We start from the raw sequence: 72,089 nt of genomic DNA on the forward strand, positions 1-72,089 counted from the left end.
TGTAAAATGCCAACACAACTGAGAATAAGACACGTTGTGCATTTAAAACGCGGCGATGAATTTCAAGCTCCCGAAGACACATGTTCAGTCTTTCCTTGGGGTTTTTAAAGATATCACACACGACTTCAAGAGTCAACTTCTTGAAAACTATTCAACGAATTTCATTTGAAATACCTGTGCTTTTTTAGAAGAAAATAACTTACGACTGAGTGCGTGCTTTATTCGATATTTTTTTAATGATATCACTGTATGCTCTATTGTTTGACGCACAGAAATCTCAATGAAATATTCTGATGCAGCAAACACCTTTCTAGTAGGTGTAATGAATTTTAATCGCGTATGTAAGGAAGTCTCAAAGGACATCCCGTTCATTTTAGTGTCAGAAACCGTCGTGTGATGTAGAGGTGAAGCAGCATCTTCGTGGATGTACGAACTCCCCTTCGCAGATAAGTCTACGCTTTCGTTTTCTCTTTTCATGTCCTTGTTCGCTTTTCGCTACGCCTGCACTTTTCCGCAGTTTAGTGGTTTAGTATAGCCATTTCGATGAGCAATTTTTTACGTCCACACATTGAAGAAATTGTTGAATACTGGGAGGGTGTGAAACTTTCGGAATAAAGAATTACCAAGTGCGTTTAGACAAGCACATCGGAATAGTAGGTTTGAAAGTTTCTTACTGAATACCACATTTCAGAAATAAGTTAATTTACTAGCTCTCTCGTTCGTCGTTTTTGTAACTGTTTTATGTTGTCCACGGCGGGTCTGAACTAAAGGTCACATTCCACAGGTCAGAGTACAGGTCACTGTGCTTCAGATAAATAAACAGCACCAAGATTCAGTCTCCTAGCCCTAATTAGCCCTAGTACTTTGCGAAAATGTTGTTTTAGATCGAGGGGAAACTATTGGCATAGTTATTCATCAGTAGAGTAGGGATTTCTACTCTTGACCTGTGGAATGCGACCTGTGTTTTAGACCCGGTTTGTTGTCCATTGCTCCGATGCTCTGAGTTGCTAAGGATATGAAGATCTGACTGACTTAATATCAACAGTTTTAAAATTACGTCAATAATATTTCCTGAGGATTTAAATTCCTTTCTCATGCACGAACAGTTTGTTTCAATACAATCGCTGAACTAACTGCTCGTGAAGTTTTTAACTGGAGTTAATTTAGGCGGTTTTACTTTGGGCGCGGCTTTGTTGATATGATATACAGCCATCCTACTCCCTTACTCCAGGATTGATTTCTGATACATTTTCGGGTAAGTAATATCAAAACATTTCGTTAGAATTTCAGACATAAAGGCAAATTTGAGTTATAATTGCATTGTGGCTATTGTTTATTTATCCTCATGTTTTCATAATTTTCGTGAAATCAGAAATTACTTGACGAATATAGAACCAATTTTGAACAAACTTGCTTTGAATTCTGGCGAAAACACTAAAACTATCTCACTCCAAATAAAATACTTCTAAGATAACATTAAGAAGTTTGTTAATGCAGGCGATATTGACCGACGTTGTGTGGCCGGCTTCTAACTACCTAACTGATTGACCTACTGAATATATTTTTTGCCAGTTTCGTCTCTCCCGCCTCGCACTAAACGAACAGAGGGATATCCAAAGGAAATGTAACCATTATGAGCAGCCGTGGTCAGCTTTGGAGCTCCGTTCTCTCCTTATCAGCCTCTTTATGCTTGTTGCGATCAACTCCAATTTCAGGTAAATTCTAGGTTTTACTTTATCTTTAATTTACAAGTATGATCTGACCTTACAGCAAAGTTTGACTTAAAAATTCTGACTAAGAACAAGTAGCTATCACGATAAATGTATTGTTGTGGTTCAGTTTGACCCTTGCTACAATTCTATTTTTTTTTTTTTTTTTTTTTTTTTTTTGTTCTAGTGTATGGTAGTTTAAATTAAAACGTAACCGAAATCTTTTTGGATTGTAGGTTGTGGTTCTTGGGCTCTAGCGCAACCTGGAAGTTGACCACAGGAAATGACTGATTTCAGATAAGTACATTGTAGTTTTGTTATTTGTTCGTCGTTTCCCTGGTAAACGATTTAATTCAGAGCAATATTGATCAGGAAATACAATATACCACCAGAGTCCCAGAACTAACACGTTTGTACGCAGTAAATTTTCTAAGCAAAAAGAAAGCCAGTAACCACTATAAAGTGCATTTCTCTATTGTCTTGATTTCAGGCTAGCGAATACAATATAATAGCCTGAAAATAGCAAAATTGTACAATAATTGCAAGACTGTACTATTGAATAAAAGGAGAAGTACTTCTTTTATTGACATCTCTCTTTTTTCCAAGGTTGAACACAGAATGCATTGAACCCGGAAAAAGCAGCCATTTTGGATTATAGTGTGTTACCCTTCGATGCAAGCGGACGACATCTGAACAGGTAAGCTCGTCATAATTTTCTTATCTAGCCTCTTCTGTCTTACCGGTATATCATTTACAGTCTCAGTCCAAAAAAGAAAATAATTAATTTTCTTTTATCATGTTGAGTACATCCTGAGGGAAAATGTAGCAAAAAAATAATAATTTTATACTGCTTTGTACGTTCAAACGCTGCCTGAGTAACATTTATGCTTTAAATGTCTCTGTAAACCGCTAGCTCTGCATTGTTTTTGACCAAATTCCTAAACCTAACGCAATTTAAGTCAGTATATCAAAGCTTCCTCTTTTCTTTTTCATGTAGGTTTTAAGAAAGATATGCTGAGAGAAAACAAGTCCATTTTGTACGACAGTGCGTGGCCCTAATGTTCGTTGGTACAAGTTAAGTATTGCAAACATCTCGGTTCAGATAGACCAGATATTATCTTCGCAGTTTTCTATTCGTTAACTGAGAAATGTTGTCTAAATGTACCACCAAAAGCTCAGCAGTAACGTTCATAAAATATTTTTGGCCGGTTTTAGAAATTGATCTTCAACTTGCCTCTCTTGGTTTCTGGCAAATTTATGAAACGAAGGACTGAAAATTTTCCAGTGCAAGAAAAGCAACTTCGTTGGCTCTTGGACTCAGTGGTTTCAATCAGTAGTTCACTGCTTGCTAATGGCTGGAAACTACTTTTTCTCCACAATAAGTCCAGCACCTCAAATTTTCCGTTTTTTTCGGTTTCAGTCCAAAGTTAATAAAATCTCCTTCCATGTCAATACATTCAAAGTATCTTGCAGAGAAAATTTTCAACTATTTTAATGTCCTCGGCAGAACCAGGAAGTTTATTTGAGATTTGCCAGCCAACAAAAATGTAGTGTTTTCTTGAATAATTATATCATACAGTATTGATACCTGCTTTAAGAAGTCGCTGCAGAATTGTCTGCTATTAAGTTTATAAACACGACTCGCATTTGTTGATGAAAAAATAGCTCGTTTTATGTTTAATCTCCTTTTTGCCAGGTGAACTCGGATACTGAAGAGAAAGTGTGGCCATTTTGGATTGCAGTGTGTAATTCTTGGAAGCTGGTGCACTATGACATATTGGAAAAAATCTTTTAATTCAGATAAGTTAACCCTTTCTTTATTTTACTTGAATTTGTCGTTGACCACCTTAATAACTGTAATCCTGTAGAGAAATCTGATCGGGAGCACTGAAAGATGAAATTTTGATCCTGTGGTGAGCGTGTGGCAAAGAATTGAACATCTCAGTCCATGACGGGATTTGAACCCATAAACTCTCAGATACCGGTTGGGCAATGAGGAATTGTTCTGATGTCCGAACGAATTCTTAAAAGTAACACGATTGCGAGAGATTTGTTCCGTCATTAATTTCAATAACGTAATGCTTTAGAAAAGCACTGTAAATGTGTATTTAGGGGCAAATATTCGAAATTAACACAACTGGAGATTCGATCATCGTTGAAAAGTATCGTAATTTGTTGCTCTTTGCTCTTTTTATCACCAGGTTAAATGCAAACACCGTTTCAATAGAAAGTGTAGCTTGCTGGATCAAAGTGTATGAGCTCTTGAAACCTGGTTCAAGTTTACAGCCATTGGAAACACCCTTTTGCAGATAAGTCGTTTTCTTCTCTGTTTACCATTGAACGGTTTCAGTTCAAAGAGTGATCAGAGTCTGACTATATCAATGCCTTGCTGACCCTTGTTAAGCATCTTGGAGAGAAAATACTGGAATCAGGGTATATTGTAATCAGTAAGAAGAATTTAATTTGTGAGGTGATATTTCTGTCAGTGACACAGGAACTCGCAAATGTCGCCAGTTTGATTTTTGCGGGAGCTCCGGCAACTGTCCACCAAACTGTTTCATCGTAAATCCTCGAATTAGCGCAACGGGGAGCTTATTTCAAATTTAGGAGAAGACAGGAGGGGGCGCTTATTCGAGGAGAGGCGCTTATTTTTGCCGATAGGAGGGGCGCTTATTCGAAGGGACGCTTATTTTACGGGAGGCGCTAATTCGAGGATTTACGGTATCTAAATTTACTTGTTGAAGATTGAAGACTTGTCCAACGACGTAATGAAATCATTAATTATTATAACTTTCGTAAGATCATTGTGAAACGGTAAGTGTTTAGCGATACAATCAATGATAACCAGCTTTTTTGTTGATGTGGAATTTCCCTTTTTCTTCCAGGTTAAGTGTCCTTTCAAACGAATATGTAGTCATTTTGGATTGCAGTGTGCTAGCTCTTGGACCCTGGAAATATCTCACTTCAGATAAGTCGTTTTCTTGTTTCGCTAGACTAAGTCGTTTACCATTAACGGGTTCAATCCAAGAGTGATCAAAATATAATCTCATCGTACCTCTCTGCGTTGTCAAGTTTGTTCCAAAGAAAATGTTACCAAATTCATAGAAATAACAACTAAAGAAACGTGTGACAATCAATGGGGAAAATTAATATTTTGAGCTTGAGACTGAATTGAAAGGTTGAACAACGCAATTTGTTATTTTAAGGGACAACTTGAAACGGCCGAATATTCTCCGCAATGCAAATTTGAAGTCCTATTTCCCGACATTTTGAATTCAAATTTAACAGAACAAAAACCTGGTGGTACTAGTAACGGTTACAAAATTATTTTTATATAAACATTGTGAAAAACAAAGATTTTAAAGTAGCATTCCAGCTTACTCTCGGCTTGGCTTTGCGAACGAAGATGTAAGAAGGGAGTGATCCACTTACGCTGCAGACAGAGAACCATTGACGACAATTTACGAGAACAATTCCAGTTTAATAGAACAATGATAATTTGCAGTGCGAACAATGCTTTCCCTATACGAGGCCGCAAATGAACTTTAAAGGCGATTCATTTAATTTAGAGAAGGAGTTGCTCAAAATCAATTGTGTTTTTAAATAGTATTGTCAGACCTTCAAGAACGAACAGCAACTTAATTATATAACGACTGATAGAGCTCATCACTTTATCGGCGTGACAATTATAACTGCGCTTTGGTAAACACGATCATTTTTTGGTCATTTATGTTCGAGGCTTGACCAAAATCTATATAAACATGCACTACTTTTTCGTCTGTATAACTGATATAAGTACAATGCTAAACATGGAAGTGAATGAAAAAAATATCATCGACTAGGGCAATTCAGTGTCTTGCTACACCATTTAATATGAATATTAACTTTTAGAACAGAGACAACAGAATTAATTTTTCAGGTGGCTGAAAATATTTACGAGCGTTGTTTGGTTTCAATACTTGCCTGTGTCCGAGCACGACTGCGCTCAAGCCTTGAGAGAAAAGTCATGTTTTCGATGTAGCGATGTTTCACTGACATGGATTTCAAAGTGTAGTTTGAGTATTTTCCGTTTTCTCAAGAAAACAACAGTTTGTTCCATGTGAATAAAGTATTTGTCGCGGTATTCAAACAAACAACAAACAAATAACATTCCAGCTAGAATAAATATGTGACGCTATTCTCACAGGGTAGCTGAAATGATAAATTGAAGTAATGGTCGCGATACATTTTAAAACAAAACAGCAAACAAAAATGGACCCTGAGAAAATAGATAAATAAAACAAGTACACAGGTCAAAAGGTGTCAAAGCTACTTTTATACATATGAAATGTACTAATGAAATGGAAAATAGATAAAATCGAAAACTTTAGAAAGCTTTGAATTTACATAGTCTGTTAATTGATGCGCGCCCAGTTTGCCGCTTCCTTGGAATGTCGATTTCCGTAAAAATAAACAATCTTCAATCTAAGGAGGAGTCATAGTATTGGGATCTGCGCGCACCAATGATATGGGACAATTTTGCTATTTTTAGAACAAATTGCGCCAGCTGACGACATATATCCGTACGGATCTACGCACATTTCGTGGGTTCTCGCGTGGATATTGTCATATTACGTCATGCCACGTGCTCCCATCGGGCCTCGGGAGTTTGAAGTAGAACCTCTGGTATCCGCCACATTGTCCGCTCGTGTTGTCGTGTAGTACCCGTTGCGTTGTTAAATAAAGAATATAGAAGGCAATATTGTGACAGATGTTGCCTTGTTGCGTGATCAAAAGGCGAGAGTTGTGAGATTCTGTTGCGGATTTTTCACAGCGATGACAGGGAATAAGAACCAGGGCGCTTAAATGTAGTTTCATGCTCTGTTCGTACTAATGGAAAAGGTGAGTTTTTTTCAGGATCGAAAACAAGATCAGACTTCAATTTCGCGCTGTGAATGAAAAATATTTTCTCGTGCTAGTTGTTCACGTAAGCTTTTGCTTGTTCTGACTTAAGAATAAAGCTTACGTAAGAAAACTCTCCACTCTGGTATCGAGGTAATTTGTGAATTTCTCAAACAATCATAACCAAAACCTGTTTTTGATAGTTTCTTATTGTTTCTGCTCGTTTGGCAAGTTTGCAAAAGTTTTTGGAAGGAAAGTCTGACGCGTACAAGTAGCTTCAGGGCGTGCACTTTCAAGTCCGAGTCGCCGGTGTTTTCACTTGTCAACAAATATTTTGTGCTGAGATTCTGCAACAATTTTCACCAACGCCAAAAAGCTACCAACATCATGTGTGTTTCTTGAAGGTAGTGAAATTTTATACTGCGAAAATAAAATACATAACTCAACCAACACTGAATCGAAATCGTTGTTCGAGTTGATTAAAGAAGGCGTCATCGTAACTTTGCTGATTATTTCTGCTGTATTCACATATTTTCAGCTAAGCTTTTAATATGTTCTTAAACATTTATCAACCTGAAACATATTTAAAAACTAGAGATATTGTATGAGTTCGATGTTCGATGTTCGATGTTCACTCGAAAGTGCGGAAGTCCAATTTGCCATGTTTACTGACTGTACAAAACACGCATCGGCGGGCGCTCTTATTCATCGACAACAGACAATTCATTGGATTTTTACACAAACAAAGCTTAGCAGTATCTACAGTCGTAAGATAATTGGACCTTGATGAAACATCAAGCGTTGCTTACAATTCAGGCTAAACGTAAACTTGCAATTTTTTATTGCTTTCGGTCGCGATAGAATCTGGCGAAATCGCCGCCAGCGTGTGGCAAGAGGAGGGAAACTTTGAAGTCCTAAAACGCTGCTATATCCAAATATATCCAACTAGTTTTTTGCTGTGTTGTGGAAAAGCTATTAATCTTCAACATATCTGAAGTTTAGAGTGGAGTACTGTGGAGCTCTTATAAAAGAAGCAGCGGAACACAACTTGGTCGGAGATATAAAACGGGACACACCTAAATTCGACAGTGTGTAATACTTCAGTCAAATTGGTGCACCTTACGACGACAATACTTAAGCAAAATTTGAATAGACAAAAACCCGCTGAGTTGTGGGCCAAAAGCATTAAAAATTTCGAGAATTTCAGACGCCATTTCCTGCGCGCGCGACATCCGCAAAAAACCTTGCAGCATGTACGCGCGTGTGCCGCGGGCGATGTTTCGATTTGTTCTAAAAATAGCAAAATTCTACCATATGATAGGAACAACCCCAATACTGGAAATAGCGGGCGCTTACGGTCTCCCTCCCCGATTATGGCTCCTGATCTAAGCTCATTTTAGCAAATCAGTGTATAATTTTCACATCGATTCGACATAGGGAAGATTAGGGAAGTTATTGGAAAACGTTATTATATATCAGAAGCTAAAAACTAATCTCACTTACAGGAACCGTGATTTTACAAGAAGTATTTACAAGCAGTATTACTGAGGAAAGGTTTCAAGACATAATTATCATTTAGCCTTAATTTTTGCTTTGGAACTTTTGAACAAGCCTTTTGAATTTTAACCATGTTCGTCTATCCTTTGCAGGGCTTAAGTTTTGTATCACTCGACTTCTTTTGCAGAGAAATATTGTGCCACGGCCCATCCAAGGATGCGAATAGGACAAGTGGAAATGAATATGTCAGTTTCTTTCTTAAGATTTGTTAAGTGCAGTTCAGAAAACCTGAAAAAAGACATTAAATGCAAGTCATTTCTTCCCTACTGGTTCAGATCGAGGCAGAGCGTGTTGTTGATCATAAGTAAGGAAACAAGGTCGTGTCAACATGCCAGCAGAAGTAAATAGTTGCTGCAAAGTTAAAGTTTTAACTTTGAAAATTAAATTTAAAATTTTAACTTTAAAATTTCTAGGTCCAAAAATGTTTTCTAACAAAAGAATTCACAAAATCAAACAGTCTTCATAATGATTTCATGAAAACGTTTTATTGTGATCACTCTTGATCATTATGTAAGAATTAATAACCAACAGTTTTTGTGCTTGACAACGGTACAGTAATCTGTTTATCATTAGTACAAGTCTACCGGATTATACTGATGCAATACTGCATTCTGATTGGCTAAGGTATATCTTGTACGATCATTATTAATCAGTGGTTGAAGATTGTCTGCAAAAAATGATAATCGTTCGGACAAAGCTGAAAGATGGACTCAAAAGACAGTTCATTCTGCGCTCGATAACACTATGGTGACGTTTTAAAGTGCAGAGATTTAATTGGCAGTCATTTAGTAAGAGTTCTATATTTAAACAACTAGTTTATTTTGCTTAGTATTTGTTTATTTTTTTCTGAAGCCAAAAGCTAGCGTTACCTTGTGAACATTTCATTATATATGAAAGCCCCGTAAGTTTTATTTGGAAAGAAAATATAGAACAAGTAGAAGAGTATCGCAGCAGCACCCTCACTCCGACAGTCCATCGCATAATAATACATGTTGATTCAGCGTGACACATTCTGATGAGCTGTTAATATTTGATTCCATCAACAGGTAGCCTGAGGAATAGTAAAGAAAGTGAACAATGATACACTACAGCGAACAACTGGTTAAAAAAAAAGACAAATGCAGAAACACTTTCAAATAAACTCTCTTTGAGCTTGGAAATAAACTTTAAGAAAATTACCTTTATACTCTAATCACCCTGAAACGATTATAAAATATTTTGTAACTAATCTTAATAAACACAAACACAGCATTAGGGGCGGGCGTCTCGTTTATTGATACAGGATACAGCGAGCGTTACATCATCATAAAGAAAATACAGCAGTGAATAAACAGAAAAATTAAAAAGCAAAGTTGAAAGAGATGCCTTCGAGTGGCTCATGCATAACTTACAAATTCTTAAATAGCCTACTAGCCCCTTGGGGATTCACGCCTAAAATACTTCTACAGTTAACACGAACCATACATAGTGAACATACTCCAGTGTAATTAGCGAAACGTTACAAAATATATGTACTCAGTTTATCGTAAATCTGTCGATCCTCATAGTAAGTTACGATGGAATAGTTGATTAACAAATGAAGCGGACGTGAATATATATAATATCAAGTCTGTATGAGGGAAGAATAAAAAGATAGAGATTTTCGCAAATAACGAAAGTAAACTTAGCTGATGTATGGAAGGTGCAAAGAGCAAATTAAAGACTAGACTCCAATAAGTTCTTACACTTTCCTGTGATAAAATGTTATTTAGAAAATAACTGTAGAAAAAAATATGCCACAGAACCAGAAAGGTGAATGCGGTTAAACCTGTGTCGTTGTCCTTTACTTTGCATTTAAATTCAGTTTAATCCAATGAACATTGCTCATTCCCAAAGCAGAGGGCAATGCGAGAAAAAAATCATCAGATAATCAAAAAATCGTGAGATACCCCTACACGAGCCATTGTGCACAGTAGTTTATCTTCGGCCAAAAATCCCACACCATCTTACAGGGGAAGATTGTTCGAAGAGTCTTAATTCCTGTCCCCCAAAACCCCCAATCCCCTGTATTAAACAATCGCGAAGGAGAATTAAATCTCGTCCATAATCCTTTACTTTCCTAGAAAAAATATTTGGAGAGGAAGTTTAACTCTCATCTATAATCCTCCACTAGTCCTTTAAAGTTCAAAAAGGGGTTGTAATATGAGTTAGACTTCCTCCCAAAGTACTTTTCTCTGAGAGGGTTAAAGGTTAAGAAGTAGCGGTAAGACTAAACTACACTGTGTCGACACTATGGGCATAAATAAGCAGTCTAGTCTTACAGCCATTTTCTAAACCTTCACCGTCTTAACGAAATTTCTTTGGGAGGAAGTTTTACTCAAAACGGTAACCACTTTTGACTTTTAAGGAAAGATTAAGAGATTATGGTTAAGACTTCCCTCCAAATTTCCTTCCTAGGAAAGTAAAGGATTATGGAAGAAATTTATTCCTCACGCGTGATTGTTTCATTCAGGGGAGTGGAGGTTTGAGGAACAGAAATTAATGCTCTTCGAACAATATTCCCCAGTAAGATAGTGGGGAATTTTAACCAAAAGATAAACCACTGAGCAAAAAACATCGTGAAGGGGTATCTCTCACTGACAATTTTCTTGAGGAACTGCGCTCCACTTTGGGAATAGAAAATGTACCTTGAATTAAACTAAATTTAAAAGCAAAGTAATCCTCCCTCCAAGCAAGGTAGAGGTTAATCACTGTTAATAATAAAAACATTTGCATTTTATTTATTACGATTCCTGGCGTCATTAACTAAAGTCAATACATGAATAAATTAACCATGGAAAGAGTCATCTTGCTCCCTGCTACCTCCTCCGTGGAGGAGCAAGGAGGGAAAAAGAGTCATCTTGCTCCCTGCTACCTCCTCCGTGGAGGAGCAAGGAGGGAAAAAGAGTCATCTTGCTCCCTGCTACCTCCTCCGTGGAGGAGCAAGGAGGGAAAAAGAGTCATCTTGCTCCCTGCTACCTCCTCCGTGGAGGAGCAAGGAGGGAAAAAGAGTCATCTTGCTCCCTGCTACCTCCTCCGTGGAGGAGCAAGGAGGGAAAAAGAGTCATCTTGCTCCCTGCTACCTCCTCCGTGGAGGAGCAAGGAGGGAAAAAGAGTCATCTTGCTCCCTGCTACCTCCTCCGTGGAGGAGCAAGGAGGGAAAAAGAGTCATCTTGCTCCCTGCTACCTCCTCCGTGGAGGAGCAAGGAGGGAAAAAGAGTCATCTTGCTCCCTGCTACCTCCTCCGTGGAGGAGCAAGGAGGGAAAAAGAGTCATCTTGCTCCCTGCTACCTCCTCCGTGGAGGAGCAAGGAGGGAAAAAGAGTCATCTTGCTCCCTGCTACCTCCTCCGTGGAGGAGCAAGGAGGGAAAAAGAGTCATCTTGCTCCCTGCTACCTCCTCCGTGGAGGAGCAAGGAGGGAAAAAGAGTCATCTTGCTCCCTGCTACCTCCTCCGTGGAGGAGCAAGGAGGGAAAAAGAGTCATCTTGCTCCCTGCTACCTCCTCCGTGGAGGAGCAAGGAGGGAAAAAGAGTCATCTTGCTCCCTGCTACCTCCTCCGTGGAGGAGCAAGGAGGGAAAAAGAGTCATCTTGCTCCCTGCTACCTCCTCCGTGGAGGAGCAAGGAGGGAAAAAGAGTCATCTTGCTCCCTGCTACCTCCTCCGTGGAGGAGCAAGGAGGGAAAAAGAGTCATCTTGCTCCCTGCTACCTCCTCCGTGGAGGAGCAAGGAGGGAAAAAGAGTCATCTTGCTCCCTGCTACCTCCTCCGTGGAGGAGCAAGGAGGGAAAAAGAGTCATCTTGCTCCCTGCTACCTCCTCCGTGGAGGAGCAAGGAGGGAAAAAGAGTCATCTTGCTCCCTGCTACCTCCTCCGTGGAGGAGCAAGGAGGGAAAAAGAGTCATCTTGCTCCCTGCTACCTCCTCCGTGGAGGAGCAAGGAGGGAAAAAGAGTCATCTTGCTCCCTGCTACCTCCTCCGTGGAGGAGCAAGGAGGGAAAAAGAGTCATCTTGCTCCCTGCTACCTCCTCCGTGGAGGAGCAAGGAGGGAAAAAGAGTCATCTTGCTCCCTGCTACCTCCTCCGTGGAGGAGCAAGGAGGGAAAAAGAGTCATCTTGCTCCCTGCTACCTCCTCCGTGGAGGAGCAAGGAGGGAAAAAGAGTCATCTTGCTCCCTGCTACCTCCTCCGTGGAGGAGCAAGGAGGGAAAAAGAGTCATCTTGCTCCCTGCTACCTCCTCCGTGGAGGAGCAAGGAGGGAAAAAGAGTCATCTTGCTCCCTGCTACCTCCTCCGTGGAGGAGCAAGGAGGGAAAAAGAGTCATCTTGCTCCCTGCTACCTCCTCCGTGGAGGAGCAAGGAGGGAAAAAGAGTCATCTTGCTCCCTGCTACCTCCTCCGTGGAGGAGCAAGGAGGGAAAAAGAGTCATCTTGCTCCCTGCTACCTCCTCCGTGGAGGAGCAAGGAGGGAAAAAGAGTCATCTTGCTCCCTGCTACCTCCTCCGTGGAGGAGCAAGGAGGGAAAAAGAGTCATCTTGCTCCCTGCTACCTCCTCCGTGGAGGAGCAAGGAGGGAAAAAGAGTCATCTTGCTCCCTGCTACCTCCTCCGTGGAGGAGCAAGGAGGGAAAAAGAGTCATCTTGCTCCCTGCTACCTCCTCCGTGGAGGAGCAAGGAGGGAAAAAGAGTCATCTTGCTCCCTGCTACCTCCTCCGTGGAGGAGCAAGGAGGGAAAAAGAGTCATCTTGCTCCCTGCTACCTCCTCCGTGGAGGAGCAAGGAGGGAAAAAGAGTCATCTTGCTCCCTGCTACCTCCTCCGTGGAGGAGCAAGGAGGGAAAAAGAGTCATCTTGCTCCCTGCTACCTCCTCCGTGGAGGAGCAAGGAGGGAAAAAGAGTCATCTTGCTCCCTGCTACCTCCTCCGTGGAGGAGCAAGGAGGGAAAAAGAGTCATCTTGCTCCCTGCTACCTCCTCCGTGGAGGAGCAAGGAGGGAAAAAGAGTCATCTTGCTCCCTGCTACCTCCTCCGTGGAGGAGCAAGGAGGGAAAAAGAGTCATCTTGCTCCCTGCTACCTCCTCCGTGGAGGAGCAAGGAGGGAAAAAGAGTCATCTTGCTCCCTGCTACCTCCTCCGTGGAGGAGCAAGGAGGGAAAAAGAGTCATCTTGCTCCCTGCTACCTCCTCCGTGGAGGAGCAAGGAGGGAAAAAGAGTCATCTTGCTCCCTGCTACCTCCTCCGTGGAGGAGCAAGGAGGGAAAAAGAGTCATCTTGCTCCCTGCTACCTCCTCCGTGGAGGAGCAAGGAGGGAAAAAGAGTCATCTTGCTCCCTGCTACCTCCTCCGTGGAGGAGCAAGGAGGGAAAAAGAGTCATCTTGCTCCCTGCTACCTCCTCCGTGGAGGAGCAAGGAGGGAAAAAGAGTCATCTTGCTCCCTGCTACCTCCTCCGTGGAGGAGCAAGGAGGGAAAAAGAGTCATCTTGCTCCCTGCTACCTCCTCCGTGGAGGAGCAAGGAGGGAAAAAGAGTCATCTTGCTCCCTGCTACCTCCTCCGTGGAGGAGCAAGGAGGGAAAAAGAGTCATCTTGCTCCCTGCTACCTCCTCCCAACGTGTTGTGCGTGGTTGGCCACCCTGTTGCGACATGTTTGGTGTTTTTTGTCAAGAATCCGCCACCACGTAATATGTCGTAACACATCTCAACAGGGTGACCAAGCGCGCGCAACATGTTACGCGCAACAATGTTGGGATTTGTGAGGTTGACATGTTGCGATCATTTAAAGGGGTTTAGATCTTTATTTATTAACATACTGTTTTAGTATTTAAGTAATGGACAAGGACACAAGATTCGGCTGCAAACTTAGTTTGCAGCTTGTTTATATATCTTTTTTTCGTTACTTAATGTTCTAATGGATCAGAAGGTTTCAAGAGCTTTTTGTTGTGACTCCTTTAATTAGCCCTTACACCTTCTTAACACTAGGAAAAGCTTTGGGAAATTTCATTTAAGTATTGTACTTTGATTCACATTGTTTCAGGGAAGAAAATGCTGATGAAAGCTACCTTGCAAGTCTTTTTTATTGATTAAATAGCTTTCAAAAATTCAGTAATGTTTTCCCAAAAAGTCACTTAACTCTTTTCGAAGACTTGCTCACCTCCTTTTTTAACACGTTATTTTAAGGTGGTTGAATTTAATATTGATAAGTGCTACAGCCCATTTTCGTAACGGATCCGTCTAATCTGTGTGAACCTGTTGACAAGAATTATCATTATTGATCAGTTAGAAGGCAAGTGTAAGGGCTATCTAGACAATTGAAAATACGTGCCCTGAGAGGTTATATGCTAATTTACCAACCGTACTGGTTTAACAAGAATGAGCGCAACAATTTCAAATCTCTATGTCAAGTTTTTCTTTCTTAATTTCTTTTGATATACACAAGCTATTCGTATCTTTTAGGTTTGATAGGTTGCCATCAATATTTGGGTGCTACTTTATCGCCAAATCCGTTAACCAGGATTCTGTTATCATTCTATAGAAAGTCAAGTTAACAACGTGTTTTGCTAAAATGAACAAGAACCGTAGATCTACTTCAGCTACCTTAAAAACAGCAAGGAACTCACATGGTATTTATGCATACACTGACTAAACTTATACTAGAAAATTCGGCAATGTTGTCAGATTTGATATCAAGACAATGTCCTATACTGTTGCTTTATTTCTTCATTCTCATCACTTGACTTTTTGAGAATGTTTTAAGACAGCTAGGAGAAATTGTATGTTGATTTCTAGTTCTTGGGAATTGAAAAGTTCATTCAGTTCTACTTTGCCGCTATTTTCTACGTGACGAACACATTGCTCTTCCACTGTCAATTTTAAACCTTTATTATCTGTAAGACAAAGCATTTAACTTGACTCATTTACTATTTTATAAAGTGCCCATGAAATGATCTTTCGAGCTAAATCAAGCCATTCTTTAAGTGAACCTCAAATTACTGTTTATTTGTGTAACTGAAGTGTGAAGAAACATATTTTAAACTCAAAATTGGTAGAAAAAGCTCTATTTCGTTTTGGAGACTGATGGCAAAATCAGATTTGTAAACTATCTCGCTTGTCAGTTTCCCACTGTCAGACATATTAAACAGAGTGCGTTTATTTTCTCACTGAACTTGTCGTGTATAGTGAATCATTTTATACAGAGAACGGGTTTGTTGGGGAATTTGATACCTCGTCGACACCTCTCTCAAGACCGTAGCTAGAAACGCTCCAAACATGCATGGAGTTACCACTTTTTATCGGTACTAATTGGAAAATTTAATATCCGTTCACGACGAAAGGAAATATCTTATTATTCCAGGCTATATTCCTTCCAGGAATCTTAAAGTTACTGAATAATTTTAAAATGCCTTAAGCTAACCCGCAGCATTTCTAACAGAGTGTTGCCAAATTATTTGTGGTTACAATGAAATAATGGAAAATCGAAAACTAATCATCATTATGGAATAATATAACTTTACTTCTTGTTTACTTTTGCAACAAAGTAGGCAGCACTATTGAACGTTGGAAATGGATAATTATAACTTAACTCACGTGTCTGCAAATCGAACATCTTACTTTTTAATTGTCATCGTACACAAAGAAATTAGAAAAAATCAGTTATCGAGAGTGAAATTTGCCTTCCATCGCAAAAGTGGTTTTGCACGAGAACTCGTTTTCAAACAGAAGGACAAGGTAAACTCGGAAATGGCCTATTCACTGCTCCATCAAGACAATGATCCAAAGTTGATGACTTCCTTTTTTCTCATCATCTTATTGAAATTAATATTATTGTAATTAACTGAAATTAATTGAAATTCTCATCATCTGCAGAAAGGAGAAATGAGCTGTCGATCACTATTTCTTGGAAATAATAGAGTTCATTTCTATAATCGACATAACACGTTTCAGCGATGAACGACTTTTTAACTTGAATTTGTTATCGCTTTCTAGGAACAATACGTGAAAACTGGAGCGGAGAGAATGCTGGAAAATCACATCTTCGTTTGCATCGAAATCGCAAAGATATCTTTCTCTTGAAGTTATAAACAATCCACCTCTGAATTACAGTTCAACAGTTTCTCACTTTTTCTTCTACAAATCACCAGTTAAGAACTTCACAACCTTAACTTTTTTGTACAGGACCCTTAGAACAAAAGTACTGTTTTTCCTTATCATTTTTCATGTGACTGTACCATGCAAAGAATTAAATTCGCACTCCTGGTATTACTTTGGAATTTTTTTCCTATTTTGTCGTTGAACGTCGTCATTTAGTTTTTAAAAAAAAACATGCTAAGTCGAGCTGCCACAAATTGCAGCCGCTTCATTTAATGCTCTAAAAAACGACTGTATCGAGATGAAATCTACACAATATACCACAAGAACAGTTCTTACAACCTGTCTGTGGGTAATTTATAAAGCCAGAATTCCTAAATCAAACGTAATGGTTATTTTGGGAGCATTGATTTCCCTTCTTGAACATGTACTGCAATTTTGGTGTCAAGATTGAACTTAAACAAAGTTTTCAAACACGTAATTCCAATTCTTTTCTCTGATCTTTTCCAATAAGAACGCCGCAAAGAGCTTGTAAATTGTACATTTCTTCTACCAAGCCTCCTCTTTAACAATGCATAGAGCCAGTTTCGTCACGACACACGACTGAAAACAATCTGCTGCTGGTGTTTGTGGCGCTATTTCAGCCCACAATGCGAGCGATTTGACAAAATCTTACGTTTGATATTTTTTCCACTTAAAAGTATGAAACATTCAATACTTAGTTGCTACATTCTTTCTCCTATATTTTTATATGTAAAAGAAGAAAATTTGGCAATAAATATTGTAAATTTTGACATCAAGACAATATCTTATAGTTGATATATTATTTATTCTCATCACCTGACTACTTTGGCAATGTCTTAATTCAGTGAAGAGATTTAATTGCTGATCTGCTGTCAATTTTATAACTTTATTATCCATTGGCTCATTTGCAATTTTTAAAGCGGTGCCCTTGAATTGAGCTTTCGAGCTGAGTCAAGTCACTTTTTTGTGCAAGTGACGTACGAAGAGTCAGCTTTTAACTCTAAATTGGCAAGAAAGCCGTCTATTTATTTCCCCTTCTGCTGCTATATACGTAACCAAACAGTTTTGTAAACTCTCTCGCCTGTCACAATTTCCCTTTGTCAAACAGAGCCATAATACATTTATTTTTTAGTCATGTGATGCAGTGAACAACCGGGTTTGGTTTAGAATTGATGCCTCGCTGACATCTGTCTTCAGACCCTGTTAACGCCCAAACATTGAATTCACCACTCATGGGCGGAACACTTACTTTTCGTATCAGCTCTAGCTGGAAATTATCCGCTCACGAAAATCAGAAACACTTATTGTCAGATGTCACCAAAGCAAAAAAAAATAACACAGGAAAATTGCGTTAACTGCTCTCGGAATTACGAATAAAACGAATTTTTTTGAAGAATAGAATATCTTTGAGGAAACAATTTTAACTAATAATTAAAGTAGACAACGCTATTATTAAGGAAAATCGTTAAGTTAATAAGTATGAAGATAACAATTGACAAAAATCTTTTTTCTTAATTAATTAAATATGGTGTCATTGTTAACTTCTGTAAACCAAACTTTATTCGTTCTTCTGTAACTTAATTGTTGAAAAAAGAATTGTTATTGATGTAATTGTGGAAATAAAAAAATCCCAAACGAAGAAAAAAAAACATAAAACGGCAACGAAAACGTCACCAAACAAAAGATTTATTCAGTAGAACAATGGCTGTGCACGTGCGTTTTAAATCTTTGTGCATTTTGTAGCCGTGACGTGAAATGAACGGGTTCTGTGCATTTTGAAGAACGTAGGTCCGGATGGCAAATTTTTTGTATTTTTTTTTTGGAATGGATCGCTGGCATTACATATTTATTTTGAGCAAGTTTTAAGTACTGATTGGCGTACGGAGCAGATATCCAGATTGTTAAGAGATTAGAAATATCATTTTTCTTTCTAGGGGTCGTCCCTGGCGTAGGTATCGTCGTTATTTAAGCTAACTATTTCATTTCCTATCCACAACTCAAAATTCATTCTTTCATGTATGAAAAACACAGGTTTTCGCATGCAGTTTCTAATGAAATTGAAAACAAAGTAATGAGTTTAAAACCAGTCAAGAAGTATGATCTTTCAAGTCGATTTCAATAAACGACAGAAATTCCATTTATTAATTATATAAACTGTTCCACGTCTAACTGACCTTTTATCATGTCTTTAATATCGATGTATTAACACAGTTTTAATTTTCTTTCTATGATCAGTTATAATAACTCATGATATATTCTTTAAAATTAACATTTTCTAAATATTTTAGCACAAAGTTCCCTCCGATAGATAATACGGCCTGTCAACAATGCTCCTTTCCCCATCGGAATGTCATTCAAAACGTTTTTTCCCAAGTAAGTACAATTTTCTTTTGTTAAATTTTTAAATGAACTTCAGTTTTCGGCTAACATTGTATCACAGAAATTTGATGAGAGAAACTTTATTCTTAGCAAGAGAACTCATCGCCGCAAATTGCGAAAAAACGTTCTCTCCGCGAAATTTAACTTGTAGACCTAAATTAAGTCATAAAAATGTTTTTCTGAAACTTTTCGCTCTTTCTGATCTACGAATCTGTGAAAGATTTAATCCTCCATAGAAGGCATTGTACAGATTTTGAAGGGCCAGTGTCTAAATATATTCTGAAATCCCCCATCAACGGTCACTATTTTGGCTGTTTTCATTCTTTTTGGGGGGTGGGGTGGCGGGAGAGGGTCAGTTGCAGTATTCAAAAAAGTATCCTTACGTGATTTCATAAGCATGACGTTGCGGAAAAAAATTTACTCAGGGCTCCATAGATGTAAACATTATGCAAGTAAAAAACAAGTTGGGAACTAATTTCAAAGGCACTTCAATAAGCTTGCATACCGTGGTATTGGTAGAATTCATATTGCCAAATCCTGTGTTAAAAAAGTCCAGTGACGGTATGAAAGTTGTTTCATGGTATCCTCTTACAATTGCTTACCAAGTTCATTTAATAATCTCCCTCCAAGTAATTAAGAAGGAATCCACAAGACGTTCGAGTAACAAGTGGAAAACAACTTTGTACCGAGATTATTCACATCGTATACCAAACCTCTGTGCGACTGTTTCAATATCTTCTCAAAGGAAGTTATTTCTAACAACACCAAATGTCCAAAACAGATTTTGAAGTTCATATGAAACACTTGAAATTACTGGTGGAATGAAACTGTTGTTGACATGTTACCTTTGTTTGCACAACTTCTCTGAACTTTGAAATTTATTTTCTTACGTCTCCATGGGAAATTGTTTTCGGTGTTATTTCAGGCAACTATTTATACCTCAAGCTTTTAGAAAATGCAGAAACAACTGTAATATACTTACAAATATTCTGGAAGAAGCCTTTTGTCCAATAAAAACTGAAATTGGTCAATTTCCCCTCGGATTTTGTCTTAATTATTATTGTAGAACTAATTACTGATTAGATCTGAATAAGGAGATTCTATTCTATGCTCAATTCAATGGGACGTTTTCATTGGACGTCATCAAGTTTTAAAATCCAAACCTAAAGAGCCATCAGAGTTTCTATCCTCATCAGGCATAAGAGGTGCGAAAAGTATATATCCTCGCAAAATTTCAGCAGAATAACGTCCTACGTTTGGAAACAAATGCACTTTGAATTTTAGAGTTATGGCAGTGCGAGACATAAAGCTACGATCGCGTTTGTCGAAAACTATATACTTATCTCGTGATTGTTAGCACTTCGTGCAATAAAAAAGTAGTAGTAAAGTGTCAATTTATAGGTTTGTGCAGTGCTGACAAACAGTGGTCTAGATAACCAAGTAAGCTCCAGATTATCGCACTATTTTCCGGCCGCCATATTGACGAATCTTTGCTGACTTCTTTGCCGACATTTTTCCTCATTAACATACCACTTTGCACGGAGAAGGTATCACGCTAGACACGAATTGACTGCAACAATTTAAAGAGTGTGGGAGACTTAGTAACTGGTGAAGCTTTTGGCTCTTTGAGTGTAATATTCGAGGAGAAATTGGCTTTCAAAAACTACAAAATTTCCCGGTGGCGGAGGCGCTAATGAGCTTATACATTCTTCGTAAAATTTTGAGCTTTTAAACCCGCCTCGCTCAAAAAGTATGCAATACATCGAGTTCAAATTCCTTGACACAGTTGATCGTGCTATGTCCTTTCAATATTCAGAACTAGTGTTTTGGTAGATCCATCAGAAACTGTATCACTTATGGAGCAAATATTGTAAACAAAGATTCGCTTATTGGTGCACCACGTAGGTAGACCAATATGGCGGCACCATACTGGGCTCTGTAAATTTGTGCAAACCATTTACGCGAATATCTGAAGTCTGGGATAGCGCATAGACCTAAAACCGCAGGTGCCTTCTTTATTTATCTTCTATAAGATCGCATTTTCTTGTTTGTTTTTTTTTTTTTTATGACATGACAATAAAAACGATCTATTGTAGTCCGGATGTCTGACTAGCTGTGCCCATGATTTTTTTCAAGATTCAAAACCTTCTTTACTCGACAAAAACAAAACAGCCTTTCCAAAATTTTTGTGAAGATTCAGAATCCTTCTTTACTCGACAGAAACACAAACAAAACAGAAGAAGCCCTTTCTAGAGCGATCTTATTTTAAATTTTAAAAGTAATTTTAATACGGTTGTACTCAAACAGCACTCTTACAAGTAGTTTGCGATGTGTGAGAAGTGACGAACTGGAAGATTAAAACCTTTCAAGTAAGATACTTCACTTTATATTCTCGAGAATATTGCTCAAATGTAAAGGATGCATACAGGCAAAACAACAATTCCATGTATCATTCATCTCGGGCTTAATGGGAAAACTTGTGAGCATTCACGAGTTGATTTTATTGACAAGCCGCGGTCATGTCTTAATTACTACCCCTTCCTCTTCATTTAAATTTTTCTCGAAAAGAAACCACCATTGATTTCAATTAAGCAAAATATTTTTTCTCTTATCTGCATTTCCGCAACTTTTGGTTATGGTCTTCATCAATACCTTGAAAAAAACAAGAATTGCGAGAAATAATATTCGATAGTTTCAGGTTGACATTCAGCATAACGAACTGAGTGGTAACTTTTAACACGTCCCATGCTCAAAATGTTTTCTCATATTGTTTTAAATGTTAACTCTGAGAATTTAGTTTTTCAAAGTGGCAACTCTTAAGTACATCCCATGCTCAAAAATGTATATTCTCGTTACTGATTTTCTCATATTGTTGTTAATATTAATTCTAAGAATTTGCTTCTTCATCAAGACCATATCTTCTAGTTAATCAGTTTCTGAGATTTCCATAATTCTTACACTGAAATTGTTAAAAGTTAACGAGAGTAGAAATAATGTACTTATCTGAGATTTGATGTTTCCAATAGTCAACTTGTGCCAGAGTCCAACAGTACATTGCGATCCAAGATGGCTGCCCTTTCTGTCAACGATGATATATCAGCCGCATGGAGCGAGAGAGACAGAGAAAAAAGAATATTTAATCAACACTACCTTGTCAACTAAAAAATTTACAGCAGCGTCAGATACTAAATGCAGAAAACAGTAGTGTTTTGATGTGTTTTCGAATTTTAGCATTTTCTTCAAAAATGAAATAGAATGATGGGTTGTATTGTTCGCGCTTCTAAGAATCCAGGATAATGCTTTCTAAGTTGGTTAATAATATAAGTTAGCTATTAAAACTGGATTTAATGATTATTAAAGAATCTTTTTATGACTATTTACGTCGAGGTATTCTGCTCTTCACCTAAACGTTTTCAGACGCTTAATTCCAAGAACGTAACATGAAAAGAAAAGTGCAAGATGTTCAATTCCTTCACATAATAACTCCACCCCCTAGGCGAAAATGATCTGAGCCTACAAAAGTTCGACCCAAAGTCCTTCCAAACAAATGGTAGTCTCATTATAATTATTATCGAACATAATACAGTAAACGTGTATTGTACTGATATAAATTATGGCATTTTGTGGACAACAAGACAACTGTACGCTTATATGCAGCAATGGCACGAAACTTGAAAATCTATCAATTTTACAATCGGAATCACGATTTTTAACACTTTTGGAGTGTAAAGATAGGAATACCATTATCTACTTATCTGAGATGAGATGTTTTTCCAATAGTCATCGATCGTACGCCAGAAGTGAAGCTCTGCACACTGCCATCCAGAATTCAGTTAACGTTGATGAAATTCAAATAATTAAGGTTGATGAATAAATCCAGAAACTCCTGAACTGTCCTTTAACACATCTTTGGTCATCCTGGAGATAGCAGAGCAAACGGCAGCATCTTAAGTTATCTAATCACCTAGGTTTACTTATGATTATTTTATGGTCAGATAACTTGCTCACCCCAAAAACCTGTTCGCATGTTGTGGTCAGAAAGTTGAACCATAATAAATGGTCCTCTCAAATTAAAACAATCGATTTGGAACAACTCTTCATCTTTCATGTATTTCTATTCAACTTGGTAGTGTAAGAATGAGTTTATAATGAAGGATAGCCGCCATTTACGATAAAAGACTTGCTGCAAGGTTGATAACGAGATTTACTTACTTTTTTGATTGATCCTCTTCGTTCTCTGTGGGACACTAAGCAGCCACAATCCATCTACATTTATCTCTATTTTGTACGATATGTCGTTGCTCATTGAGCTCATGGCAAGCGTCAGGTTGTTTTTGGCCACCCAGGTTTGCTGTTGGCAGTTGGTGTCCATCTCTAGGCAACCTTGGAAAGTGTGTGGTCAATCCATCGGATTCATCTGCGTTTGATTTCCATGACAACATTCTGGCAATAAGTTTTTCTGTCAACGGATCAGAGATAAAGAGCAATATTCACTGCTTGCAGACATTGACGTCAATTGTTTTGAATTTAACTTTCTACAACCAAACAACTCTTTGTTTCAAAAGTCAACTGCTCTCATGTTGGCGAACAAATAACAATATAGCTAGCCTAACGAGCTTGCAAATCTTTTCCTGCGCTGAGAATTTTTTCTATTTTTTGTTCATTTTTCTCATTGAACTACGCCTACAGGTTCGTCAGTTGGCTTCAGCTCAGATAATTTTTTTTTTAGAATTAATAAACGAATTTGCCAGTGTAGTCAATAAGTTAGAAGTTCTTAGATTCTTGCTATGGATTTCAAAAAAGGTTTTTTAAAACAGAAAAACACGATCGCTAAACGATAAACTGAAGCATTCTACGAATGGACTATGTAAAAAAAAAACAGTAAAACTTTAGTGCCACCAAATCGTAAGATCTTAGACTCGGTACTCGATTTCCTGTATTTGTAAGATAAATGAAAAATGTTTTAACTTATAGTACGAAATAAATAATACGTGTCAATTTTGTCTGTGGGTTAATTTTAAGCAAAAATACGTCCAAACACGAGACTAGCCCATTAAAATTACGAAACATTCAACACCAAGGTATACAAAATTACCAGCGACATGCACTCATTTTGAAATCCATCACATTCTTTATTAAATTGCAAACCGCTTCTAATGTTACGTCTGAATGCCCCTAAACTGGACTTAGCTGCAAAACTTCAAAGGATTATATTAAATGAAATCTAGCGACAACTGTGATTCACTTATCTGAACTTCAACGGAGTTGTCGTCAACATGAAACTTGCCAGGAGTCCATAGCTGGTCGTGCTACACTTCATTTGAATTGGCGAATGACGCCTGTCACTCCAATTCAATTCCTTTGGATACAACTTCGCTGCCTCTGATCAATTCTTGTGAAAAAACAGGAAAGTCCTGGTTAAGTTTTTCGCGTGTTAACTCAAGCAAAACGGACTTGAATGAGTATTAGTATCAGTTAACGGACATCTATCGGCCTTGCACTTAACAAAACTCCCTCAAAATGTGGAATAACACGTTTAAACGACTACCAACAAAGTGCACGTGGTGCACTGCAGTGGGAACGAACTGAAGATTAGTTATAGGTTTTGATATAACTACATAACTGTTCTCTTCGTATCAGAGCAAAGGCGGTTGGAATTTTCTGTTTTTATAACAGTTAAAAAGAGTGTGCGTGGTAGCGCTCCGAGGTGACGAAACAAATTGCGAATGACAAGTCAAACGGCAAACCAAGCAGATTATCAAGCCGTAAACAAACATTTTATTAAAAATAATCATTCAGTTACTCACAAGAGAAATGTTTGCTATTCGGTTTTTCAACTTCGCCTAAATACGGTCTTCGGTGTCAAGGAAAACCACATGCACCCCGAAGCTTCCACAGCATTAAGGAAAGTTTTAATTTTACCACTAAATGATCAAATTGAAAGACGAGGGAAACAGCTAGAACACGTAACTAGCTAGAGAAAATGTGGACTTACCTGAAGGAAGCACATCGGCTGAGATATCTTCGCCCTTGCCTTCAATTCAACGGCGGCAATAAATAAAGAAAATATGGACTTGCCTGAAGGGAGCACAGCGACTAAGATGTCTTCGCCCTCGCCTTCAATGCAACGGCGACCGACGCTAAAATGGGTGTGTCATTCTACACTTCTTTATATATACCCACATTAAAATTCATTACAGCCACGAGAAATATGCTTTGAACAAAAGAAATGCATCCCACGTTAAGATTGTGTGCTTTGAATTGTGAAAAATGAGCGGCTTGGGTGGAAAACACTCACCTGAAAGGAATTTTGATCCGAATATGCTATGTTTGTAGTTAATAGGCCAATTTTGATATATTAAAATTCTAACTTGGCTCCGCGAGGCTTAATAATAAAAAAGAAGTTAATTATTCATCCCTTAGACCCGAGGCGGTCTCTTTTGTTTTATTCCCCTAAGCCTCGGAGCCAAGTAAGACATTTAATAAATCGAAATTGGTCTCTAACTGTCGAAACTCTCACAGACAAGAACACCGCGGTGAAGTGTCGTAAAACGTACGTTTGGTCCAGCTAAGTAATTACAGTTGCGTCATAATTCAACTTTAATAATGACGAAAATTATGCGCACGCAAATTATGACGCATACTCAGTTTTCTTACCTCTTTTTCACGTCTTTGGAAAATATCTTTGGAAGAAAAACTTTTCTCTGACAATGAATAAGCTTACGCAATCGCATGAAGATCTAACCGTCGATGCAACCAACATTTTTAATTTTGACCGTAAAAATTCCTGCGGACGAAGTTCGCTGGAGAGAACGTCCTGCACTGCGGTATTTTAATTTAGCGCTTCTATATCTAGAATTCAGTTTCTTTGTAGAATTTAAATCTTGCCATTTGTTCGGTTTCTTTTCAACATTTTCTTTAGTTTTCATAATTTCCCGTGATTTTTTTTTTTACGGAAATTGCCAAATTTAAGCTTATTTAAAGGAGCTCCGTCACCGTTTGCGTATATTGAAAAGTTTAGCTTCAATTTTTCAAATTCGTCGTTTGCAATCCGTGTTAATCTTCTCTATCCTTAGCCATCCTTGTTCCTTTATGGTTTATCATTATGTCTTTGGTGTTTTTCTATCTTATTAAACTGTTATTTTTGCAGGTTTCCTGTACCCTCCGTATCTGAAGGTTTATCCTGTCCATTTGACGCGGTGAACCAGCTTTTTCACTGCAAAAGTACACAAATGAAAGATTAACAAAGATTGCCAGAGATAAAGTTCGATAGACTGTAAACAAGCAGGCGCGGATCCATACCTGTTTCCACGGTTTTACGGAAATCGATCAGAATTTTCATAATAAAAAAAATCAATAGATATGTATATATTTTTAATAAAAGTAAACTGCAAGTTGAATCTCGAAAATAGTTTTGACATTTACTTTTTATTTATTCTTTTTTGCCAATTACCGGAAATAGACAAAGGTCATAGACACGTTCTAGCGGCAAAATTTTACAGCCGGGAAATCACTAGTCTCGCGACGGCGGTCACACCATCACGTCATCGCCGCGGGCGTCTAGACCAAAATTTAATTTCCCCGGGCGATTTATGCAATTCTGCTACTCGATCAGCCTGTATGATCATTCAACGTCTTTGGACAACGACTTCAACAACAGTGTGGAATACATAACAACGTCAAGATGTCACAAATTACTGACTACGTCAGGAAAAAAAGGTTAGTTCGGGTCTTTGTTAATAATGGTTGAGAGTGGACAAATTAATTTTACTAAAAAGTTATTTTCGTTCGGTATGCACACGCCTGGCTAACGTGATACCCAGACGTGTTTGTCTGGGCTGAAATTTTTCCTCTTTCTAATACTTGAACAAAAGATTTATCTTTGCAGTGGAAACTCGTTCTAGCAATAGCTTTGAGGCGACTGAAAACATATTTACGAAGCACGATGTACAGACCAGATTGACAGGACTCGCCTTGCTGCACATTCATTACAACATGGACATTGACTTTGACGAAATAATTCGCAGATTTGCAAGGCTTCATCCAAGGACAATGGAACTGGCAAATATATTGTCTGAGTGACTCAAAAAGCCAGGAAAGGGTACTTTAGGTAGTTAAAATTGAAAAAATTTCCTGGGTGAGCATGCCCCCGGACCCCCCTAGGAGCTTGCGCCTTCGGCTATCCCTAACCTTTTGCAGTAAATCGGTCAACATTTTTCCTAGATCCGCGCCTGTACGTCATACGTTTATCTTGTGTTTTTGTTTTGTTTTTTGCCAGAGTATTGTGTTGGATTTACCTTTTTGATATCTCTGCCAAGTTCAGTTTTAAAAGGTCTGTCGTTTTACACACTGACTCTGTTGTTTCTCAATTCCTCTCTGAATCCTGTTATTTACTGCTGGAAAATGAGACCCATTCGACACGCTATCATAGACACACTGCGAAATATATCACAAAGACATAACCAAACAAACTTGTAGTTACTAGACAGTGCTGTTGTAAGAATAAGTTTAGAAGCATTATAATGACTAACTTTTCATCTCGACCACGAAACTACTTTTGGGAATTTTGCTTTTACTGATAGAACATAATCTGTGTACATCCGGTAGACGCCTGTTAATATATGATGTACAAATATAAAATATCAATGTTTTTAATGTCAGAATAACAATTAGCTTATTCTTATCTTACTTCTTTCTTGAAGTCTATTGGTAATCAAATAAAATATATCTGTTGTAAAAAGAAAAATCATTTTTTTAGAAATATTTTGGTTCCATTTCTAAGGTAGCGGCATGGGGTAGGCATCTCCGGGTTAGTGAATCTTCAACAACCAAATGATTTTCCGTGTTAAGGAATTGTGAACTCTATCGTCCCTATAAAGTCGATGCATTCGTATAATTAATCTCAAATTTATTTCTTGAGTACAATTCCCCCCACCCCCCATGATCAGGAGTAATTCTGGTAGAAAATCAAGAGAAGATCAAGGTATTTATCTGGATCTCTCTTGAAAATACATACATGTTATTTGCCGGCTGGGAGGTCCGTATGGTGAAAAACCGTGACAGAGGTCTTGAAAATGCTGCCCAAGGCCGCAGGCCGAGGGCAGCAGTTTCAAGCCCGAGGTCACAGTTTTTCACTATACGGACCCACTCTAAGCCGGCAAATAACATATTTATTTTTACAGGATTAAGTGCCATTACAGCGCCGAGCTACAAACAACCAAACAAATTCTCACAACTTCGAAATACTCAATTGAATTTACTTACACTGACTTTCCTTGCCATTTCAAAGTGAATAGAGCTAAACTTTCGTTGGTTAATCGTCGATTGAAGTATAAAAAGGGCGAAACATTGACGATTACCGCCGGTTCACTCAGGAAAATTGACCAACGCGACAATTTCACCCGCGCGGTTTCCCGCCGGTACCGTGACCGTGGTCAGAGATAGGAAAATCCGAAAAGGTATTTAAGGACGACTGGTTAAATAAGCAGCATAATCTCAACATTACAAAATCAGCCTTGGTGGAGTTGCTTAATATTGCCACCAAGATCCAGCTTTTTCAGTTTGAGGGGAGTTTGTATGAACAAACCGATGATGTTGCTATGGGTTCGCCAATTGGACCCCTAATGACCAATGCATTTATGTGCAGTATCGAAGATCGACTTCAGGACCAAGGCAAGTTACCCGAGTTCTACAAACGTTATGTGGATAACACATTGAGCATAATGCCTGACACCGAAACAGCTGAAGCATTCCTTTCCTCTCTAAATGAAAGCCATCCATCTGCCAACTTCACCATGGAACTTGGCGAATATGGTAAACTTCCTTTCCTGGGAACGGAGATCAGGAAATGCAATGGTGGCCTGGAGACAAGGGTGTACAGAAAACCAACTGACACCGCATTACAAGAGCCACGTCAATGTTAGATACAAGAAGTCAATGCTAAAAACAATACTGGATCGTGCCTTTTAAGTGTCGTCTACCTGGCAACTGTTCCACCTGGAATTTGATCGTCTCAAACAGACGTTCTCCCGACTTCAGTACCCAGCCTAACTTCTGCAATCGACCATCAGTAATTTTGTCTCCAAGATAGTTTCTGGCGATCCAATTTCCACACGAGCATGTAACGTAAATGAAGCGCCTATCGATGTCAGAATGGTGTTACCATTCAAGGATAAGAGTTCAGTCAATTCCGCGCGAAGGCAACTTGGGGAACTAGGTCGCAAAGTTGGAATTGATAGTCGCCCCGTGTAAACAAGCCGTAAGATCGGACACGAGATCAAACCAAAAGAAAAGAAGCCGCCTACCATTAACCAGCAACTCGTGATTTTAAGATCTTGAGACAGTGCCAAAGTATATTCGACTGCCTGATCTACGAAATGCTCTTTATAAAGGAGCTTCAGCCAACTTTGAACAAACAGTCAGATTCAATCCGTGCAAAGTTATTTATATAGTTTTTTTGTAGTATTTCATTATTTTAACACTTACATTTTAGCGCTTGTATTAACATATTTTATCGTTGGACCGTTCTCACGCCCTAATTTGTACTTATATATGTATATTTCATTCACTTTTTTTACAACTTGAAAATGATCTCAGAGAGATCGAAACGTCGTTTTTTATCCTTAGTTTTTATTCTGAAAACTGAGGCTATTGTCTAGGGAGACACGTATATTAGGGAGCTTAAGAAAACCACGACGGCAACGGCAACGGCAACGTTGCTAAACAAAAAGTTTAAGGTGGCTGAACACAGTTTTGATACCTGTGTTTCATTCACCTTTTTCTCCAAAACCCTTGATCCCTCGGTCGCCAAAAATGGCAGCAAGCTAACAACACAAACTTTGGTTTTTTGATGGTTAAGTTGACGTATGTGCCGTTGCCATGGCAACATGAATAAACATAAACAGGCCTTTAAAATCGGTTTTGTTTATTTGTAGAAAAACTAGTCATTAGATTTTCTTTATAATTTGCATGCAACAAGCTTGTAACGATTCTCACAAGTTGACACCATTTTGCTAATAATTTAACAGAGAGATCTTTAATTATCCCTTGTTGAAGGTTCACTGGAATATCTCAAATTTCCTTTGTTAAACTTCAATTATTTTCAATACTCCAGTTACTTATTTCCTAAAGTATTCTCATGCAAAATTTCATGAAATTCTAATCAGCGGTTCTCGTGAAATAGACGTATTTCCGAGAGACCGAGAGTGTAATTTTTCATTCAATCGCAATTTTTTGACTTACTACGCATGCGCTGCATTTAACTGGGTTCTTTCGGTAACAAAGAAAAAGCTGAGAATTGCTGGGTTCTTTGCATCGCTACCTTTTCTAACATATCTTTGTAATAAAAGACTAAAGCCATCAATACACTGCGTTCAATTATAGAGAAAAATAGCACAGTTAAGGCGAGTATTGAGTAAATTGATCGCTCTATTGACGGCATGTTAGTTTTTTGCAATACTTGTGCGCGCGCTGAATTGCATAAGCAAAAGCGCGCGCCAAAACTGTGTTCGGCCACCTTAATGAGGAGAACAATGGCTGTACACGCGCGTTATAATTCTTCGTACATTTCTTTGCCGTCCTCTCCAGAACAACAACGGGAAATGGAAATGACCAACTTCTGCGTCGTCTAGGAAACGTGGACGAAGACGGCTAATTTCTGATATTTCCACTGGAATTGAACGCCGTCGTTGGGTGTTTAGCTTTAGCACGTTTTTAGAGCCATTGATGTACCGAACAGATCTAAACAAAATATAAAATAAAATAAAATATAAATTCATTTTTACTTGGCGTCTTCCTCGGCGTCGTTGTCGTGGTTGCTTAAGCTCCCTAACAACGTGAAATGACCTAATTCTGCGTTGTCTGGAGAACATGAACCACGACGGCTAATTTTTTAAATTTTTATTTCGAATTTATCGATGTGTCCCAGATTCAGTTTCGGGATAGCTTTGACCGTGATAAACAAAGTAAATGACTTTAGGTACCGAGAGATTCGGAGATAAACTACAAAATGATTTTTTTGATAGACGTTGTCCTCGGCGTCGCCGTCGTGGTTTATTAAGCTTCCTAATTTCAGGACATGAGAGATCATCGCGTTTTTTTCTTTGTCTAGGTCTTTGATTAAACTAAGATGGTTGCAAAAAAAAATTGTTGATGTATGGCATACTCTTTCTGACACTTTCATTCATTAATTCTTTCACCATCGCCTGTTTTCAGTTTTATTTACATTTCAAAACACACTCATTTTGAAACTTGGAAATTTTTGTTTTTTCCAATAAATGGCGGAACCAACACAACAATGACAAGCTGGTGTTATATTTTCGCTCAAGGAGCAGGTTGCTTACCGCTGCTTCGTGTTTATGATCAGTTAACTCGCGTCATTATTACTCTAATTTCAAGCTTTATTATTGATAAGTATGGGTTATTGATCATGTGTGAGGTCAAGATGGCAGGATATTGGCCAAGTTCTTTTCCTTTTACGTGTTTATGGACCGAGACGGAGTCGAGGTCCATAAACTCGCAAGAAAAGAACGAGGCCAATATCCAGCCATCTTGATTAAACAAGCTTGGTCAATAAAGGATTTATTATATGGCTTTAGGGGAAATTTTTCTTGCGGGACACGGCGGGTAGTCCCGAGCAGGCAAGATAGCTCCATCTTGCGCGCTTGGGTAGCCAATCACAGCTCAGGATTTGATTCATCTTGCCCGCTCACGGAGCTAGCCATATGATAAATTAATTTTCTGTATCAGAGACACTTTTATTCACTCAGTTACGAAAAAGAACCCGAGGTGGTCGGAAACCGAAACATACCAATCAGGCGCTGGAACAAACTGCGCCTCAAATGGGGAGAGAGAGGGAGGTTGTTAGAAAGGAATTCCCACTCGTGCTTCCCCTATTTGCTTTCCCGTGCCTAGTACAGTCTGCCGGTCCCTCTTAGCACCCGCAAACTCGGACGAGAAAACGGTTATGGACACAAAACGTTTTGGTGAAATTCTTGGACTTAGATTTTCACTTATTCGAAGCTCGCAGTTTTCCTCGAGCTACCCTCTCGGAGAACTGTTCGCTTCTCGAAACAGATGATGTCCGGGGACAAATATCCTAGCATAGTTTCGCGTCAAATGGAGGCTATTGTTTATATAACGGCAGTTTTGAGATATAACATACAAACTACTACGATATATTCCCGGGATATATTCTCATGTGGAATTTCTTTGTTTGTTGTTACAAGTAAAAACCTCCTCTATAAACTCGTCGTGCTTGACTGCAGTTGGTATGCTGCTTGTCACAGCTTTCTGGGGTTCCAGAATTCACAATTTACAAAACGGAAAATGTCATGTTTGCATTCACGTTAATCATGCAAGACATTTTCTATTTCACTAATTATGTTTCATCCGGCGATATTGAAGAAAAAGCTAATTTGCAAGTAGGCTTTTTCGACATAAAGTTCTTCCGTTAACTGTTTACCTCGATTTTGGCAACAATTGGATTTCTTAGACTCCCATCGCTTTTTTTCATATATATAACATTTTCACAACACGTTTTTGCGACAGCAGAGTACTTGCTGCTACAACATGTACATTTTTAAAAACTCAGTAGTGCGTCTATATATATATCAAGGTTCTATCGGCTTTTTGCACAAAAATAAGAAACGCCCTAATCCATTATAGAGCAGTATATTCGGACGCGAACATGATACTGAACGCGACAGGTTTCTAACTTAATGAATTAACAACAGTGTGCCCTGTGTAGTTTAAATGCCTTGAATAAATATACAGCTACATATTCACGCAAGGAAAAGTAAAGACGTTTTCTTATGTTCTTCGCCTTACCTGCATCTCTAAAATAAAAGGCTAATTATATTTCACCATTTATTCAAATTCATGAAAAGTTACTAACTCGAATTCCAAACTTTCTCCCGGCTGATTGCCGCACATTTCTTGTAATGATACTTCTGAGAACTTGGTGTTACATCAATTAAGTATCTTTTTCTCTGCACCTGTCAGATTAGCATTGTTTGATCTGTAAGGAGAAACTAGACATGGTTGAGGTCAAATATTCGCACGCAAATTGTATTGTGTTTTTCTCTTTTAAAAACTTGCCTTCATACTTGAACTGCACTTAATTTATAGCCTGTAATTTGGTCCAACCTTCTGCTCGCATCACTAAAACTCGCGTTTGAAAGCAGTTAATTAATTTTCAGATAGACAGGTTCAACAAATTTGCAGCCTAGAAGTCTGGCGACTCTTGTTATTGAACGAATCATTTGATGCTGTGCTGTTGAAACCGCATTACTCTTTGATTAAATAAAATTAGGCTAATCTATTAATCTGTAAGCTATCTTACGTGTTAAATGGAAACACTGTAGCCTTAAAATAACTGTACATGTAAACACCCGCACATTTATCTCACAAAACAAACAAAACAATTCGAGGGATGTAGCAGCGCCCAGTCACGTTCAGTTTCACTTTTCCAATCATTTGTCTATAATATCTTTTTCCTGCGAACTTGCAAAAACAAATTTAATAAAATTAAAAACGGAGTTGGCGTTTTTTTACCATAGCTACATATCTCAAATTTGGTGAATGCAATTCTTTGTCCAGTATCTTAAGTTTGCTATTCATGAATTATTCAGAAATTATTTTACATCGGATTCGCTCTCAAACACTGTAATTCTGACGCGTGTTGTCTACTCATTAAGATGGCTTCCAAAACCGTAATAAGGTCTATTGAAATTTAACATTTCTCTCTGTGAAATGCAACTATATACAAAAATCTTTTTTCTGCTTCAGGCGAAAGTAAACTTAGTGAAGAATCATGACATTTGTTGTTATGGAAATTCAAGTTCATAATCAACATCTTTTTGTAACTCACATTTTTATGGGAAATGCAAAATTAGACTCTCCATTTTTCCACTTGAACGTCTAAAATATACCTTAAGTTGAGTATTACTTATCACTTTACTAGCTATTTTCGTTTTCTTGGCAATAGCGATGCACAAAACGAAAATTAAGTTATTAGGTTAAACAAAAATGTCAATCGCTTACCTGTTTTATACTGACATTTATTTTTGCATGAAAATAGATATTTGTTTATTACCCGTATTCATTAGGCGGGAATTGTTTTGTTAATAAAGGACTTAAACCAACATTGCATCGTTTAAGATCAAACCATCTCATGTTCAACTCAGTCCATGGTACAAGTTCACTAAAACACTGCTCGGTGCTCTTTTTCAAAGTTCAAGCTGTAAAATGAACGAAGCTGACCCACTTTACTCAACGTACGTCGTCAACTGTGTGTTCAACGCTTTCTCAGCCTACATCGCCATCACATTGAACATTTTAACAATACACGCGATGATAAAAACTTCGTCGTTGCCAAAGCCTTTGAGAACATTGCTCCTGAATCTTGCTGTTTCTGATCTTGGTGTTGGTTTCCTGGTTCAACCTTCGTGCATCGCTGTAATGACCAATCCTACCTATTTCACAAACACCGCGTTTAACATGATCTCACGTTTATTTGCTAGTGCTTCATTCTTTAGTGTTGTGGCCATAAGTGTCGACAGGTTTCTGGCCGTTCATCTTCATCTCAGATATCAGGAACTTGTGACTCACAAGCGTGTTGTAGCTGTGGTGATCTCAATTTGGGTTTTTAGCGCTTTTCTTACATCAATTGGGTTTTGGATCTCCCTTGATGGCATCCTGCTCGTCGACCTCGTCACCCAAAGTGTTGGCTATATTATTACGGGACTTATTTATTGCAGAATTTATTTTACTGTACGACGCCATTCAGACCAAATTCATTGCCAACAGATACAAGTAGCACAGAACAGCCAAATGGAAAGTGCTGCGTGGCAGAGAAAGTCTGCTGTCAATACTTTATACGTATATCTCATGTTTTTAGTTTGTTGTTTGCCAGAATTTTGCACTCGGGTTGCCCGTTTGATATGTCCGCAAAGTTCAGCTTTAAATGGTTGGTTTTTTTACTCACTGACCCTTTTTTTCTTCAATTCCTCTCTGAATCCTGTTATTTACTGCTGGAAGATGAGAGACATTCGACGCGCTATCATAAACACATTGCGAGGCATATTTCTAAGGCAAAACTAAACAAAATTGTAACTTGGCAATGATCGAACAAAATAGCACTGCTGTTAGAGTAACTTTATAGCAGGGCTCCGGCGGCACGAAGGGCCAGCAAGCGGAGCACCATACTCATAGGAAACCGTGAATCGCTTTTTTTTTTCATGGTCATCATGGCTAGCGGTTTGCTCGTGCATGGGCGCCTACGTGAGACGACGACGTAGGCGCAACATGGCGGCCATACTCTGGCGAGTTGACCGAAACATGCAGCCTTGGTTTACAGCTACATCTTTGATATTAGAAATCCATGTTATGGTCTATTGACAACTGTCAAAACAAAGTATCCGCTCACCAGTACTACGTGACGATATCGCGGGCTCAGGTTTAAAGCTTGTCTAGCACACGTTTTTTTAAGAAGCTGACCGCTGCCCAGGTACTGGTTTTCGATTGGATCGCAGGCTGAAGCCAGGTTAACTTACTACATACATGTAGTCAGGGGTCTGTTTCTCGAAAGTCCTGGAACTTCTCGGGCCCGCAAAGCAGTTTTTAATTAAGAGTATCTAAAAGCAGAAAGTTGTATACGCCTGAAACTTTTTGTATGAAGAGAACCTCTCTTCATATTAAGAATATGTGAATAAAACGAAGCTTTTACGCTGATGTTTCTTAATTCCTCTCTGAATCCTGTTATTTACTGCTGGAAAGACACATTCGACACGCTGTGATAGACAAAACTAGACAGTTCTCCTGTAAGAGTAAGTTTAGAAACGTCATAACGACTATTAAAAGTTCATCTCGACCAAGAAACTAGTTTTTAGTAATTTAACTTTTTGATGGAAGCAAAATCTGCGAACATCAGATAGACTTAAGTCTCTTAATACACGATGTTAAAAGAAGTATAAACGTTGTTTGGTTGAAAAGATTAAAAACATAAACTTCGGGCCATCAGTCTATGGTCTTTAACGAATAAAATATGTTTCTGTGCGAATAGAAGTAAATACCAAAAGAGTGAAAAAACTTAGAAACTAAAATACCATAGGTGTGTGAAAAAATAAACTTAAAAGAATGTAAATGACATCTAAATTACAAAAAACGGTTTTGAATTGTTGTTGAGATGATGATGATGATGATGATGATGATGATTGAGATATAGCAGGGATTTTTATGCATATCAGTCACTCACGAACTTCCTCAATCAGCCAATCGCCAGGCGCAATTGTAGCGGAGTACTGTATGCAAATCAGTCACTCGCTCACTCGTAATCGGAAGTCTTATCAATCAGCCAATCACCAGGCGCAATTGTAGCGGAGTTTTGTATGCAAATGAGTTACTCGCTTATTCGTAACTGTAAGACACACTAGCTGCAATTGAACATCAGTACGTTGTATTTGAACTGATGTTACACCGGCATACACGAAAGAACCAGAATTACTGAGAAACACCGATTGGAGACGACCGTGGAAGGAAAAATCTATATGAAACTACTCCAGGACCATGGAACGAGTTTGCAAAACATCAATGAACGAGTTTGCAAAATATAAATTACGAGTAAGACACGAAGATCTTGTATAGTGAGCAGCAGGACGTAGCGACTTCTGTGTTTTTATATAATATGTACCTCTTGTTTCTACCTTTCATTAAAGGTCCTGATGATGGGACTTAAAGAAAAGGCTCTTCTTTTCTCTTCTCTTCTCTTCTCTTCCCTTCCCTTCCCTTCCCTTCCCTTCCCTTCCCTTCTCTTCTCTCTTCTCTTCTCTTCTCTTCTCTTCCCTTCCCTTCCCTTCCCTTCCCTTCCCTTCCCCTCCCTTCTCTTCTCTTCTCATCTCTTCTCTTCTCTTCTCTTCTCTTTTCTTCTCCTCTCTTCTCTTCTCTCTTCTCTTCTCTTCTCTTCTCTTCTCTTCTCTTCCCTTCCCTTCCCTTCCCTTCCCTTCCCCTCCCTTCCCTTCCCTTCCCTTCCCTTCCCTTCCCTTCCCTTCCCTTCTCTTCTCTTCTCTTCTCTTCTCTTCTCTTCTCTCTTCTCTTCTCTTCTCTTCTCTTCTCTTCTCTTCTCTTTTCTTCTCTGCTCTTTTCTTCTCTTCTCTTCTCTTTTCTTCTCTGCTCTTTTCTTCTCTTTTCTTTTCTTCTCTTCTCTTCGCTTCTCTTTTCTTCTCTTCTCTTCTCTTCTCTTTTCTTCCCTTCCCTTCTCTTCTCTTCTCTTCTCTTCTCTTCTCTTCACTTCTCTTCTCTTCTCTTCTCTTCTCTTCTCTTCTCTTCTCTTTTCTTCTCTTTTCTTCTCTTCTCTTCTCTTCTCTTCTCTTTTCTTCTCTGCTCTTTTCTTCTCTTTTCTTTTCTTCTCTTCTCTCTTCTCTTCTCTTCTCTTCTCTTTTCTTCTCTTCTCTTCTCTTCTCTTCTCTTTTCTTCTCTTTTCTTCTCTGCTCTTCTCTTCTCTTTTCTTTTCTTCTCTTCTCTTCACTTCTCTTTTCTTCTCTTCTCTTCTCTTCTCTTTTCTTTTCTTCTCTTCTCTTCGCTTCTCTTTTCTTCTCTTCTCTTCTCTTCTCTTTTCTTCCCTTCCCTTCTCTTCTCTTCTCTTCTCTTCTCTTTTCTTCTCTGCTCTTTTCTTCTCTTCTCTTCTCTTCTCTTCTCTCTTCTCTTCTCTTCTCTTCTCTTCTCTTCTCTTCTCTTCTCTTTTCTTCTCTTTTCTTCTCTTCTCTTCTCTTCTCTTCTCTTCTCTTTTCTTCTCTGCTCTTTTCTTCTCTTCTCTCTTCTCTTCTCTTCTCTTCTCTTCTCTTCTCTTTTCTTCTCTTCTCTTCTCTTCTCTTCTCTTTTCTTCTCTTTTCTTCTCTTCTCTTCTCTTCTCTTCTCTTTTCTTCTCTGCTCTTTTCTTCTCTTCTCTTCTCTTCTCTTCTCTTCTCTTCTCTTTTCTTCTCTGCTCTTTTCTTCTCTTTTCTTTTCTTCTCTTCTCTTCGCTTCTCTTTTCTTCTCTTCTCTTCTCTTCTCTTTTCTTTTCTTCTCTTCTCTTTTCTTTTCTTCTCTTCTCTTCGCTTCTCTTTTCTTCTCTTCTCTTCTCTTCTCTTTTCTTTTCTTCTCTTCTCTTCGCTTCTCTTTTCTTCTCTTCTCTTCTCTTCTCTTTTCTTTTCTTCTCTTCTCTTCGCTTCTCTTTTCTTCTCTTCTCTTCTCTTCTCTTTTCTTCCCTTCCCTTCTCTTCTCTTCTCTTCTCTTCTCTTTTCTTCTCTGCTCTTTTCTTCTCTTCTCTTCTCTTCTCTTCTCTCTTCTCTTCTCTTCTCTTCTCTTCTCTTTTCTTCTCTTCTCTTCTCTTCTCTTCTCTTCTCTTTTCTTCTCTGCTCTTTTCTTCTCTTTTCTTTTCTTCTCTTCTCTTCGCTTCTCTTTTCTTCTCTTCTCTTCTCTTCTCTTTTCTTCCCTTCCCTTCTCTTCTCTTCTCTTCTCTTCTCTTCACTTCTCTTCTCTTCTCTTCTCTTCTCTTCTCTTTTCTTCTCTTTTCTTCTCTTCTCTTTTCTTCTCTTTTCTTCTCTTCTCTTTTCTTCTCTTTTCTTCTCTTCTCTTCTCTTCTCTTCTCTTTTCTTCTCTTCTCTTTTCTTCTCTTCTCTTCTCTTCTCTTCTCTTTTCTTCTCTTTTCTTCTCTTCTCTTCTCTTCTCTTCTCTTCTCTTTTCTTCTCTGCTCTTTTCTTCTCTTCTCTTCTCTTCTCTTCTCTTCTCTTCTCTTTTCTTCTCTGCTCTTTTCTTCTCTTTTCTTTTCTTCTCTTCTCTTCGCTTCTCTTTTCTTCTCTTCTCTTCTCTTCTCTTTTCTTTTCTTCTCTTCTCTTCGCTTCTCTTTTCTTCTCTTCTCTTCTCTTCTCTTTTCTTTTCTTCTCTTCTCTTCGCTTCTCTTTTCTTCTCTTCTCTTCTCTTCTCTTTTCTTTTCTTCTCTTCTCTTCGCTTCTCTTTTCTTCTCTTCTCTTCTCTTCTCTTTTCTTCCCTTCCCTTCTCTTCTCTTCTCTTCTCTTCTCTTCTCTTTTCTTCTCTGCTCTTTTCTTCTCTTCTCTTCTCTTCTCTTCTCTCTTCTCTTCTCTTCTCTTCTCTTCTCTTTTCTTCTCTTCTCTTCTCTTCTCTTCTCTTCTCTTTTCTTCTCTGCTCTTTTCTTCTCTTTTCTTTTCTTCTCTTCTCTTCGCTTCTCTTTTCTTCTCTTCTCTTCTCTTCTCTTTTCTTCCCTTCCCTTCTCTTCTCTTCTCTTCTCTTCTCTTCTCTTCACTTCTCTTCTCTTCTCTTCTCTTCTCTTCTCTTCTCTTCTCTTCTCTTCTCTTCTCTTCTCTTTTCTTCTCTTTTCTTCTCTTCTCTTTTCTTCTCTTTTCTTCTCTTCTCTTTTCTTCTCTTTTCTTCTCTTCTCTTCTCTTCTCTTCTCTTTTCTTCTCTTCTCTTTTCTTCTCTTCTCTTACCATCTTAGGGAAGATATTGTACTGCAGAGCAACCTGTTATCCGAGCTAATTTCACAATTTATTATATAACTGAGAAAATTAGCTCATTGTGATCGGCTGAGAGCAGGCCAAATTAACGCGCGCTCGTTCGCAATTTCCCACTTTTATAATAAATGAGCTCGAGCAATTAAGGATTTACACTACTCGTGATATTTTAAAATTCTTTCAAATTACACTCGCCTAAAGGCTCGTGCACTTTTGAGACAATTTTGAAATATCAGTCGTAGTGTAAATCCTTAATTCCACTCCCATTCATACGATTAGCAATACAAATTAATGAGGAAGTCAGTGAAGATAATTTCCATATTGTAAGTTCACCAATTGAACTATAGTATGTTTGCACAGATGATATGTAAAAAGATTATAACCAGCTTATGTTTCTAAGAATAATTTATAGCTGGCTCATCTTTTTTTCTTCGTTTCTTCCTCTAAATTCGTAACCAAATAAAATAAACCTTGCAAAAGGATAATGTCCCCCTAAATGTGTTTAAGAAATATTTTCCTTTTATGTTTTAGAATGTTTCGCATACTAATGACATTTTCGACGTTGTCATGCATTATAATCCATCAAATATTTTCGCTTGCAGGTGATTGGTCTAAACTCGTGATGTGACTGAATATTGGGGAATATCCGAGTGATATTCCCCAACTTTGAAAAGATTTCGCGTGTTCCGAAAAAATATTTGGAAATTATGATCACAATAATCTCTATTTGGCGCGAAAATATGCTTGGAAAGTTTTTCTAAGAGCGTCTAAATTGGTAAAGTTCGATTCCAATTTCCGCAGGGAATTTGTTTGTTTGCTGTTTTTCCTTGTTTACTTTTTGTGTCTATTCGTAACTCCTGGCTAAATAATACCGACTTATCTGTCTTCATGCGTCAAACCCCAGTCAAAGCAGCTAATCAGGTTTCAAAAGGACTGGTCACAGACAGCAAAGGCTGTCACAAAAACATATGGCACATAAAAACATAATGAACTAATGAAAAAAGAACTTTACTCATCACGAAATGCTTTTTACAAAAATGACTTGTCTCGCAGGAAGCGTTCATTTGTATCATGATAAAAATTAGGGAATGAAGGGTAGGCAAAAAGAATAAAAAGTGTTGAAAATTATTTTTGTGCGAACTTGGAATAATGGTGGCGAGTTGACTTACACAAACAGTTTGCCTCGTTGTTATGAAAATTAAAATTAAAATTCAACACCTTTTGCTAACTTCCATTTTAATGAGAAACACAAAACCAGACTTTCAATTTTTCCAATAAGCCTTGAAAAGCACTTATCATTTTACTAAAATCTTCGTTTTCGTAAAACGAAAATTGACACATTAATTTAAACAAGAATGCCAAAGGTTGCCTGGTTTCAACTGATATTTATTTTTACATGAAATCAGATATGCCAGCTTTAATATTATTCGCTTTCTGTGACGGGAAGTCGTAATAAAGCACTCAAACCAACCATACATCTTTCAATATTCACCTATCTCTTGCTCAGTAACTTGGCCAGCCTATTAACATACGGTACCATTTCATCGTACATAACATCGCTTAGCGCTCTTTCTCAAAGCTGTATAATAAATGAAGCTCACCTACTCTACTCATCGATAATCGTTAATTGTGTGTTCAACTCTTTCTCAGCCTACACCGCCACCATGTTGAACATTTTAACAATCTATGCGATGCGGAAAACTTCGTCGTTACCGAAGCCTTTGAAAACATTACTCCTGAGTCTTGCTGTTTCTGATTTTGGTGTTGGTTTACTCGCTCAACCTTTGTTCATCGTAAGGATGGTAAATCCTACTTATTTCACACACATCACGTTTAACGTCGCCCAAATTATATTCACTGTTGCGTCATTCTTTAGTGTTGTGGCCATAAGTGTTGACAGATTCTTGGCCGTTCATCTTCATCTCAGATATCAGGAACTTGTGACTCACAAGCGAGTTTCTGCTGTAGTCATTGCATTTTGGACTTTGAGTGTACTTTATGGGCCATTACCTTCGTTTTTGAGTTCAAACAATGAAAACGATGTCACAGTTGTCTCTATTTTCGGGGTCTGTTTCATTATTACAGGAATTGCCAATTGAAAAATATATTTCACTTTACGACGCCACAAAAAACAAATGCAAGCCCAACAAGTACATGTAGCACAGAATAGCCAAATGGAAAGTGCTGCCGCGAGGCAGAGAAAATCTGCTGTCAGTACATTTCACGTATTTCTCGTGTTTTTAGTTTGTTGTTTGCCAACCTATTGCGCTCTGGTTGCCAGCTCAGTGTGATTTCTCCTCAGAGCTCCGCTTTAACTGATCTGTTACTATACGCAGGGACACTAACATTCCTTAATTCGTCTCTGAATCCTGTTATTTACTGCTGGAAGATGAGACACATTCGCCACGCTATCATAGACACACTGCGACATATATTTCCAAGTCAAAACTAAACAAATTGTAATCCCGGGACGGCGCGAGGTGTAACTTAATAAATGATATGATCGCCAGCAACAGTTCATCTAGATAGGACGTCTGACCGTAAAAAGTACTAAATCATCAGTGAGTAATTAGTAAAGTGAAACATTAGATGGGAGCCATTGGATAAAACAATACATAGTCACTATACACACAAGACTTTATTCAGGGATTAATAAAAGACACCCTGAGAGGGAGTTTAAGGAGGTGGATCCTTTGTTAAAACTTCTTAAAATAAAATATATATTAAAAGCTATTAAAGGTTAACAATCAAGCATGTATTATCTGGGTCTACAAACACGTTGTTGTGCATTTGTTTTGTTGGACGTCCTGCGAATTTCAGGGTTATAAAAGTATATCAAAAGATCTTCAATTATCCACGCACCTGTCTGATCTGTGAAAGAGGGAAACTACAGTTACGGTGAAATTTTCGCACGCAACTGAATAGACAAGACTGGAAGAGATTTGGTAATCGCATCGTGTTTAATTCCCAGTTTCTTCATAAAGCATAAATGAACGAAGGGCTATCATATCATAATTTAGTCGAACTTTTGGTGCTTAACCGCATAACTCTTCTTAAAGCAGTTTATTTTCAGGTGTTCCGTGACTATTGTTTGACATGACAGGTAGAAGCAAACAAACACAAAACATCTTCACGTTTAATGACGCATTTACTGCTGTCACGAAAAATAGGTCATAATTCATTCAGTATTTTTGTACTAAAATTGAAATAACAGGCGTAGCCTGCTCCGTTAGGCTAAAACGAAATATTTGACCATCTCAGCTTCATCAAAATGCGTGTAATAAACGAGCGACTAAATGGTCTGCGTGTAAAATGCGTTTTTCCCAGTGTTTTAAATAAGTCAAATCAAACTTATCGAAAATGTAAACGACGTTTTTATTGTAATTTGCAATTTCTTACAAAAGTGAACGCCCCTTGCAAATATAAATATTCGTAAAATACGGAAAATACAAACGAGAAAGAGCAGCTGAATTTCTAATTTGTCTAATTTTCTTTTTGGCACGAAATTCTTGTTTTCCTTCTTAATAGGTATACACGCACCCATAACTAACTCATAGTATGAACTTCTGACTTCACCCGTAAAACTCTATTCAAAGGAAGCAATTTACCAATGGACAGGTCCCAGACAACTGAGGTTGTCACGGAAACATGACACGAAAGGTTTAAGTAACTAACAAGGAACTTTACTCATCACGTTCTTCTTTAAGAACAAATAGTTTCTCTTGCAGAAATAATTAAATTGTTTTATAATATAAATTAAGAGATGAGCAGAAGACAAAAATATTTGTTCAGCTAAACTGGAAAAACGTTAGGGAAGTTTATTTGCGAAACAAGTAAACATGTCACCATCTGAGCATCATTAGGATGCTTGTTTAAAAAAGCCATTTGGTTTTGTATGAAGACTTACTTTCAGTTATTTCCCATTTTAATATATTAGTTTAACTTCTTCAAGATCAAAAAGATTGTTAATTGCAATTTCTGCTTAGGGAAAAAGGGAACTTAGTCTGATTTCAGAAATGAGAAGGGCGTGCAAAGCTAGCTTTGTGACATTCGTTGTTATGAAAATTCAAATTCAGCACATTTCTGTAACGTACAATTTTTATGGAAAACGGAAAATTTTCTACTTGAACGCCTAAACTATTCCTTAGGTTAAGTATCATTCATTACTTTACTATAGATATCTCCGTTTTCCTGTCAGTAGTGTTGCGCAAAATGAACAGACAAGTTTTTTTTTTTTTTACATTAAAACAGATGCCAGTTTAGTACCCGTGTACATCATTCAATCCTAGACCGAAAGTAGCATCAAACACCACATCATTTTTTGATCAAACCGTCTCGTCTACAACGCAGCCCACGGTACAACTTCACTGTAACATTGCTCAGCGCTCATTTTTCAAAGTTCAAGCTGTATAATGAATGAAACTAACCCACTCTACTCATCGGTCATCGTTAACTGTGTGTTCAACGGTTTCTCAGCCTACACTGCCCTCATGTTGAACATTTTAACAATACACGCGATGAGGAAAACTACGTTGGTACCAAAGCCTTTGAAAACATTGCTCCTGAGTCTTGCTGTTTCTGATCTTGGTGTTGGTTTGCTGACCCAACCTTTGTATATCACATGGATGGTCAGTCCTCCCAATTCCACCAGCACCCTGCTTCACGAAGCCTCATACGTATTTATTTACTCTTCGTTCTTTAGTGTTTTGGCCATAAGTGTCGACAGATTCTTGGCTATTCATCTTCATCTTAGATATCAGGAACTTGTGACTCATAAGCGTCTTGTTACTGTGGTGATCTCAATTTGGGTTTTTAGTGCCTTTCTTTCATCAATTTGGCTTTGGGCCTCAAATGAAATCGCCATGCTCGTCGCCATTATCATTGAAAGTTTTTACTATATTATTACAGCAATTGTTTACTGCAAAATTTATTTCACTGTACAACGCCACGCACAGCAAATACAAGTCCAACAAATACAGGTAGCACGGATGGAAAGTGATGCAAGGCAGAGAAAATCTGCCGTCAGTACATTCTACGTATATCTTGTGTTTTTAGTTTGTTGTTTGCCAGGTTATTGCGCTCTAGTTGCCATTTTGATCTCTGCGCCAAGTACCGCTTTAGATGGTCTGTGGTTATACTCACTGACCCTGTTCTTCTTTAATTCCTCTCTGAATCCTGTTATTTACTGCTGGAAGATGAGACACATTCGACACGCTATCATAGACACACTGCGAAATATAAGACAAAATTGTAATCCCACGACTGCCGCAAGAGTGACTTCATAAATGATATTACCACCAACAGTTTATCTAGAGACATTAACCTTTGGGTTTTTAGTTATTTAACTGGTCTTTTTAAACATGATGTAGAAGTATTGTGATGTCCATAATATCTACTTGCGATTTAAAATTTTTACAAGGCTAAACATGTTTAGCAGACTAAAAAAGCAAAAAACCAAACGTGTTTGACATTATATTGAAGATGACAATCACATAATGTCGAAAACGTTCGGGTTTTTTTTTTTCAAACATTTTTTCAAGTATTATAATTTTAATGGTTTTCAGAATTATTAATTGCTGGCGTATCTTTGTGTAACTTCGTTTTGCAGTGTATTCCGATTCATAACCAAATAAAAATAAACGTTGCGAACAAAAATGTGTTTTGGAAACATTTTGCTTCCATGTTTAAGGTAGCGGGTTAGAACTCCATTTCGCGCGAAAAAGTAGCTACTTTTCGGAATGTTATGCATTCTAATTGAGATCTCTGCATTTGTGTAGGCTGTAAGTAGCAACCAAATGATTTCTCGAAATTCTACGTTGCGCATGCGAAAGTCGTTGGAAGATGTATTCGTCAAAGTTGATCCGAAGTTTACCTCGAATGTACACCCCTATGATCAGGAGTAACTACGACTGAGAGTACATCTCAAGATTAACAATCACTATTAATCCAGAAACTGAGGTTGTTACAATACGTATAATTTTAAGAGCTGGAGACCTCCGCATTTATAAACCTAAAATTTGACAGTTGCAAAAACAAAAACAGATCAAGTGCGACAAACTTACTCTTATCTATTTCAGTCACAGTAGAGTGACAGAGTTTGACGAGTACAGTTGAATCAGTCCCAGTTTTGCGAACCATCTAAAGGTACAAAGATTGGCTCGACAAGCCCAAGATCAGGGTAAAGTCTGACCGTGCTAAGTACTAAATCATCAGTGTCAAGTGAACATTTAGATGGGAGCCATTGGGTAAAACAATCAGACCTGCATTATTTGGGTCTGCCAAAAAAAGGAATGTCATTTTAATACAACCGTGACACATGACTGACATAAATAGAACTTGCTCGCAATAAAATCCTCGTCCCTAAGGTAAGATTGGAACATCGTCGAGGTGTTATTAGTACCTACAGATTGCTGGTTAACCTGCATCAGCAATAAACCGAATTCTCGACTTATTTTTCATCCTAGACAAAAGAATACTCCAGTTTGTACGTCTCATTTTTTCATTGTTCAATAAGACATGGTTTTCATTAAAATAATTGAAATGCAAGTACATTGAAGCATAATGCATATTTGATAAGTGTCCTTGGTGCTTTCATGAAGTTACAGGATGTACATTGTAGTAAAAGTAAGATGTAAAACGTGGAATCAAGCTTTGAGCCACAGCTGAAATGTTCTAAGAACTCATCGAGGCATCCCACATGTCAGAGACATGAGATGTAAAAGAATTTATTTGCATTGTGCGTTAACAGATCAATATTATTAGCGACAGAATATCTACTCCGGCTGTGTGTTATCTGTTCATGGGGCAGGTCCTCTTGGTGTGACCTGCAAATAAGGAAAAAAATATTGAAGCAACAGCTTTTGTTTGCTAATACACTTTGCCTCTTCATTGCTTTTATAAGATAAATGAAGTTCAGGCACTTTCAAGTCTTTCCACTCTAACTTTCACAAAGTTCCCACTGTTGAGGTTGCCAGAAATTCTTTATTACCAATCAAGCACTGTTTTTGGAGCAGAGGCAAAATTCTTTGAACAAAATTAAAGAAATCCCTACCTTCCTGGTGGCAAAGGCCGCACTTTCTTTTCTTTGTCGCTCCACTGTTTGTTGGTGCTGATCGTCCTGTTTGGAATGCGTTACTGCCAGCTGATGACTCTGGAGTGTCCCCCCATTCAAAGAAATCGCAACCCTGCCCTCTCGGCTTAGCACAACAGTAAAATGGCCGGCCCTTGTTCGGTCCTTCCTTGGAAACTGTGCGGCTGACAAATTTAATGAAAGTTAGTTTTGGTTATGTCTTGCAAGTATTGGTACTTGAATACAACAAGCTAATGGATGGACTTGCATGATTGTGAGGCTGCTGTGAAAATAGAGTAAAAGCTTTCTTAAGAAAATGTTGCTCAAATCTCTTTAAACCTCTATTTTCAATCTGTCGTCGTGCCAAATTGCTATAAATTATCCAGACTACTTACTTTATTACTAGTAGTCCAATTGGCGATGTGTTGATCAGTATTTCATAACAGAAAACTTTCGCATATGCATGTAGTTGTAAGCTACAACTAAAGATATTAAGTGTGTAATGTAATACCTTACAGCTGGTTCGCTACAGCGACAAGAGGGATTAGAGCTGTCTGTACTCATTGATCCACTGCAATGAAAGACACATTATGAGGCAGTTTGTGAGAAAAAAAGAAAAAAAACGACACAGAACAGATTTTGTGTTGACTTCCCGTGTATAGATGGTCTAATCAAAAATTGTATCTCACCTGACTCCAGTAAAAGTTTTGTTTCTTCCAGAGTTGAATCCTAAAGTAAGGAAAAGGTTACTTATTAGTGGAAGATCCCAATGTAGACACAAGAGCAGTTTCAAAAGCAGACATTTTCCATTTTTACCTTAGTGGAGGGAATGAATTGTGGAAGTAACACACGGGGGAACTTACATTGCCTTCACCAAGAACACAATATACTGACCCCTGCCAGCACTCAAACCTAGACTGCCAAATCAGACGAGTGATAATCTAACCGTTAGATCATCGTGTTGTCCACTTTGGTTAAACTTAACAAATTTACGTCACGCGTCGGTCTTGTTATTGATGACGAATTTTGTCATAACATTGTCAAAGCAGCTGTGGATCCACGAGGCGATAGCCGAGTGGATCCGCAGACTACTTTGACAATGTTATGATGAAATTCATAGTCAATAACAGGACAGACGTATGAAAAACTGACGTCAATCTGTTTTTTACGATAACAGATTGTCAAATTGTCCGCTCTCGCTCATTGACGCATCGCATAAATTATAAATTCATGTGTCTGTCCGCATATTGACGATGAAGATTAGCCAATGAGCGCGCGAGAATTTCTGCAGTTGTCGTAAAATGTTTATTTGATAGTAATTTTTTTATGGAAAAAAGCTTCAATTCGCACAAAAAACTCTGGACCAACCAACAGTGATCATGTACCTGCATTATTCCTGTTGAAGCTTTTGGATGTCATTAGAGGCGCAGTTTGGCCAAATGATGATGATGAACTCCCTGAATCGTCATCAGCCCACAAGAAAAATCCACAGCCATTATCTCTGTTTGGACATTTATAAAACGGTCGACCTGAATGTAAATAATTAAAATCAAACCAGCACTGTTATTTCTTCCTTGATCAAGGTAACCTTCTTATGCGACAAATACATGACGTCCATTTCAGTTTTACTCTTTGCAAAGAGTTCCAGGTTTGAGCACTGACTGGGTTCGCTGTAATGTGTTCCTTGAGCAATGCAATTTACTCTCTGTGCCTCTCTCTACCCAGGTGTATAGGAAAATCTTTGTTTACAACATTTGCCTCATTACCATAAGCGATACAGTTTCTGATGGAGCTACAAAGAGGTTAATACTGAATATTGAAAGGGCACAGCACGATTAACTATCCCAAGGAGTCTGAGCGCGATGTATTGAATACTTTTTGTGCGACGAGGGTTTAAAAGCTCAAAATTTTACAAAGAATGTATGAGCTCATTAGCGCTTTTGCCACCCAGAAATTTTGATGTTTTTGAAAGTCAATCTCTCCTCGAATATTACACCCAAAGAGCCAAAAATTTCACCACTTACTAAGTTTCACAAGCTCTTTAAGTTTTCTTAGTAAAATCGTGTCTAGCATGATGCCCTCTATGCGCAAAGTCGTATGTTAATGAGGAAAAATGTAAACAAAGACGTCAGGAAAGATTCGCCCATAAAATTAATGAGTAACAACAAATTTGTAGGACAACCAGACAAACTGCCAGGATAATCTGACAGACTAACATCTTGCCAAAATGGAGTAGCAATATTCATACAATAATAACATTGTAAGTTGCTCCATGCAAAGAACCTGGCGCTAATCAGAACCAGTATGCCATTTAAGATTAACTTCTACTGATCTCTCCTAGCATGGGATAGACTTTCACTGTTTTATGGGTTCCTGCGAGCCACTTCATATATCTACATGCTACTGGAACTAGTGTTCATGTTACTTACCTTTGTTAGGTCCATCTTTCTTTACAGTTAATGTTGTTGCAGGTTGCCCACAGGTACAAACCACACAGTTCTCATTGTCATCTCTGTCGTAAAAGTTAACAAAATAGGATGAAAAAATGACCTCAGTATAGTGGTAATGGTGCATTAAAGCAGAGGGCTGGCAGCAAATGAAGATTTCAGAATCTGTAAAACTTACCCTCCAATGTGGCTACCTGAAGGAAATTGGTTGAAACCTGAAAAGAAAAACGGGAGCACACACATTTAGATGAAGATTTGACTTCTTCTCATGTTGCAACTGTAGATCGTTAATTTATAGTTTGGCGTTAATTGAAAATGAAATGAGGAAGTACCTCCCGAAAATGATGAGCTGAGTCCCCAACTCTGACCAGCTGGTGTATAACCATGCCCTGCATTCCTATTGGATTGATTGGAGGTAATACCTCCCCTTGGAACAGAAGGTCTTCTAACTTGAGATGTTGCAGCTGATCTAGAGCTGCTCCCTCTGGTCTTGCTGGGCATGCCTCGACCACGCCCTGAAGTATGTTTGTTTCCTCTGTTGCACGGCTGAGAAGTTTGTCTCCCTCTTCCAGCTGAATTTGAACCACCTGGTCAGGTATCCAGGTATAAGAATCAGTGGCGAATGCATGTTGAAGAATTCAAAAAAAGAACTACTGCCTTAAAACGGCTAACAGTATGACAGCAAGAAGAAGTGGCAAATACATGATCCTTCTATCACCAACAAATGACTTAAGCCATGATTTTACACCTTTAGTACAACAGATACAGAAGAAGCACCTTAAACTGATTAAGTTTCCGAAATTCTCCCTGCGTGTATGCTCAGAGCACTTGCTATCGAATTTCAGACATTCCTATGTTTTGCTACAAACAGAAGAAAACGCTACCCTTATTGAAGGATTTCCGACTGATCTGGTGAAACAATAGTTCTTTTAATGAAGAAGAACATTTCCTGGATAGAGCTTTTTACCTGACTCTGACGGCAGCCTTGTTAAGTCCTTCAGGTCCAATAACTCTCTTAGACTATCATCACATCCACCTACGCAGCCAGTATATCTATAAAGCAAGAATGATACAATCATCAGCGGCCAACAAAACAAGCTTCATGCACGAGGGGTCCCCTTCAACAAAGCCAATGGTTTCGCTGGAGTCTTAAGCACTTAACTGAATGTTTTAGCAATAAGAAAACATAGTGTCACGCTTTCAACATTAAAGGTTAACAATTATTTCATCATAAGCATTTGGGAAAATTTTGGTGATACAGACCTAGCTTGCCTTGAGGAAATGCTGGATTTTCATAGTAAATTAGGAAAATGGGTCAAAGCCAACATGTTCTGCATAATGTTTCAAGCTACTCAGGCATGCAGCAAACACAGGTGAATCACACAAATCCTCCACCCACCTTTAAACAATGCAAATTTTAAAACTTACTCTAAAGGCATCATGGGTGGAACAGAACCTCTCTTGAATTTGAAACTGATTTTATATACATCTCCTGGTTGACACCGCTGACACACAGACTCATGAACTGCAGCCTCAACCACAAATTTAAGGAAGAAGGCACTGGCACGGCATCTTGGGTAGCCTTGACATCCTATCATGAAGCTGCAGAGTCAAAAGAAGAAAAACGTAACAAGGCTGTTGCATTTTAACAAGTCAGGAACTATAAATATTACAAACCTGGGTGGGAAGCTACAGGGGTTTCATTAATGTTTTCAGTAGGAAGGCAACTGGTTTTCACAGGCGGGCAAAACGTTTTGAACTGAACTCCTCTCCAAGAAAAACTTTTTTCCAGATGGCCTAACCCGGCAGACAAAACCATCCTCACAGCCACTCAATTTGCTTGGTGCCCAGCCCTTAATGAAACCCTGTGAGTAAGTTTGGAAGAAAGTAAAAGTGGACGAGGTGACTACTTTCAAAAAGAAGGTCAACTTGGCACCTAACAGCAGCAGCAGTCATTGAAAAGTCATTGAAACACTCTAAACTGATGGTTTTATGACAAAACTTGGAAAATCACTGTAAATATTTGCAGTCACTACACGTACATCAGCCATAAGTATTTGTATACTTATTTTAACAACATCAGCGTACCTGCCATCTTTATAAGTTTTCTTGAGCACCATTTGTTCAGTTTTGAATCTAGGACAAAGGCGATGAGGTTCTGTTCGTCTCTCGTCCTCATTACCAAGAACTGTAATCACAAAAAAATCACTAAAGGTTTGGAAAGTTTGTAGATAGTCCTTGGGAAGGCATGAGCAGAGTCCAGATTCCACCAAGAATTTGGTTATACAGTAAGAGCAAGATTTCTTACAAACTTGAACCGTTGCGAATGAAAGTAAATTTAAATATCAATTCTCAGTTTCTCACTGAGTAGAGCTGCATTAGGATAAAAAGTTAGTAGTCAGCATTAATTCGGTTTTGAGCATAATGCCCTGGTTGACAAACTCTGTCATTCAGTTATCCTGTGCTTGATGTTCAGTGACATAAACAATGCATTCAATCAAACATTTTTCTCCTTCTGTTTACGCATACAACAGTATGCAACAGAAAGTTTTACCTTCATTGATAAATTCTTGAGGATCTCCAAAATAAGATGATAAGGCTTGATCCAGTTTGACTGCCTATACAGAGAACGAAAACAAACCAATCATGAACCACCAAAATTGATGAATTCCAAGAAGTCTGTAATACTGATTTGAATATTAACCTACCATAAACTGAGCAGCCAAAAACAATTAAATCCAAATTAGTACCACTGAAGCAAGTTTCACCATTTTTTGACAAAACACTTCAGCCACTAAAAGATAATCTTTATATCACAAAAATAAATAAGAGTTTGTGCAGACTGAATATATTGGTTTGAACTCTTTAGATCATGAAATATTGTACAGAAAATGTAAAAAATTTAATATATTGTACATCTGAAGTAACTATTAGACCTGTAAATAGTTATAAAAGTCTCATCTCCAGCCTTTATTGCAACCACACCTACAGTATCCAAACAATTTCCAACAATGATCTTTTGATTACTGTAACAATGAAGCCTAATGTGGGCCAAGGTAATTTATTCAATAAGAAGGTTTGAGCATCCCAGGAAAACTGTCTCCCATTATAATCTGTAAATAAATTTGAATACATGTAATGAAGAATACATATAAGCCCACCTCTTGCACAGCTTGAACAAACTGTTCCTTATATTTGGCTATCTGTTCAACAAGTACATCTAAACAACAGGAATCATAATTATCAGATATTTTATGGCAAAAGCAAGTCTACTACATCTTGTTTTCTTGGTCATACACATGTCTCAAGTACTGTCCACCACGCTATTGCTACTTGACAATGTTCTTTTTATTAATTTTTGACAGCTTTGGGTTAGGGTTTCATGTCTCTGAGAACTCTCTGATGACTTCTGTCTTATTTTGAATGAATGTATTAATGAAGTTTTCACTGAAAAAGTCAGATGCAGCAGACATACCAGTAAGTTTACAATCGAAATCATGAATAAAAGTAAGATAAAAACAATTTAAAATCTGCGCTAGTTTAGAAAGACATCTGTTTATAAATGAGTTTTTGTATCTCCATTCTTATCTGGGGAGTTGGAATTATTCCCTCCTTTTACTTAGTATTCTTGACCATTTTGGCAGCAACAAATCTTGAAGGGGGTGATTTTTCATGGCGGCCATCTTGTTAAATAAATGTTGAGCAGCCAATGACAATGCAACAAGTGAGGGAGGCAGTTGACAACAGACTGAGTGAGAATGAGAAACTTGACAACTGCACCTATCACATATGTTACACTTTCACTGGAAGATATCAAATAGTTGTTTAAAAAGATTCCAGTTTGCTAGTAGTAAATATTGATCAAAAACCTGATCAGGTGACAGTGATAAGGTGCACAGTACTGTAAATTGTCCTTACCATCTTTGTTTCTTGTTCCTTCACAAATTCTGCAAAGTTAGATCATAAAGTAGGCATCAAATTTAACAAAATAATACAGTAATAAAAGAAAATTCACCATTGAGGATAGTCTAATGTTGACGATCATATGGGCGGACATGGAGTAAACAAGTGTGCAGAATTGCTCTGTTATTATCAGCTAACAGAATTACCAACATGTGATTACATTTGAGAACAGCTGGGAATAATTTTTTTAACAATCAGCTTTTACTGAAAATGCTGCTGTAACCAGTATATCTCACTCACCTTTTTAAATCAGCTTCAAGTTCTGACCTCAGCCTTGGTTTGGAAAGCTCAAATCCCATCAAGTCATAACCTTTTCAAATACAAGAGAAATGCAAGGAAATACAATCAGATTCTGGGTCAAAATAGCAGAGTTAAGAAAACAGGTAGCAACATTGTAACAGAGGACTGCTGTATGAAAATAATGCAGAGTTTCTGAGATGATTATTCCATATTGAGGAATAATTAGTCTTCATAAATTACAACTCAATAGATCTTTGCGAAGCTATTACCTTCAACAAGTCCCATTCCAAGCTGTCCTGGTAGAAAGGTCCCATCTTGCTGCACTCCCACATAGCACCTGTTTTTTATGGTCTCTATATGTTCTGCGTGAGTTGCATCTGTGCCTGTATGTAAAAGGTGCACAACAAGAATGTTTCACTTGTCTGTAAAGGTGGATCATCGCTAAAATTCACTTCTCCTTTAGTTATTTGCTGTTACTACTGACAAAAGTATTTAGACAGAAAATACGATCATTAATTATGCTAAACAGAGACACAGTGGAACCCTGTTAAAACAGTCACCAGTGGGCCACAAAAATCTGGTCATATTAACTGGGTGGCCATATTAAAAGGAGTTCTTTAAATACAAAAATGACTGACTGAGCTTTTGTTTAGGCCAGAATAAAGTGGCCATAAATAACAGGGTAGCCGTAAGGCAGGGTTCCACTCCATTGGAGTGTGAATTATAAATAATTTTAAGTGAATGGACTTGAAAAGTTACTAGGTAGGAATTAACTTGTATTAACTTGAATTTTCATGGTTATAATAAGTGTATATTTGGAAAAACATATTAATTACATTAAATAAGAGAAATCTTTGAATAAAATTCAATCAATGTTTTGCATAATCATATAATTTCACTAGATTTCAATAAAAAGTAAAATAACGAAAAATAAGACTGTTCCTGGCAATATTGAAAAATTGTCTTCACTCATGACTCCAAACTAATCCTCTCAAGGATCCAAGGAGAATATTATTATGGAAAATGTACGGTAAAAATAAACGTTGACATTGAATCTTGAACAAGTTTGTAAATTGAGCTTTTCCAATTTACCTATACCATGTTTCTCCATTAGACTGATCAGATCAGCTTCAGTTAACAAAGGAGGAGGTTTGGTTTCACCATCAACCATCTGCAAACAGTTTGAAATAATTAGAACACAAGTACTCATGTTATGTTAACTATTGACCAACAACAGCTCGTTAATCAACAGACGTCAAGCTCAGTAATTACAAACCTCAATTGAACTTGGTTGAAATTCTTCACCTTGGTTGTACACTGGGATTGTCTAACATGAAGAAAGCAGATTTGAGAATGCTAAGATAATCATAAAAGGTTTACAGGTAAAAGAAGTTCAACTTTGTAATACATGTATGTAAGCTCAAGAAATCACAATCATGAAACCAATCTAAACAGTTCTCAATATACAAATTTACATTGCACACTCCTGATTACAAAAGCTGCTTGATATGTGCAGACATAATTATCTGAATTCAGAAAACAGAACGTGATTGAAATAAAATTAACCTACCTTTGCATTCCACTTGTCATATGGATAAACATCAAGATAGTTTCTTGCAATTATCATGAGTCCTGTAGCTGTAAACTAAAAGCATGGAGTACAGAGATCCATAAATAATCAGTTTATTCTCAACTTGAAATAACAATAAGATTTAATTTAGTACATTTTGAATATAGTACATCTCTATATTTACTGTAAGAATTGAGAAGCATTTTATGTGTAAAAAACAACTACTGCATATCTGGACACTAGGGCACTATTTTACAATGCTATTCACCTCACTATGCCACCTACGAAAGTTTTTGATTAGATTTTGACAACTTTTTGCCATCTTTTTGAAAACTTCTGATGGCTTTCGTTTGAAACTGCATATCAAACTGTGACAACTTCCTGCTGGTTTCAAATGTTCACAGATTGAGACTTGAGCTTGTCTCTTGACCTTTGGCATCCTGACAAAAAGAGTCAGTTCAGTTTATGATATGGCTCGCCATTCACAACTTCAGGCAATATTATAGTATCTTTAGCAAAGCATAATGTGAGATTTCTTACCTCAGAACAGCAGGCTAAAAAATGCCTCAGTATAAACTCGTACAGTCTTTTCTCATTACCCTGCCAATACAATGGAGTGTACCTTTGAGTTACAGAATATATAAATATTGTAGACAAGAGAAATAACATATCATAATATTATAATCTACATGTAGTTAACACAAGATATCATGAACTATAATTAGAGATTGGCTGAATAAATTATATCCCAACAGTACTTCTGAAGGCCAAAATGCTTGTGCTTTTCCACGCGATTTGCTTTATTTTCATGGAACTTTCTACACCCGTTTGGCAGAAAGAGGCCAGACAGATAACATATCAAGTCGCTGAAGCCATGCGAGAAGCAGAGAAAACTTAAACGGGCTCGATTGAGTCCCTTGTTCAAGGACTATTTCATGTTACGATCGATCGAACGCTGGGATCAAATCTTGTTATTTTATCGTTTTCTCCTGCTCGATTCACTTCGACATCTTCTGTGGTGAAAATAACTTACAGCGCGTTGACTGAGCGTATTTTTGTAATTCTGTTCTGGTTCGTTTTTCGGCCCAAACAAAAAAATCGTTAGTTGTCCTCCATGTTTTCAGTACTGCTCGTCCAAGGGCCTCGGGAATATTTATATTTGGTTCCAGTCTTTCTGAGAAAAATGTCACGCAACTCACAGATTTCAAAACAAAACTTTTGCTTCGAACCAAGGTTAATATCGCCGCCGCTCAGTAAAATTTCTGAAAAATTTCGGCGTAGTCGTTCTCGTCATATATGGGGTAGCCGAGATAGTGTTTTACTCCATTTTTATAACACTCGTAACATAGTCATTTTAGGCGACAGGAGTTGCATTTACGGCAAAACATGACCTTTACAATTCTTGATCGTTTTTCACAGAAGGGCGCCTCTTCAATATCATCATGTACCTAATCCCAACCCATTTCCTTTTTTTGCCTCCTTTTTATTCCGAGATACTCCTTGTAAATTGTCTCACGAAGCTCTGGAGGGGGGTTTTGGATGGCCTCGGAAAGTTGACAGTTCATGTCCGGTGTTCGAACAGTATAACACAGGTCGCGTTATGTCTAAATAGTGAATCCCTCTCCCCGGTTATCCCGTTTAATTCGGTTCGGGCGTTCCCCTGTTTCTTCACAGTAGTAATAAGAGGAGTAGTAATAAGAGGATTAACCAAATAAAATTTTGTAACCCAGACCATTATTTTCTTGTTTTAACTCCCTCCCACCGTAATAACCGAAGCGAGCAAGCGAGGTTTGGTTATTACGGTGGGGGAGTTAAAACATGAAAATAATGGTCTGGGTTACAAAATGGTATTTGGTTAATTCTCTTATTACTACTCGTTACTATATCTGTTATTTATTTGATTAGAGAAATTTTATTTTTATCAAGGGAAAGTCACAGAAAAGCATTGTTCTGGACCTCTAGTTTTGTCTCTAACTCAAATCCTTCCATTGTGGTAAACAAATCATATTTGGAATTCAAGACAGAATTGATGTTAAATACATTTATCAGAATTATTTTTGATATGTTTATATTTTTTGCTTTTACACAATTGTATAGTCCCAGTGTTGTCACCGAATAGTTCGAGCACGCCTTCCGTGCCTATCTTGGTAAACATCTCACACCTTCAGTTTTCAGGGCTTGGCTCTGTAAAATGCCAACACAACTGAGAATAAGACACGTTGTGCATTTAAAACGCGGCGATGAATTTCAAGCTCCCGAAGACACATGTTCAGTCTTTCCTTGGGGTTTTTAAAGATATCACACACGACTTCAAGAGTCAACTTCTTGAAAACTATTCAACGAATTTCATTTGAAATACCTGTGCTTTTTTAGAAGAAAATAACTTACGACTGAGTGCGTGCTTTATTCGATATTTTTTTAATGATATCACTGTATGCTCTATTGTTTGACGCACAGAAATCTCAATGAAATATTCTGATGCAGCAAACACTTTTCTAGTAGGTGGAATGAATTTTAATCGCGTATGTAAGGAAGTCTCAAAGGACATCCCGTTCATTTTACTGTCAGAAACCGTCGTGTGATGTAGAGGTGAAGCAGCATCTTCGTGGATGTACGAACTCCCCTTCGCAGATAAGTCTACGCTTTCGTTTTCTCTTTTCATGTCCTTGTTCGCTTTTCGCTACGCCTGCACTTTTCCGCAGTTTAGTGGTTTAGTATAACCATTTCGATGAGCAATTTTTTGCGTCCACACATTAAGAAATTGTTGAATACTGGGAGGGTGTGAAACTTTCGGAATGAAGAATTACCAAGTGCGTTTAGACAAGCACATCGGAATAGTAGGTTTGAAAGTTTCTTACTGAATACCACATTTCAGAAATAAGTTAATTTACTAGCTCTCTCGTTCCTCGTTTTTGTAACTGTTTTATGTTGTCCATGGCGGGTCTCAACTACAGGTCACATTCCACAGGTCAGAGTACAGGTCACTGTGCTTCAGATAAATAAACAGCACCAAGATTCAGTCTCCTAGCCCTAATTAGCCCTAGTACTTTGCGAAAATGTTGTTTTAGATCGAGGGAAAACTTTCGGCATAGTTATTCATCAGTAGAGTAGGGATTTCTACTCTTGACCTGTGGAATGCGACCTGTGTTTTAGACCCGGTTTGTTGTCCATTGCTCCGATGCTCTGAGTTGCTAAGGATATGAAGATCTGACTGACTTAATATCAACAGTTTTAAAATTACGTCAATAATATTTCCTGAGGATTTAAATTCTTTTCTCATGCGCGAACAGTTTGTTTCAATACAATCGCTCAACTAACTGCTCGTGAAGTTTTTAACTGGAGTTAATTTAGGCGGTTTTACTTTGGGCGCGGCTTTGTTGAGTTGTTATGCAGCCATCCTTGTCCTTTTCTCCAGGATTCATTTCTAATACATTTTCGGGTAAGTAATATCAAAACATTTCGTTAGAATTTCAGACATAAAAGCAGATTTGAGTTATAATTGCATTGTGGCTATTGTTTATTTATCCTCATGTTTTCATAATTTGCGTGAAATCAGAAATTACTTGACGAATATAGAACCAATTTTGAACAAACTTGCTTTGAATTCTGGCGAAAAGATGAAAACTATCTCACTCCAAATAAAATAACTCTAAGAGAACATTAAGAAGTTTGTTAATGCAGGCGATATTGACCGACGTTGTGTGGCCGGTTTCTAACTACCTAACTGATTGACCTACTGAATATATTTTTTGACAGTTTCGTCTCTCCCGCCTCGCACTAAACGAACAGAGAGGTATCCAAAGGAAATGTAACCATTATGAACAGCCGTGTTCAGCTTTGGAGCTCCGTTCTCTCCTTATCAGCCTCTTTATGCTTCTTGCGATCAACTCTAATTTCAGGTAAATTCTAGGTTTTACTTTATCTTTAATTTACAAGTATGATCTGACCTTATAGCAAAGTTTCACTTAACAATTCTGACTAAGAACAAGTAGCTATCACGATAAATGTATTGTTATCGTTCAGTTTCACCCTTGCTACAATTCCATATTTTTTTTTTTGTTCAAGTGTATGATAATTTAAATTAAAACGTAACCGAAATCTTTTTGGATTGCAGGTTGTGGTTCTTGGGCTCTAGCGCAACCTGGAAGTTGACCACAGGAAATGACTGATTTCAGATAAGTACATTGTAGTTTTGTTATTTGTTCGTCGTTTCCCTGTTAAACGATTTAATTCAGAGTAATATTGATCAGGAAATACAATACACCACCAGAGTCCCAGAACTAAAAAGAAAGCCAGTAACCACTATAAAGTGCATTTCTCTATTGTCTTGATTTCAGGCTAGCGAATACAATATAACAGCCTGAAAATAGCAAAATTGTACACTAATTGCAAGACTGTACTATTGAATAAAAGGAGAAGTACTTCTTTTATTGACATCTCTCTTTTTTCCAAGGTTGAACACAGAATGCATTGAACCCGGAAAAAGCAGCCATTTTGGATTATAGTGTGTTACCCTTCGATGCAAGCGGACGACATCTGAACAGGTAAGCTCGTCATAATTTTCTTATCTAGCCTCTTCTGTCTTACCGGTATATCATTTACAGTCTCAGTCCAAAAAAGAAAATAATTAATTTTCTTTTATCATGTTGAGTACATCCTGAGGGAAAATGTAGCAAAAAAATAATAATTTTATACTGCTTTGTGCGTTCAAACGCTGCCTGAGTAACATTTATGCTTTAAATGTCTCTGTAAACCGCTAGCTCTGCATTGTTTTTGACCAAATTCCTAAACCTAACGCAATTTAAGTCAGTATATCAAAGCTTCCTCTTTTCTTTTTCATGTAGGTTTTAAGAAAGATATGCTGTGAGAAAACAAGTCCATTTTGTACGACACTGCGTGGCTCTAATCTTCTTTGGTACAAGTTAAGTATTGCAAACATCTTGGTTCAGATAGACCAGATATTATCTTCGCAGTTTTCTATTCGTTAACTGAGAAATGTTGTCTAAATGTACCACCAAAAGCTCAGCAGTAACGTTCATAAAATATTTTTTGCCGGTTTTAGAAATTTATCTTCAACTTGCCTCTCTTGGTTTCTGGCAAATTTATGAAACGAAGGACTGAAAATTTTCCAGTGCAAGAAAAGCAACTTCGTTGGCTCTTGGACTCAGTGGTTTCAATCAGTAGTTCACTGCTTGCTAATGGCTGGAAACTACTTTTTCTCCACAATAAGTCCAGCACCTCAAATTTTCCGGTTTTTTCGGTTTCAGTCCAAAGTTAATAAAATCTCCTTCCATGTCAATACATTTCAAAGTATCTTGCAGAGAAAATCTTCAACTATTTTAATGTCCCCGGCAGAACCAGGAAGTTTGTTTGAGATTTGCCAGCCAACAAAAATGTAGTGTTTTCTTAAATAATTATATCATACAGTATTGATACCTGCTTTAAGAAGTCACTGCAGAATTGTCTGCTGTTAAGTTTATAAACACGACTCGAATTTGTTGATGAAAAAATAGCTCGTTTTATGTTTAATCTCCTTTTTGCCAGGTGAACCCGGATACTGAAGAGAAAGTGTGGCCATTTTGGATTGCAGTGTGTAATTCTTGGACGCTGGTGCACTATGACATATTGCAAAAATCTTTTAATTCAGATAAGTTAACCCTTTCTTTATTTTACTTGAATTTGTCGTTGACCACCTTAATAACTGTAATACTGTAGAGAAATCTGATCGGGAGTACTGAAAGATGAAATTTTGATCCTGTGGTGAGCGTGTGGCAAAGAATTGAACATCTCAGTCCATGACGGGATTCGAACCCATAAACTCTCAGATACCGGTTGGGCAATGAGGAATTGTTCTGATGTCCGAACGAATTCTTAAAAAGTAACACGATTGCGAGAGATTTGTTCATTAATTTCAATAACGTAATGCTCTAGAAAAGCACTGTAAATGTGTATTTAGGGGCAAATATTCGAAATTAACACAACTGGAGATTCGATCATCGTTGAAAAGTATCTTAATTTGTTGCACTTTGCTCTTTTTATCACCAGGTTGAATGCAAACACCGTTTCAATAGAAAGTGTAGCTTGCTGGATCAAAATGTATGAGCTCTTGAAACCTGGTTCAAGTTTACAGCCATTGGAAACACCCTTTTGCAGATAAGTCGTTTTCTTCTCTGTTTACCATTCAACGGTTTCAGTTCAAAGAGTGATCAGAGTCTGACTATATCAATGCTTTGGTGACCCTTGTTAAGCATCTTGGAGAGAAAATACTGGAATCAGGGTATATTGTAATCAGTAAGAAGAATTTAATTTGTGAGGTGATATTTCTGTCAGTGACACAGGAACTCGCAAATGTCGCCAGTTTGATTTTTGCGGGAGCTCCGGCAACTGTCCACCAAACTGTTTCATCGTAAATCCTCGAATTAACGCAACGGGGCGCTTATTTCAAATTTAGGAGAAGACAGGGGGGGACGCTTATTCGAGGAGAGGCGCTTATTTTGGCCGATAGGAGGGGCGCTTATTCGAAGGGGACGCTTATTTTACGGGAGGCGCTAATTCGAGGATTTACGACATCTAAATTTACTTGTTGAAGATTGAAGACTTGTCCAACGACGTAATGAAATCATTAATTATTATAACTTTCGTAAGAACATTGTGAAACGGTAAGTGTTTAGCGATACAATCAATAATAACCAGCTTTTTTGTTGATGTGTAATTTCCTTTTTTCTTCCAGGTTAAGTGTCCTTTCAAACGAATATGTAGTCATTTTGGATTGCAGTGTGCTAGCTCTTGGACCCTGGAAATATGTCACTTCAGATAAGTCGTTTTCTTGTTTCTCTAGACTAAGTCGTTTACCATTAAAGGGTTCAATCCAAGAGTGATCAAAATATAATCTCATCGTACCTCTCTGCGTTGTCAAGTTTGTTCCAAAGAAAATGTTACCAAATTCATAGAAATAACAACTAAAGAAACGTGTGACAATCAATGGGGAAAATTAATATTTTGAGCTTGAGACTGAATTGAAAGGTTGAACAACGCAATTTGTTATTTTAAGGGACAACTTGAAACGGCCGAATATTCTCCGCAATGCAAATTTGAAGTCCTATTTCCTGACATTTTGAATTCAAATTTAACAGAACAAAAACCTGGTGGTACTAGTAACTGTTACAAAATTAGTTTTATATAAACATTGTGAAAAACAACGATTCTAAAGTAGCATTCCAGCTTACTCTCGGCTTGGCTTTGCGAACGAAGATTTAAGAAGGGAGTGATCCACTTACGCTGCAGACAGAGAACCATTGACGACAATTTACGAGAACAATTCCAGTTTAATAGAACAATGATAATTTGCAGTGCGAACAATGCTTTCCTTATACGAGGCCGCAAATGAACTTTAAAGGCGATTCATTTAATTTAGAGAAGGAGTTGCTCAAAATCAATTGTGTTTTAAAATAGTATTGTCAGACCTTCAAGAACGAACAGCAACTTAATTTTATAACGACTGATAGAGCTCATGACTTTATCGGCGTGACAATTATAACTGCGCTTTGGTAAACACGATCATTTTTTGGTCATTTATGTTCGAGGCTTGACCAAAATCTATATAAACATGCACTACTTTTTCGTCTGTATAACTGATATAAGTACAATGCTAAACATGGAAGTGAATGAAAAAAATATCATCGACTAGGGCAATTCAGTGTCTTGCTACACCATTTAATGTGAACATTAACTTTTAGAACAGAGACAACAGAATTAATTTTTCAGGTGGCTGAAAATATTTACGAGCGTTGTTTGGTTTCAATACTTGCCTGTGTCCGAGCACGACTGCGCTCAAGCCTTGAGAGAAAAGTCATGTTTTCGATGTAGCGATGTTTCACTGACATGGATTTCAAAGTGTAGTTTGAGTATTTTCCGTTTTCTCAAGAAAACAACAGTTTGTTCCATGTGAATAAAGTTTTTGTGTCGGTATTCAAACAAACAACAAACAAATAACATTCCAGCTAGAATAAATATGTGACGCTATTCTCACAGGGTAGCTGAAATGATAAATTGAAGTAATGGTCGCGATACATTTTAAAACAAAACAGCAAACAAAAATGGACCCTGAGAAAATAGATAAATAAAACAAGTACACAGGTCAAAAGGTGTCAAAGCTACTGTTTATACATATGAAATGTAATAATGAAATGGAAAATAGATAAAATCGAAAATTTTAGAAAGCTTTAAATTTACATAGTCTGTTAATTGATGCGCGCCCAGTTTGCCGCTTCCTTGGAATGTCGATTTCCGTAAAAATAAACAATCTTCAATCTAAGGAGGAGTCATAGTATTGGGATCTGCGCGCACCAATGATATGGGACAATTTTGCTATTTTTAGAACAAATTGCGCCAGCTGACGACATATATCCGTACGGGTCTACGCACATTTCGTGGGTTCTCGCGTGGATGTTGTCATATTACGTCATGCCACGTGCTCCCATCGGGCCTCGGGAGCTTGAAGTAGAACCTCTGGTATCCGCCACATTGTCCGCTCGTGTTGTCGTGTAGTACCCGTTGCGTTGTTAAATAAAGAATATAGAAGGCAATATTGTGACAGATGTTGCCTTGTTGCGTGATCAAAAGCCGAGAGTTGTGAGATTCTGTTGCGGATTTTTCACAGCGATGACAGGGAATAAGAACCAGCGCGTTTAAATGTAGTTTCATGTTCTGTTCGAACTAATGGAAAAGGTGAGTTTTTTTCAGGATCGAAAACAAGATCAGACTTCAATTTCGCGCTGTGAATGAAAAATATTTTCTCGTGCTAGTTGTTCACGTAAGCTTTTGCTTGTTCTGACTTAAGAATAAAGCTTACGTAAGAAAACTCTCCACTCTGGTATCGAGGTAATTTGTGAATTTCTCAAACAATCATAACCAAAACCTGTGTTTGATAATTTCTTATTGTTTCTGCTCGTTTGGCAAGTTTGCAAAAGTTTTTGGAAGGAAAGTCTGACGCGTACAAGTAGCTTCAGGGCGTGCACTTTCAAGTCCGAGTCGCCGGTGTTTTCACTTGTCAACAAATCTTTTGTGCTGAGATTCTGCAACAATTTTCACCAACGCCGAAAAGCTACCAACATCATGTGTGTTTCTTGAAGATAGTGAAATTTTATACCGCGAAAATAAAATACATAACTCAACCAACACTGAATCGAAATCGTTGTTCGAGTTGATTAAAGAAAGCGTCATCGTAACTTTGCTGATTATTTCTGCTGTATTCACATATTTTCAGCTAAGCTTTTAATATGTTCTGAAACATTTATCAACATGAAACATATTTAAAAACTAGAGATATTGTATGAGTTCGATGTTCGATGTTCGATGTTCACTCGAAAGTGCGGAAGTCCAATTTGCCATGTTTACTGACTGTACAAAACACGCATCGGCGGGCGCTCTTATTCATCGACAACAGACAATTTATTGGATTTTTACACAAACAAAGCTTAGCAGTATCTACAGTCGTAAGATAATTGGAACTTGGTGAAACATCAAGCGTTGCTTACAATTCAGGCAAAACGTAAACTTGCAATTTTTTATTGCTTTCGGTCGCGATAGAATCTGGCGAAATCGCCGCCAGCGTGTGGCAAGAGGAGGGAAACTTTGAAGTCCTAAAACGCTGCTATATCCAAATATATCCAACTAATTTTTTGCTGTGTTGTGGAAAAGCTATTAATCTTCAACATATCTGAAGTTTAGAGTGGAGTAATGTGGAGCTCTTGTAAAAGAAGCAGCGGAACACAACTTGGTCGGTGATATAAAACGGGACACACCTAAATTCGACAGTGTGTAATACTTCAGTCAAATTGGTGCACCTTACGACGACAATACTTAAGCAAAATTTAAATAGACATAAACCCGCTGAGTTGTGGGCCAAAAGCATTAAAAATTTCGAGAATTTCAGACGCCATTTCCTGCGCGCGCGATATTCGCAAAAAACCTCGCAGCATGTACGCGCGTGTGCCGCGGGCGATGTTTCAATTTGTTCTAAAAATAGCAAAATTGTCCCATATGATAGGAACAACCCCAATACTGGAAATAGCGGGCGCTTACGGTCTCCCTCCCCGATTATGGCTCCTGATCTAAGCTCATTTTAGCAAATCAGTGTATAATTTTCACATCGATTCGACATAGGGAAGATTAGGGAAGTTATTGGAAAACGTTATTATATATCAGAAGCTAAACACTAATCTCACTTACAGGAACCGTGATTTTACAAGAAGTATTTACAAGCAGTATTACTGAGTAAAGGTTTCAAGAGATAATTATCATTTAGCCTTAATTTTTGCTTTGGAACTTTTGAACAAGCCTTTTAAATTTTAACCATGTTCGTCTATCCTTTGCAGGGCTTAAGTTTTGTATCACACGACTTCTTTTGCAGAGAAATATTGTGCCACGGCCCATCCAAGGATGCGAATAGGACAAGTGGAAATGAATATGTCAGTTTCTTTCTTAAGATTTGTTAAGTGCAGTTCAGAAAACCTGAAAAAAGACATTAAATGCAAGTCATTTCTTCCCTACTGGTTCAGATCGAGGCAGAGCGTGTTGTTGATCATAAGTAAGGAAACAAGGTCGTGTCAACATGCCAGCAGAAGTAAATAGTTGCTGCAAAGTTAAAGTTTTAACTTTGAAAATTAAATTTACAATTTTAACTTTAAAATTTCTAGGTCCAAAAATGTTTTCTAACAAAAGAATTCACAAAATCAAACAGTTCTTGTGCTTGACAACGATACAGTAATCTGTTTATCATTAGTACAAATCTACCGGATTATACTAATGCAATACTGCATTCTGATTGGCTAAGGTATATCTTGTACGATCATTACTAATCAGTGGTTGAAGATTGTCTGCAAAGAATGATAATCGTTCGGACAAGGCTGAAAGATGGACTCAAAAGACAGTTCATTCTGCGCTCGATAACACTATGGTGACGTTTTAAAGTGCAGAGATTTAATTGGCAATCATTTAGTAAGAGTTCTACATTTAAACAACTAGTTTATTTTGCTTAGTATTTGTTTATTTTTTTCTGAAGCCAAAAGCTGGCGTTACCTTGTGAACATTTCATTATATATGAAAGCACCGTAAGTTTTATTTGGAAAGAAAATATAGAACAAGTAGAAGAGTATCGCAGCAGCACCCTCACTCCGACAGTTCATCGCATAATAATACATGTTGATTCAGCGTGACACATTCTGATGAGCTGTTAATATTTGATTCCATCAACAGGTAGCCTGAGGAATAGTAAAGAAAGTGAACAATGATACACCACAGCGAACAACTGGTTAAAAAAAAGACAAATGCAGAAACACTTTCAAATAAACTATCTTGGAGCTTGGAAATAAACTTTAAGAAAATTACCTGTACTCAGTTTATCGTAAATCTGTCGATCCTCATAGTAAGTTACGATGGAATAGTTGATTAACAAATGAAGCGGACGTGAATATATATAATATCAAGTCTGTATGAGGGAAGAATAAAAAGATAGAGATTTTCGCAAATAACGAAAGTAAACTTAGCTGATGCATGGAAGGTGCAAAGAGCAAATTAAACACTAGACTCCAATAAGCTCTTACACCTTCCTGTGATAAAATATTATTTAGAAAATAGCTGTAGAAAAAAATATGCCGCAGAACTAGAAAGGTGAATGCGGTTAAACCTGTGTCGTTGTCCTTTACTTTGCATTTAAATTCAGTTTAATCCAATGAACATTGCTCATTCCCAAAGCAGAGGGCAATGCGAGAAAAAAATCATCAGATAATCAAAAAATCGTGAGATACCCCTACACGAGCCATTGTGCACAGTAGTTTATCTTCGGCCAAAAATCCCCCACCATCTCACAGGGGAAGATTGTTCGAAGAGTCTTAATTCCTGTCCCCCAAAACCCCCAATCCCCTGTATTAAACAATCGCGAAGGAGGATTAAAACTCGTCCATAATCCTTTACTTTCCTAGGAAAAATATTTGGAGAGGAAGTTTAACTCTCATCTATAATCCTCCACTAGTCCTTTAAAGTTCAAAAAGGGGTTGTAATATGAGTTAGACTTCCTCCCAAAGTACTTTTCTCTGAGAGGGTTAAAGGTTAAGAAGTAGCGGTAAGACTAAACTACACTGTGTCGACACTATGGGCATAAATAAGCAGTCTAGTCTTACAGCCATTTCCTAAACCTTGACCGTCTTAACGAAAATTACTTTGGGAGGAAGTTTTACTCAAAACGGTAACCACTTTTGACTTTTAAGGAAAGATTAAGAGATTATGGTTAAGACTTCCCTCCAAATCTCCTTCCTAGGAAAGTAAAGGATTATGGAAGAAATTTATTCCTCACGCGTGATTGTTTCATTCAGGGGAGTGGAGGTTTCAGGAACAAAAATAAATGCTCTTCGAACAATATTCCCCAGTAGATAGTGGGGAATTTAAGCCAAAAGATAAACCACTGCGCCCAAAACATCGTGTAGGGGTATCTCTCACTGACAATTTTCTTGAGGCACTGCGCTCCACTTTGGGAATAGAAAATATACCTTGGATTAAACTAAATTTAAAACCAAAGTAATTCTCTCTCCAAGCAAGGTAGACGATATTCACTGTTAACAATAAAAACATTTGCACTTTATTTATTACGATTCCTGGGGTCATTAACTAAAGTGAATACATGAATAAATTAACCATGGAAAGAGTCATCTTGCTCCCTGCTACCTCCTCTGGGGAGGAGCAAGGAGGGAAAAAGAGTCATCTTGCTCCCTGCTACCTCCTCTGGGGAGGAGCAAGGAGGGAAAAAGAGTCATCTTGCTCCCTGCTACCTCCTCTGGGGAGGAGCAAGGAGGGAAAAAGAGTCATCTTGCTCCCTGCTACCTCCTCTGGGGAGGAGCAAGGAGGGAAAAAGAGTCATCTTGCTCCCTGCTACCTCCTCTGGGGAGGAGCAAGGAGGGAAAAAGAGTCATCTTGCTCCCTGCTACCTCCTCTGGGGAGGAGCAAGGAGGGAAAAAGAGTCATCTTGCTCCCTGCTACCTCCTCTGGGGAGGAGCAAGGAGGGAAAAAGAGTCATCTTGCTCCCTGCTACCTCCTCTGGGGAGGAGCAAGGAGGGAAAAAGAGTCATCTTGCTCCCTGCTACCTCCTCTGGGGAGGAGCAAGGAGGGAAAAAGAGTCATCTTGCTCCCTGCTACCTCCTCTGGGGAGGAGCAAGGAGGGAAAAAGAGTCATCTTGCTCCCTGCTACCTCCTCTGGGGAGGAGCAAGGAGGGAAAAAGAGTCATCTTGCTCCCTGCTACCTCCTCTGGGGAGGAGCAAGGAGGGAAAAAGAGTCATCTTGCTCCCTGCTACCTCCTCTGGGGAGGAGCAAGGAGGGAAAAAGAGTCATCTTGCTCCCTGCTACCTCCTCTGGGGAGGAGCAAGGAGGGAAAAAGAGTCATCTTGCTCCCTGCTACCTCCTCTGGGGAGGAGCAAGGAGGGAAAAAGAGTCATCTTGCTCCCTGCTACCTCCTCTGGGGAGGAGCAAGGAGGGAAAAAGAGTCATCTTGCTCCCTGCTACCTCCTCTGGGGAGGAGCAAGGAGGGAAAAAGAGTCATCTTGCTCCCTGCTACCTCCTCTGGGGAGGAGCAAGGAGGGAAAAAGAGTCATCTTGCTCCCTGCTACCTCCTCTGGGGAGGAGCAAGGAGGGAAAAAGAGTCATCTTGCTCCCTGCTACCTCCTCTGGGGAGGAGCAAGGAGGGAAAAAGAGTCATCTTGCTCCCTGCTACCTCCTCTGGGGAGGAGCAAGGAGGGAAAAAGAGTCATCTTGCTCCCTGCTACCTCCTCTGGGGAGGAGCAAGGAGGGAAAAAGAGTCATCTTGCTCCCTGCTACCTCCTCTGGGGAGGAGCAAGGAGGGAAAAAGAGTCATCTTGCTCCCTGCTACCTCCTCTGGGGAGGAGCAAGGAGGGAAAAAGAGTCATCTTGCTCCCTGCTACCTCCTCTGGGGAGGAGCAAGGAGGGAAAAAGAGTCATCTTGCTCCCTGCTACCTCCTCTGGGGAGGAGCAAGGAGGGAAAAAGAGTCATCTTGCTCCCTGCTACCTCCTCTGGGGAGGAGCAAGGAGGGAAAAAGAGTCATCTTGCTCCCTGCTACCTCCTCTGGGGAGGAGCAAGGAGGGAAAAAGAGTCATCTTGCTCCCTGCTACCTCCTCTGGGGAGGAGCAAGGAGGGAAAAAGAGTCATCTTGCTCCCTGCTACCTCCTCTGGGGAGGAGCAAGGAGGGAAAAAGAGTCATCTTGCTCCCTGCTACCTCCTCTGGGGAGGAGCAAGGAGGGAAAAAGAGTCATCTTGCTCCCTGCTACCTCCTCTGGGGAGGAGCAAGGAGGGAAAAAGAGTCATCTTGCTCCCTGCTACCTCCTCTGGGGAGGAGCAAGGAGGGAAAAAGAGTCATCTTGCTCCCTGCTACCTCCTCTGGGGAGGAGCAAGGAGGGAAAAAGAGTCATCTTGCTCCCTGCTACCTCCTCTGGGGAGGAGCAAGGAGGGAAAAAGAGTCATCTTGCTCCCTGCTACCTCCTCTGGGGAGGAGCAAGGAGGGAAAAAGAGTCATCTTGCTCCCTGCTACCTCCTCTGGGGAGGAGCAAGGAGGGAAAAAGAGTCATCTTGCTCCCTGCTACCTCCTCTGGGGAGGAGCAAGGAGGGAAAAAGAGTCATCTTGCTCCCTGCTACCTCCTCTGGGGAGGAGCAAGGAGGGAAAAAGAGTCATCTTGCTCCCTGCTACCTCCTCTGGGGAGGAGCAAGGAGGGAAAAAGAGTCATCTTGCTCCCTGCTACCTCCTCTGGGGAGGAGCAAGGAGGGAAAAAGAGTCATCTTGCTCCCTGCTACCTCCTCTGGGGAGGAGCAAGGAGGGAAAAAGAGTCATCTTGCTCCCTGCTACCTCCTCTGGGGAGGAGCAAGGAGGGAAAAAGAGTCATCTTGCTCCCTGCTACCTCCTCTGGGGAGGAGCAAGGAGGGAAAAAGAGTCATCTTGCTCCCTGCTACCTCCTCTGGGGAGGAGCAAGGAGGGAAAAAGAGTCATCTTGCTCCCTGCTACCTCCTCTGGGGAGGAGCAAGGAGGGAAAAAGAGTCATCTTGCTCCCTGCTACCTCCTCTGGGGAGGAGCAAGGAGGGAAAAAGAGTCATCTTGCTCCCTGCTACCTCCTCTGGGGAGGAGCAAGGAGGGAAAAAGAGTCATCTTGCTCCCTGCTACCTCCTCTGGGGAGGAGCAAGGAGGGAAAAAGAGTCATCTTGCTCCCTGCTACCTCCTCTGGGGAGGAGCAAGGAGGGAAAAAGAGTCATCTTGCTCCCTGCTACCTCCTCTGGGGAGGAGCAAGGAGGGAAAAAGAGTCATCTTGCTCCCTGCTACCTCCTCTGGGGAGGAGCAAGGAGGGAAAAAGAGTCATCTTGCTCCCTGCTACCTCCTCTGGGGAGGAGCAAGGAGGGAAAAAGAGTCATCTTGCTCCCTGCTACCTCCTCTGGGGAGGAGCAAGGAGGGAAAAAGAGTCATCTTGCTCCCTGCTACCTCCTCTGGGGAGGAGCAAGGAGGGAAAAAGAGTCATCTTGCTCCCTGCTACCTCCTCTGGGGAGGAGCAAGGAGGGAAAAAGAGTCATCTTGCTCCCTGCTACCTCCTCTGGGGAGGAGCAAGGAGGGAAAAAGAGTCATCTTGCTCCCTGCTACCTCCTCTGGGGAGCAGCAAGGAGGGAAAAAGAGTCATCTTGCTCCCTGCTACCTCCTCTGGGGAGGAGCAAGGAGGGAAAAAGAGTCATCTTGCTCCCTGCTACCTCCTCTGGGGAGGAGCAAGGAGGGAAAAAGAGTCATCTTGCTCCCTGCTACCTCCTCCCAACGTGTTGTGCGTGTTTGGCCACCCTGTTGCGACATGTTTGGTGTTTTTTGTCAAGTATGAGCCGCTAGCAGGTAATATGTCGTAACACATCTCAACAGGGTGACCAAGCGCGCGCAACATGTTACGCACAACAATGTTGGGATATGTGAGGTTGACATGTTGCGATCATTTAAAGGGGTTTAGATCTTTATTTATTAACATACTGTTTTAGTATTTAAGTAATGGACAAGGACACAAGATTTGGCTGCAAACTTAGTTTGCAGCTTGTTTATATATCTTTTTTTCGTTACTTAATGTTCTAATAGATTAAAAGGTTTCAGGAGCTTTTTGTTGTGAGTCCTTTAATTAGCCCTTACACCTTCTTAACACTAGGAAAGGCTTTGCGAAATTTCACGTAAGTATTGTACTTTGATTCACATTGTTTTAGGGAAGAAAATGCTGATGAAAGCTACCTTGCAAGTCTTTTTTATTGATTAAATAGCTTTCAAAAATTCAGTAATGTTTTCCCAAAAAGTCACTTAACTCTTTTCGAAGACTTGCTCACCCCTTTTAACACGTTATTTTAAGGTGGTTGAATTTAATATTGACAAGTGCTGCAGCCCATTTTCATAACGGATCCGTCTAATCTCTGTGAACCTGTTGACAAGAATTATCATTATTGATCAGTTAGAAGGCAAGTGTAAGGGCTATCTAGACAATTGAAAATACGTGCCCTGAGAGGTTATATGCTAATTTACCAACCGTACTGGTTTAACAAGAATGAGCGCAACAATTTCAAATCTCTATGTCAAGTTTTTCTTTCTTAATTTCTTTTCATATACACAAGCTATTCGTATCTTTTAGGTTTGATAGGTTGCCATCAATATTTGGGTGCTACTTTATCGCCAAATCCGTTAACCAGGATTCTATTATCATTCTATAGAAAGTCAACTTAACAACGTGTTGTGCTAAAATGAACAAGAACCGTAGATCTACTTCAGCTACCTTAAAAACAGCAAGGAACTCACATGGTATCTATGCATACACTGACTAAACTTATACTAGAAAATTCGGCAATGTTGTCAGATTTGATATCAAGACAATGCCCTATACAGTTGCTTTATTTCTTCATTCTCATCACTTGACTTTTTGAGAATGTTTTAAGACAGCTAGGAGAAATTCTAGTTCTTGGGAACTAAAAAGTTCATTCAGTTCTACTTTGCCGCTATTTTCTACGTGACGAACACATTGCTCTTCCACTGTCAATTTTAAACCTTTATTATCCGTAAGAGAAAGCATTTAACTTGACTCATTTACTATTTTATAAAGTGCCCATGAGATGATCTTTCGAGCTAAATCAAGCCATTCTTTAAGTGAACCTCAAATAACTGTTTATTTGTGTAACTGAAGTGTGAAGAAACATATTTTAAACTCAAAATTGGTAGAAAAAGCTCTATTTCGTTTTGGAGACTGATGGCAAAATCAGATTTGTAAACTATCTCGCTTGTCAATTTCCCACTGTCAGACATATTAAACTGAGTGCGTTTATTTTCTCACTGAACTTGTCGTGTATAGTAAATCATTTTATACAGAGAACGGGTTTGTTGGGGAATTTGATGCCTCGCCGACACCTCTCTCAAGACCGTAGCTAGAAACGCTCCAAACATGCATGGAGTTACCACTTTTTATCGGTACTAACTGGAAAATTTAATATCCGTTCACGACAAACAGAAATATCTTATTATTCCAGGCTATATTCCTTCCAGGAATCTTAAAGGTACTGAATAATTTTAAAATGCCTTAAGGTTACCGTATACCTTCAGGGGTGTCTCACG

At 38.6% G+C, this 72,089-nt stretch overlaps 3 protein-coding genes and 2 pseudogenes across 3 annotated transcripts; 4 read left to right on the forward strand and 1 right to left on the reverse strand.

Annotated features, from left to right (window-relative positions):
* Positions 1-28,216: 28,216 nt before the first annotated feature.
* Positions 28,217-29,234, forward strand: LOC149112793 (uncharacterized; annotated as a pseudogene).
* A 4,402-nt stretch (positions 29,235-33,636) lies between these two features.
* LOC149112794 (adenosine receptor A2a-like) lies at positions 33,637-35,497 on the forward strand. The gene has a single exon (XM_089289911.1). It carries the CDS (start codon positions 33,879-33,881, stop codon positions 34,731-34,733), a length of 855 nt encoding a protein of 284 aa, XP_089146037.1. The 5' UTR covers positions 33,637-33,878; the 3' UTR covers positions 34,734-35,497.
* Positions 35,498-39,703: 4,206 nt separating this feature from the next.
* LOC149112795 (adenosine receptor A3-like) lies at positions 39,704-41,911 on the forward strand (annotated as a pseudogene).
* Positions 41,912-43,342: 1,431 nt separating this feature from the next.
* On the forward strand, positions 43,343-44,762 carry LOC149112796 (adenosine receptor A2b-like). The gene has a single exon (XM_089289572.1). The coding sequence runs from the start codon at positions 43,549-43,551 to the stop codon at positions 44,419-44,421; it is 873 nt and encodes a 290-aa protein (XP_089145698.1). The 5' UTR covers positions 43,343-43,548; the 3' UTR covers positions 44,422-44,762.
* Positions 44,763-45,845: 1,083 nt separating this feature from the next.
* On the reverse strand, positions 45,846-54,864 carry LOC149112797 (DNA topoisomerase 3-alpha-like). The gene is made up of 20 exons (XM_089289375.1): positions 54,694-54,864; positions 54,426-54,500; positions 54,132-54,182; positions 53,948-54,026; positions 53,125-53,238; positions 52,856-52,925; positions 52,571-52,599; positions 51,814-51,872; positions 51,207-51,270; positions 50,741-50,840; positions 50,081-50,254; positions 49,620-49,705; positions 48,985-49,239; positions 48,831-48,867; positions 48,635-48,717; positions 47,591-47,734; positions 46,895-46,934; positions 46,717-46,776; positions 46,188-46,390; positions 45,846-45,960 (listed from the first exon to the last, which is right to left on the reverse strand). Exons 1-20 carry the CDS (start codon positions 54,862-54,864, stop codon positions 45,926-45,928), a joined length of 1,929 nt encoding a protein of 642 aa, XP_089145501.1. The 3' UTR covers positions 45,846-45,925.
* Positions 54,865-72,089: the final 17,225 nt, after the last annotated feature.

Source organism: Orbicella faveolata, unplaced genomic scaffold (assembly GCF_042242905.1).
Source record: "Orbicella faveolata isolate gen_17 unplaced genomic scaffold, um_ofav_v1 contig_2, whole genome shotgun sequence".
NCBI classification, from domain to species: domain Eukaryota; kingdom Metazoa; phylum Cnidaria; class Anthozoa; order Scleractinia; family Merulinidae; genus Orbicella; species Orbicella faveolata.

Excerpts from the sequence above, each read along its gene's own strand:
- LOC149112796 (XM_089289572.1), top strand. The coding sequence starts at position 43,549 with ATGAATGAAACTAACCCACTCTACTCATCGGTCATCGTTAACTGTGTG.
- LOC149112797 (XM_089289375.1), bottom strand. The coding sequence starts at position 54,864 with ATGCCAAAGGTCAAGAGACAAGCTCAAGTCTCAATCTGTGAACATTTG. Across the intron at positions 49,240-49,619 it reads AAGGCTGCCGTCAGAGTCAG|GTGGTTCAAATTCAGCTGGA; the intron begins GTAAAAAGCTCT and ends ATACCTGACCAG. Across the intron at positions 48,868-48,984 it reads CAGCTCATCATTTTCGGGAG|GTTTCAACCAATTTCCTTCA; the intron begins GTACTTCCTCAT and ends TTTTCTTTTCAG.
- LOC149112794 (XM_089289911.1), top strand. The coding sequence starts at position 33,879 with ATGAACGAAGCTGACCCACTTTACTCAACGTACGTCGTCAACTGTGTG.